At 36.6% G+C, this 71870-nt stretch overlaps 5 protein-coding genes and 1 non-coding gene across 12 annotated transcripts in view; 2 read left to right on the forward strand and 4 right to left on the reverse strand.

The window, feature by feature from the left end:
- Positions 1-4581, reverse strand: part of LOC130716000 (tobamovirus multiplication protein 2A) — a 6273-nt gene extending 1692 nt beyond the window's left edge. The window contains exons 1-5 of the mRNA XM_057566173.1: positions 4427-4581; positions 3564-3871; positions 1047-1146; positions 718-798; positions 539-643 (exon numbers count right to left, since the gene is read on the reverse strand). Of these exons, the coding sequence (XP_057422156.1) occupies positions 539-643; positions 718-798; positions 1047-1146; positions 3564-3808 (531 nt within the window). The 5' untranslated portion in view covers positions 3809-3871; positions 4427-4581. The remainder of the gene's footprint in view (positions 1-538; positions 644-717; positions 799-1046; positions 1147-3563; positions 3872-4426) is intronic.
- Positions 4582-16733: 12152 nt separating this feature from the next.
- Positions 16734-24363, reverse strand: LOC130710388 (two-component response regulator-like APRR2). Of its 5 annotated transcripts, none has more exons than XM_057559632.1 (12): positions 24123-24363; positions 23099-23311; positions 21943-22022; positions 21450-21516; positions 21036-21082; positions 20620-20697; positions 20004-20534; positions 19311-19451; positions 18906-19136; positions 18699-18767; positions 18492-18575; positions 16734-17650 (listed from the first exon to the last, which is right to left on the reverse strand). In XM_057559632.1, the coding sequence occupies exons 2-12, from the start codon at positions 23226-23228 to the stop codon at positions 17492-17494; spliced, it is 1617 nt and encodes a 538-aa protein (XP_057415615.1). In that variant the 5' UTR covers positions 23229-23311; positions 24123-24363; the 3' UTR covers positions 16734-17491. The 5 variants fall into 5 exon arrangements, with proteins under 5 accessions (XP_057415615.1, XP_057415616.1, XP_057415617.1 ...); XM_057559633.1 differs by having other exon boundaries at positions 23099-23308; positions 23974-24363; XM_057559634.1 differs by having other exon boundaries at positions 18492-18572; positions 23974-24363.
- Positions 24364-37155: 12792 nt separating this feature from the next.
- Positions 37156-37228, reverse strand: TRNAK-CUU (transfer RNA lysine (anticodon CUU)). Its single transcript has one exon. It is a non-coding gene; the product is annotated as a tRNA-Lys (tRNA).
- A 1463-nt stretch (positions 37229-38691) lies between these two features.
- Positions 38692-44450, reverse strand: LOC130710643 (probable methyltransferase PMT14). Its single transcript, XM_057559970.1, has 7 exons — positions 44221-44450; positions 42545-43231; positions 41727-41937; positions 40964-41246; positions 40225-40611; positions 39809-39886; positions 38692-39313 (listed from the first exon to the last, which is right to left on the reverse strand). Exons 2-7 carry the CDS (start codon positions 43193-43195, stop codon positions 39076-39078), a joined length of 1848 nt encoding a protein of 615 aa, XP_057415953.1. The 5' UTR covers positions 43196-43231; positions 44221-44450; the 3' UTR covers positions 38692-39075.
- A 20646-nt stretch (positions 44451-65096) lies between these two features.
- On the forward strand, positions 65097-66979 carry LOC130712184 (vacuolar protein sorting-associated protein 55 homolog). 3 transcript variants are annotated; one of them, XM_057562021.1, is made up of 6 exons: positions 65219-65244; positions 65466-65495; positions 65694-65817; positions 66127-66166; positions 66295-66379; positions 66474-66979. In XM_057562021.1, the coding sequence occupies exons 1-6, from the start codon at positions 65234-65236 to the stop codon at positions 66664-66666; spliced, it is 483 nt and encodes a 160-aa protein (XP_057418004.1). In that variant the 5' UTR covers positions 65219-65233; the 3' UTR covers positions 66667-66979. The 3 variants fall into 3 exon arrangements, with proteins under 3 accessions (XP_057418006.1, XP_057418005.1, XP_057418004.1); XM_057562023.1 differs by lacking the exon at positions 65466-65495 and having other exon boundaries at positions 65097-65244; positions 65686-65817; XM_057562022.1 differs by lacking the exon at positions 65466-65495 and having other exon boundaries at positions 65158-65244.
- Positions 66980-68024: 1045 nt separating this feature from the next.
- LOC130713573 (probable purine permease 11) lies at positions 68025-70247 on the forward strand. The gene is made up of 2 exons (XM_057563345.1): positions 68025-68353; positions 69078-70247. Exons 1-2 carry the CDS (start codon positions 68317-68319, stop codon positions 70199-70201), a joined length of 1161 nt encoding a protein of 386 aa, XP_057419328.1. The 5' UTR covers positions 68025-68316; the 3' UTR covers positions 70202-70247.
- The last annotated feature ends 1623 nt before the right edge of the window (positions 70248-71870 follow it).

Below are 71870 nucleotides of genomic sequence, written 5' to 3' on the forward strand. Positions count from 1 at the left end.
TTCTTGTTCAAAAAGTTACATCACTATAGAACTATATCCCTAAAAGTGTACTTTAAATCAATAAAGAAGTATTACAAAAATTGGCGAAAAAAAATCATATTATCATCAACAAGTAACTCCTATGAAACTATTAGCAGGATGGTGATAATACATTAATGTACATATGAGAACTGGAAGTTATACCACAGTAAGCCAAGAAATATGGTAAGGCACTTTGCAGGCACTTATTCTAAAAAAATATAAAACTTACCTGTGGGTATAGAAAAATCTTTGGTGCATCTCTAATATATGTTCCTCCCACTAAAATTTTAACATATGGCATTGCATATGTTCTCTATCGTACTATAAAATTTTTTAGAGTAGCAGAAAGAAACTTTCAAAGTCAAGACAGTAATATTGTAAGGGGAGCACATACTACGGCAGGACAGGACTGAAAATCCCTCCTATGGGTACATGCACAAGGACCCATACATGATTCATGTCCCCAAAACAATATTTCTTTTTTTTTAATGACAATCATATAACAGTTCTTACTTACCTCAAATATAACAATTCCAAGAGCGACCCATCTCACAATATTCCAGTTCTCTCTGAGAAATTCATATATCATATCAAAATTTCCAGTTTTGTCTGTCGGAATTTCCTGAAAGAAAATAACCATAAGAGGACAATTATAACTTCTAGAATTTCAAATTATACATTGCCAGCGGAGCTTGCCTTTTTCCAGCTTTTGTCAAAAAATATAAAGGCTGCACATCCCAGCTCTGCCAAGATCAACAATACCACTAAAACAGCAAACTTTGTTGGCTTAAGGAAAACTAATCACATTTCTTTAAGATTAATCCATGAATAAAGATACAGAAAAGCGCTGAGTGAGAGTGTGTGTGTGCGTGTGCGTGTGTGTGTGTGTGTGTGTGTGTGTGAGAGAGAGAGAGAGAGAGAGAGAGAGAGAGAGAGAGAGGAAGTGATGCTTTTGCATACTAGTAAAAAAATTATGAGCCGAACAAAATTATTTAGCTATAGCATAAGACATTCTGGAAGGATACACAGCTCAGGCAGCAGCCACTCCGCGTCATAGCTCCAATACAACCAAAACAAGAAATGACAAAGAGAACTACCCCTATTCCAATGAATAAGTAAATAAACCTGCAAAACGTGAAATACACAAAGTGTAAAAAAGTACAAAGACAACAGTATGAGCTGTGTAAGCGTCTTGTAAAAGTAACAATGTGTATTGAGGCAAATATTACATCAGGGTGAATGCAGATAGAAACTAGCAGGTAAAATATACTGCAATGTGTAATAGACAATATTCCATCAGGATGAATGCAGACAGAAACTATCAGGTTAAAAATACTACATGTAGCCGTGTCAGTGATTGTCTCTGTCACACAAAAAACTAGATGTCATCAGTAGGTCCAAAATCAGTACATGGGGAAGAAATAAAGGTTATTTAAAATTTAAGAGGTCTAATACCTATGGCCTAAGTAACTCTGGTAGGAACAGGCACTAAAGAAGAAGTATGAACTGTTTCTTGAAGAAAATTTATTAAAACTACAGGATATTCGAGAGATCGAGGTCTCTCTGAAGTGCACAGTTACAAATTGATCCCAAAGATGATCGTACTCTCTAACGCTCTTGTTTATAATATTTCCCCTCTCACTCTCTAACTAACTCCCACAAACTATCTACTAATGGACTAAATAAGCAAGAAAGGGGTTACCTACCAATACTCTCCCACTTGAACATTCACCATGTCTCAAGGCTAAGATTTGAGAATAAGAGGCCTATCTGTATTGCAATTCCTGCCTACAATCTTCCACCAATGACCAATTTGTGAAATTGCATACAGTGTCATCTCCCGAAGTGCAGAAGCAACTCATGGAATAGAAATAGAACCAAGGTCGGTCTTGGGTTTGAAGCTTCTTAGTTAAGTATGGGCCAAACTGACCTGATGTCTGAAATTTGGTCATGGGCGCCTCTTCTATATGTTCTCCCCAGATTTGATTGCTCCATAATTATAAGTGTCTTATCGGCCGCCACATTACACTTCTCTTGCGCACCATGACTTGGGTTTGGTCGCTCTAGTGGGAGAAGTTGGGTCGTCATACACGCAAGCTGTAGTTCTTCTCCTGTAATCCTCTCTGCCAAGGAACTCACCCTAGTTGTTATACGAGTCTCTCTGCCTCAACGAACAGTCCCCTTTGTGATCGTTGCTAATGACGTCACACAACCGGTGTATAAGCCTTCACATCAGGCAGTTTTGGTGGTGGCCGCTTGGTCAGCTGATATGACGTCACTCCCACATGTGCTCGAATCCTCTTACAAATTAGCTTCCTGTTTTAAGAGTGTCAGGGCCATATCCCTCCTCACCTTGACTTTGTCACCGGAGTAGCAATACCCATTGTACTCGCACCATAGGCGGTTAAGGCGGTTTTGACGGTGGGCGCTTGATCAGCAATCCCAGTCTCGCACCTCTCGTTCTTCTTGACCCAGAGATGCCATTGAAATGTTTCTCGCACACTACTAGCAACTCTGCCCAAAGAGAAGCTGCAGCCCACGGCAACCCTGACAAGGAACAAGGCCTTACCATGTGGGTTGGCATCCATTGCCTTCAGCGGGGGCTGCTTGGACGACATACCACCAACCCAAAGCTTTGTCCCAGTGTGTGGTTGTTGTCTTTTGTTGACCCAAAAGGTTGATGCCTTGGTTCTCGGAAGCTTCATTCTTTCTTCTGATTCCTGCTTCTCCCTTTTCTTCATTAACCATATCGACCTGCACGCCTTTCCCTACTGCTTCCCAGAACTCCATGATCTTTCCCCAAGATTGAGGTTAGGCTTATTCCCATGAAGCAGAATTCCCGGCATTGATTCTAATTACTGGAATAGCTGGTCTTGTACCTGAAATCACCTTTCAAGCACCTTAAACCACTGGGCTTGAATATGCAGGTCGTTATCCCTATTTTTCGTTTAGAGATTCTAATGATTTCTCCAAAGATTCAAGTCTCCCTTCTATTTTCTTGCCCACCATCGACTACAATTCACCCAATAGCACCTAGATGGGGCTCTAATTCCAATTTGATAGGAAAAATCACTAAAGAAGGACAAAACAATTAAAATTCCCGGATATTCAAGAGATCTTTCGAGCCCAATTGCAAATGATCCCGAAGATTTTTTTTGGTACAAATGATCCCAAAGATAATCATACTTTCTAACTCTTTTATTTATAAAATTCCCTCTCTCACTCTCTAACTAATCCTCACAAACAATCTACAACTAACTAACTACTCAAAAAAGGGGTTACCTATCAAACTCTGGCAGAAAGCTGAAAGTTTCTCTTGGATGTACTATGTTAGAGAAAACTGACCCAGCCCCAGCCCCCCAAAAAGGGCAGGCTCTAATTTCAGCACAAATTTCATTAATAGATAAAATTCAGCAAGCTGTTGCAGTGGCAAACTCCTTATAAAAACAACAGTGTTACAGTTTACATAATACCCGATAAGGCTACAAACAATTCATACTACTATACACCAAAAATTCGGCTGAGTAGAGCAGCACTTATACCAGGCCTTGGGCAAATCATCAAAGAAACTGTTGGACAGAGACACAGCCATAAGCATGGGGCGGCCAAGTTGAACTAGAGTTTGATCATCACTGACAGTAGAAACACTGAGAGTGTTATCTGAAGCTTTACTGAATTCAACCAGCAGGTAAATCCCATAGCCCACCATGGCCAGACCAACAAGGGTCAATAAGAAGTTCAAAAGCTTCAAAAGGCACTCCCAGCAACCCCTACAAGCACAAGCCATCCTCCTCTACCTATAATTCCACTTCAATCCCTCAACCAGATTGGCCAATGCCCAATATGTTCTCTGCACACAAAAAAAAAACACTTCCATAAAACATCAGTAATAACAGGAAACTATCACAACAACAATAACACCTGCAATTCAGGTTCAATTTCAAGAGAGATACTAAACTTATTCTCCATTCACAACCTTAGTAAAAAACACCAAACAAGTTAGTCTTTTGATTTACACATGAATATAACCTCAAAAATTCCAAAAAAAAAAAACAATTTTTTAAGAAACCCAATTGAAAGCTTAAGAAATAAAAATGTTCTGTTAATGAAAGCAATCAGTTCTGTCAATATTCAATACAAAGTATGTCTCCCCTCAAAAATATTATTTATTTATTTATTTCATATTGATCATGATGTTTATAATGCAATTGACCAGAACCTGCAACAAAATCTACCACAGAAAATCAACTGAGGATTCATTAATTCAAGCAAAAACAAATAAATAAATTGATCAACTGAAAATCAAAATGCAAAACAGGCAAGGTAGAAAAAAAAGGTAAGAAAATTGAAAAAAAATGACGAAGAGAGCTGTGATGCATAGAAGGAAGAAAGTGCAGTTACTCACAGAGAGAATCGAAGATTTGTACAGTGATCGATACCCTTTGGGATCACCGAAAGCCAAATAGAAAGGGGAAGAAAAAGTAACCGTGACTGGAACAAAATGGACATCACTGAGGAAAATCGAAAAAGAAAGAAAGAAACATGTCAAATGACATTAATGCCCTTCACCGCATAACAGATTCTTGTGGTACAATACGACGTCGGCTTTGGATGTCGTTTGTGCACGCACGCACTTGAAGGAAATAGTAGACACTAGAATTTTGGGTGTAAAAAGGATAACCGACTCAGCTGGGGATCGAACCAATGATGATATATACACACTTCATTATCTATAAAAAAAAAAATATATATATATATATATATCTCATTTTTAAAATACTTTATTTTCACTTATTTTTATTTATATCACTCTACTCTTATTATTTATCACATCGCATACTTCTTCTCCCTTATTTTTTATTTTCTCAATATCTCTCTTCATTCCACCTAATTCCACCTTTGAGAGAAGTGTGAATAAAACATTATTCATATCGAACGCAGAACTTTTGGTTTCGTAGACCAACGTCATATCCATTAGGCCAGAGTCTTTTATTTATTTTATTTTAATATTGGTTTTTGTATTTTGTTTTTGTTTTTTCTCTATGTATGTACACGTTTTTATTGATAAATGCTAATAATAAATATAGAAATATATATCTTAATAAAAAATTTGGAAATTTTACAAATTATTCTAGTTAATAAAAATTACATTTCAATAACAATCTATTATTTTTTCTTTCTAACCAGTTTGGAATGTATATATCCATATTCCACACTGTTTCTTTCTCTTTTTCCCCTGTTCTTGTTCTTCACTCTGTACTGGCTTAGTAGCAACCCTTAATGCTACCATTTTATTAATTCTTTAATTTTTCCTTAAAAAAACTCGATCAGCCAATTAGAATTATTTAATTTATCATGTGATATATATATGATTAGATGCACGTGTAAAACTCTTTACACTTTTACTCTTTAATCATGTGATATATATGATTAGATGCATGTGATATATCTTCGATCTACTGTTTTCAAATTTTTTTTCAAACTTTACTTTTGTTTTGAAACTGATGAGATATTAATTCATATGCATTTCAATTTAATGACCAACCTTTTTTTAGTTAATGTTTTTTTTTATTTAGTTAAAGTTAAATGAAGTTACGTTCAAAAAAAGTTAATGAAGTTCCATTTTTTTTTGACAAAATGAAGTTCCATAAAAAAGGGTTGAATTAAGCTTTAATATTTAGCGTAAATTGAGTGTGAACTGTAAGTTGTTTTTGTAACACATACGGACATACCTGTCAATGTCCATGTGTTTTTTTCTGACTCAATTTTTATGTGCCTGTTCCACTATAATTTTTTTCATTATTAATCAAATTTTAATCCCATTATGCATGGCATTATCCATGCTCTCAAACGATATGCAAGTTTATTTATATTTCAAGTATAAAACTGCTTTGTTTAGTTACACGTGTAAGAACAATATGTATGTCAGCATGCATGATTGAACCAATTCGTGGGAGGTGGTATTTGTTGTTTTCCCTGCCATTTTTCTGCACTGATGTGGTCTATATTAGGTTAAACCTTGCGTTATATGCTTAATGACTTAAATGTTTCGCTAAGCCTTTGTTTATAGGCTTGATTGAAGTGGCGGAGGCAGCTTTATAACCGCTAAGCACAAAATAATATGCATATGCTAGAGTTGATTATGGATTAATTGTTCATTTGGTAATTATTTGATGAAGTACTTTTTACCATGTGAATGACATCAATCAATCTTTAATTTCTATATAGATATCTATTTTAGTCTTTTTTTTAATTCACTGTAGCTAGCAGATTCTTGGGCTTCGTTGAGTTTGTTTTTGGTAGGCTTCCTTTTGAGTAGTGGCTAGTGCTTTCTTTTTTGTCAAATCCAGAATGATGTAACTAAAGGAACAAAGTCATTTTCTTATTTTTGAGTAGTATGAATTAGACTTAGTATGCAAGCGTTTTATTGAGTTTGTTTCATTGAGATCATATGATGGGTGTCAATGTGTCATAAGAGGCTTGGATTTGCCACCCCAGGCAATAGAAATGACATCCCATATTTTTATAAAAATGTCAAATTTACCCTCCGAAGTATATACGCATGTAACATTTCAGAATCATATTTACCCTCCGACATAGTTCGGCATCTTCAATTCTGAACATCTTCGGATGCTTATGTATCGAACCAATGTCGCACACTGCCACCTTTTGAGCACCATTTACTCTCATCATTCCACCAACCTCCCCACCATTACTCATCCACCACCAATCACCAGCCCCCCATTATTCCCATCTGATTCTCATTACTCCTCCACCACCACTCTTCTTCTTCCTCCACTTTTCTTCTTCCTCCCCCACCACCATCTCCTTCCAATTCCATCTTGCACCACCCTCAACCACCATCTCCTTCCAAGTTACATCTTGCCACCAAGTTCAATTCCATCTTTTGTTGCTGGTAAGTTTTATTTCTCACCCCCCCCCCCTTCATATCCTGCATTTATATACATTGTAGATACATTGTTGTTGGTAGCCTTTTTGGCACCACCATTGTATGATGCTGATCTCGAGCTTGTTTCAGAAATGTTACTACTGAAGTACTCTAGAAATTAGTTTGCCGAAGTATTTCAGAATAACTATGTCCGAAGAATCTCGGAACTTCATATTTCGAAATGTTTGACTAGTGGCAGTTTGTTATATGCAGGCTGAATGAGAGAACCCTACCTGAGAGAACCCTACCTGTATGGCAAAGATTTACTGCCTCAAGGAGCATGTGATGCTGGAAATATTGAGTCTAGCAGTATTACTCTGTGGGTGCCCCCTTGTATAAGTGTGGACGCCACACATTTATTTGCAACTGATAAGGTATTCATTGAATAACTAGTGTTGGAACATACTACTTTGTATTTGAATAATGTTGTGATGATCATTGAATATTTAGTGATGGTTGGCAGGATGTTTTGTTTCTAAAGCGATATGTTATCATTGAAAAGATATTTGATACTCGTGATGAGCTTCTCCAATGGGCTCAGAACGTTGGGAAGGAGAATGGATATGTTGTTGTGATCTCAAGGTCTGACAAGGCAAGAAATGGAGGAAATATATATGTTATTTTGCGATGCGAGAAGCATGGTATTTACAAGTCGTACAAGGATCCGGATATGTTCAAGTACAACACCACCGGATCAAAAAAGAGTGATTGCCCTTTTAAACTCAGAGGACGACCTACGGAGGGTGATAGAAGGTGGTGTGCGGTACACACAACCATGAACCAGCTAGATCGCTTGTTGGTCATTCCTACGTTGTCGACTAACAAAGGAAGAGAAGGGGCTTGTGGAAACCATGGCTAACTCTTGGGTTGCACCTAGACACATGCTAGTGCCATTGAAGGAAAAAAAATTTCAGGTAACTTGACAACAATCACTCAAATTTACAGTTGCACCAAAAGGTTTTGAAAATTCGACCGGGGGCCACTGACAGGAATGCAACATTTAATGAAGTTGGTATAAGGAAAGTATGTTCACTTTAAAAGACAACAAGAAGATTCATACGTCATTAGAGATGTTTTCTGGGCTCATCCTGATGCTGTCTGACTCTTCAACACATTCCCTCATGTGGTCATCATGGATTGCACGTACAAAACAAGTAGATATCATATCCTCTTGCTTGAAATGGTCGACCTCACTTCTACGGCTTTGACACTCTTCATAGTATTTTTCTACATGGTTAGGGAGCACACAAATGACTATATTTGGGCCTTGGAGTGTATGAAGTCTCTTCTTGCCGAAAATGCCTGATTACCTCAACTGATTGTGATAGACAGAGATTTGGCGTCACTGAGTGCTGTTTAGCAAACTCTTCCCAATTTCAGCCATTTATTATGCCGCTTCCACATAAACAAGAATATTGGCACGGATGATTTTGCTGGTTCAGTGATTTCTAACTAGAAAGACCTGATAAATGCTGAAATAGTGACACAATTTGATGAGCACTGGAAGGACAAGTGTGTCATGTGTAAAAACTACCCAAACTTCATATCATACATTTCTACTACATGGTTAAAGCACAAGGAGAAATTTGTGAATGCATTGACAAATTTTGTGACGCATTTTGGAACAGCGACAAGTAATAGGTACAATGCACAGTTTATTACTTATGACATGTTTTACATTAGTTAGACTTGGATTATGTATGTTGTGATACATGTTTTAGACTAGAAAGTGAGGAGAGTAAATGGTGCTCAAAAGATGACAGTGTGCGACATTGGTTCGGTACATAAGCTTCCGAAGATGTTCGGAATCGAAGATGCTGAACTATGTCGGTGATTTATGCAGAATTGTGAATAAGGTATGATTCGATACTTATGATTCCGAAATGTTACGGACGTATATATTCCGAAGGGTAGATCTGGAATTTTTTTTTAAAATGGGGTGTCATTTCTAATGCCTGGGGTGGCAAATCCAAACCCCATTAAAAGGTCAGAACTAGAAACATTGCAAGGCTGAAACAGTTAAATACACATATCGAGAAATTTTTATACTAAATCATAATATTTTGTGTTTATATTTGAACTTCTAATTAATGGTACATATGTCAAATCCTAGTCAAACATAGCCTTGAACATAGGCAAATTTTCAAATAGAAGTCATAGATACAAATTAACAAACATGAATCCTAGTATCAATCTTCAGTGATGTCTATCCAGTAATTCTCATGAGGACCACCCGTAGCAGCAATCCAAGCAGTGTATTCTACCATAAATGTAGCTAAACGCTCTGCATATGGGGTGCTTCATTCGGTGGTCGGTGGTTTGGCAAGAGGTTTCCATTGGGGAGCAAGTGACGGCATAGGATGTCCCGGCTTTAAATGGAGCTACATTTGAGACTATAGCCATAAAGTTAGATAACTTCCAAACATAAATTATTTAACGTGACAAGAGAGTGTAAGGTAAGTGTACTTAATCAAAGATATACATGTACAAAGTGTCTGTATACATGACCAACAACTTTAACTGGATGTTCATTCGGTGGGGCGCCTGCTCTCCGTGGAAGGTTAGTGTAACAACCGGCTAATGAAATGGAGATGAAAACCACTTAAAAAATTGTAGCAATGAGGTACCCCATCTCCGGTAGATGCATCCATTTGTCTTCGGTGGCTCTCTGACCACGAGGGAGAGTGAGACGAAGGTATATGGCCTGAACTAGCTTGTAACCCCAAATGTAGCTATAGTAAAGGCTATGCCTTGAGGGTTCTACAATCAACTCTTCCCTAATCCAAGGCCAACCTTCTTCACCTTTGTCGTGTCTCAACAATGCAACAACCGCTCTATAACCACAATTATCATCTCCATCAACATCTATCACTTCATCTATATATTGATGGAAAAAAGATGGCAAGTTGTCCAAGTAGATGTTGGTGGTGGAGTTCTTGCTCTTCTTAGACTTCTTGTTCTTTGGCTGACGAGCTTGTGGTGTTGGAGTTCGGGTACGAATAGCTGGTGGAGGACATGTGACTCGGTTAGGTGTTGGATTGCTGCCACGCGCTTCTATCTCATTGTTAACATGTTCCCAATATGAGCATCACGCTTCAAGAATCCTATTGATTGACCTCTAGGTGGTTTACTCCTCTTATCCTTGGACGAGCGCTTGGCCTTTATCTTCACTTGAGGAGGACACAATGAACTGCTTTTAAGACAATAGAGCTCTTTAACCTTCCTCCTTAGCATACTTTGGCCAGCAACATCCAAAGTATTGAAATGAGCGGTCAAGCCATCAAACTCTGACTGAAGGTCTCCACGGTTTGAGGTTTGACTCTCTGCAACAGGTACTTATTCCCAAGCAAGTATCTTCCAGAAAGGATGAACTACCTCATACGGAATTGAAGAGTAAATCTTAAGTGCACAAGCACAGAGTAGTCCTTGAGTAACTTTAAACACGCAACCACATGGCTCGCTGTCACCCACCACTCTATTATGTTCATCGTGGATGAGCTGCAGGGCCTTTCTAGACACAAATCCCCTAACATTTGTATACATGGACGACTTGAAACGATGCTCTACAATGGTAATACTGCGCTCAAAAGATGCTTGGATATCATTGTGTCGTACAGTGGTCAACATATCCACTGCATCCCATGAGGCGCACAAGTCACCCTTGCTGTCTTTAAGCATCGTCTTCAAGGTTGAGTGTGCACCTTCAGCCCTGTATACAAACAACAAACCCTATCACTTTCTAGTCTAAAACATGTATAACAACATACATAATCCAAGTCTAACAAATGTAAAACATGTCATAAGTAATAAATTGTGCATTGTATCTGTTACTTGTTGTTGTTCCAAAATGCGTCACAGAATTTGTCCATGCATTCACAAATTTCTCCTTGTGCTTTAACCATGTAGTAGAAATGTATGATATGAAGTTTGGGTAGTTTTTACACATGACACACATGTCTTTCCAGTCATCAAATTTTGTCACTGTTCCAGCATTTATCAGGCCTTTCTAGTTAGAAATCACTAAACCAGCAAAATCATCCATGTCAATCCACACTTTGCACTTTGCCGCAACATTCTTGTTTATGTGGAAGCGGCATAATAAATGGCTGAACATGGGAAGGGTTTGCTAAACAACACTTAGTGACGCCAATCTCTGTCAATCATAATCACTTGAGGTAATCAGACATTTTCGGCAAGAAGAGACTTCATACACTCCAAGACCCAAATATAGTCATTTGTGTGCTCCCTAACCATGTAGAAAAATACTATGGAGAAAGTCAAACCCGTAGAAGTGAGGCCAACCATTTCAAGCAAGGGGATATGATATCTACTTGTCCTGTACGTGCAATCCATGGTGACCACATGAGGTATCTTCACATTGGGAACATGTTAACAATGGGATAGAAGCGCGTGGCCACAATCCAACACCTAACCGAGTCACATGTCCTCCACCAGCGATTCGTACCCGAAAACTCCGACACCACAAGCTCGTTAGTTAAAGAATTCTAAGAAGAGCAAGAAGTCCACCACCAACATCTACTTGGATAACTTGCCATCTTTTTTTTCCATTAATATATAGACGAAGCGATAGATGTTGATGGAGATGGTAATGGTGGTTATAGAGCGGTTGTTGCATTGTTGAGACATGACAAAGGTGAATAAGGTTGGCCTTGGGTTAGGGAAGAGATGATTGTAGAACTCTCATAGCATAGCGTTTACTATAGCTACATTTGCGGTTATGAGCTAGTTCAGGCCATACACCTTTGTCTCACTCTCCCTCGTGGTCATAGTAATAGCAAAGACAAATGGATGCATCTACCGGAGATGGGGTACCTCATTGCTACAAGGTTTTAAGTGGTTTTCATCTCCATTTCATCAACTGGTTGTTACACTTACCTTCCACTGAGAGCAGGCGCCCCACCGGATGAACATCCGGTTAAATTTGTTGGTCATGTATATAGACACTTTGTACAAGTATATCTTTGGTTAAGTACACTTACCTTACACTCTCTTGTCACGTTAAATAATCTATGATTGGAAGTTATCTAACTTTATTAGAATACTCTCGAATGTAGCTCAAGTTAAAGCTGCGACATCCTATGCCGTCACATGCTCCCCAATGGCAACCGCTCGCCAAACCACCCACCACCGAATGAAGCACCCAGTATGCTGTGATACATGTGTTAGACTTGGATTATGTATGTTGTGATACATGTTTTAGACTAGAAAGTGAGGAGAGTAAATGGTGGTCAAAAGGTGACAGTGTGCAGAGCGTTTAGCTACATTTATGGTAGTTCGGAGGCTGATAAATCACCGAAAATCTTCGGCATCTTCGATTCCAAACATCTTTGGAAGCTTATGTACCGAACCAATGTCACACACTGCCACATTTTGAGCACCATTTACTCTCCTCATTCCACCAACCTCCCCACCATTACTCCTCCACCACCACTCTTCTGCTTCCCTTACTTTTCTTCTTCCTCCCCCCCCCCACCACCATCTCCTTCCAAGTTCCATCTTGCCACCAAGTTCAATTCCATCTTTTGTTGCTGGTAAGTTTTATTTCTCCCCTCCCCCCTTCATATCCTGCATATACCTTGTAGATACATCGTTGCTGGAAGCCTTTTTGGCACCACCATTGTATGTTGCTGATCTCGAGCTTGTTTCGGAAATGTTACTTCCGAAGTACTCTAGAAATTAGTTTGCCGAAGTATTTCGGAATAACTATGTCCGAAGAATCTCGGAACTTCATATTTCGAAATGTTTGACTAGTGACAATTTGTTATATGCAAGCTGAATAACAGAACCCTACTTGTATGACGAAGATTTATTGCTTCAAGGCCAATGTGATGTTGGAAATGTTGAGCCTAGCAGTATCACTCTGTGGGTGCCCCCTTGTATAAGTGTGGACACCACACATTTTATTTGTAACTGATCAGGTATTCATTGAATAATTAGTGTTGGAACATACTACTTTATATTTGAATAATGTTGAAATGATCATTGAATAATTAGTGATGGTTGGTAGGATGTTTTGTTTCTAAAGCGATATGTTATCATTGAACAAATATTTGATACTCGTGATGAGCTTCTCCAATGGGCTTGGAATGTTGGGAAGGGGAATGGATAAGTTGTTGTGATCTCAAGGTCTGAAAAGGCAAGAAATTAAGAAAATATATATGTTATTTTGCGATGCGAGAAGAATGGTATATACAAGCCGTACAAGGATCCGAATATGTTAAAGTACAACACCACCGGATAAAAAACGAGCGGTTTTCCTTTTGAATTCAGAGGACGACTTACGGAGGGTGATAGAAGGTGGTGGCTGAAAGTGGTGTGCGGTAAACACAACTATGAACCAGCTAGATCGTTAGTTGGCCACTCCTACGTTGGTCGACTAACATAGGAAGAGAAGGGGCTTGTGGAAACCATGGCTAACTCTTGGGTTGCACCGAGACACATGCTAGTTTCATCGAAGGAAAAAATTCCAGGTAACTTGACTACAATCACTCAACATTACAGTTGCACCAAAAGGTTTAGAAAATTCGACCTGGGGCCACTGACAGAAATGCAACATTTGATGAAGAAGTTGGCAGAAGACAAGTATGTTCACTTTGAAAGATAGCAAGACGATTCAGACTAACATTTAAACTCCTAGGTTTAACTAACATTACAAAGCCCATATTCAAGACCCTTATCACTCTTATGCAAATCACAGAATCATGAAAGAAGCTCTTGAAGCTGGAATCACTAAATATGCAAGTCACTTCCAAGTTAAATCATGAAGCTGGAATCATATCCTCAAACACATGGACACCACGGAAATAGATTTAAGAACCCCATTGACTTTAAAGCACTTGGACAAAGTAACACTATTATGAAATCAGCTTGTAAGGACTAATTTGAACTAAAATACTACAGGGGTTAAGTTCAAAATGAATGGAAACAATATGGATCAAAATTTAAAATTTAATTGAAAATAAGAGACCATCTGAAGTTGCAGTTTCCTACTAGTAACTTATGTTAGTAATTAATTTTCCTTTCAAAAACTAAAGTGTGTGAGGAACATGGTTTAGACAAATCTTTCGTGAATATTCATATGGTATTGCTCTGGAATCATATCCTCAAACACATGTACACAATTCAAAGGACCCCCCTCACCCACCATCTCATTCAAGTAGACACTAACATACAAGCAGCAATGACATAGGACCTGGCAACCCACATAGCAATTGAAATTTATTTTCTCAACCTCCATAGCTATGCTTGCATCACAACTCTGTCATTTGTGTTTAGTTTTTCAAACAAAATAATAACAGTACCAAGATCCAGCCAAGCACACACAACAGCAAAATTAGGGAAATTAGTAGTCAAAAACTCAAAATCAAGCCTTAAGTCCTCAACATTCAAAAGGGGGCCAGTAAACAAGCTAAACATCAACATTCAAAAGCTATTACAATCCCCAAAACCCCTAAACCGCACCCCACAATCCCCAAATCCCTAAAACCCCAAATTACAACCCCATCCCCAAACCGCACCCAGCTTTTCCAATTTCAAACCTAATGTACGAAATTTAACAACAACATTTACCTCTACGGTTGAATATGGAACCAATTGACGAAGATGATGAAGGCTCTAAAGGTTTGGGGGTCGAAATTGCTCAGCTTCGGAAATGGGAGACCAAGAAGAGTTTCAAAGTGAAATGGAAATGAACCTGTGTTCTGTTTTAATACTAACACTCTTCGGAAATATTCCTTACGAAGCATATCGGAATAATGGCTTACGAAGGATTTTGGAAATCATTTTTCCGAAATAAAACACGGAGGGGCATTAAAGTATTTCCCCACTTTTAAGTGGGGTGGCATTTCTACCTGGGGTGGCAAATCCAAGTCTTGTTTCATAAGAGCTTATTCAATCGGGTATGACTATGCAAGTTTTAGATAATATCTAATCTGATCAGATAATGTAATTCAATTAAGATTGTTGAACTGTTCTCTTAGGGCTCATTTGGTACGCCGTATTAGGCATGATAGTATAAGCTTATACAATATATTATGGACTTATCCATTGTTTGGTGCGCACATTGTATTGTATAAGCTTATACATCATTGCCCTCTTATACATTAAAATGATATATTATTTTATCCATCCTATAGATGATGGATAAGGCATGATATAAAGGTGTGATGTATAAACTACTTGAATATATTTAATCAACCGCCACCACCACTGCACCGCCCCCACTACCACCACCACTACAGCCACCATCGTCGCCCCGCCGCCACCACCACTGTCGCCGCCACACCACCACTGCCACCATCGTTGATACCATCATCGTTATCGCTACTATTTTCGCCACCACCGTCGCCACCACCACACGCTCCACCACTGCCATCAATACCGTCATCGTTATCACAACTACCACAGTCGCCACCACCACCCTCCACCACTACCACTATTGCCGCTACCGCCACTACTACCACCACCACCGCCGCCACCACCATCACATTCCATTGCCACCACCATCCTCACCGTCATCACCACCACCACCACAACTCACTACTTACCGCCACAACCACCTCCCTCCACCGTCGCCACCACTTAGCATCACCACTGCCACCTCTACAGCACCGCTACAACCCCACCATTCATCACCGCCACCACTAATGGCGCCACCACCCATCACCACTATCTTCACCATCCATTAACACCATCCTCATTTTGATACTATATGTCATTATTCAATATTTCACAAAGCATATCATTCTATTAACTTAAACAATATGATAAATTATATAGTATATGATCAAATGTTGTATAATATTAAAATTTTATCAGACTTTATCCTATAAAGCCTAATACAATCAGGTCTTATTCTATGATGTCTTGTATTATATAGCATACCAAACAGACTCCTAGAGAAGTTAATATTCATATACCTCGCTAACTTGCTTATAGATTAGAGGTTTTTTTTTTTTTTGGTCAACTTATAGATTAGAGGTTGACTCAAGAGCTTCCTACTCATGTAGCGCGCTTTCCTATAACGAGCATCCCTGGTTACTCTTAAATACAAGGCTTAGGAGCTGGTTATTGGATTCTGGATATATACTCTATATGAAAAGTTTATTAATTTATATTTACTAACAAATTACATCTTTATAATTTTCTAGCATATATCTCAAAACAAAAGACATGTTTTTCTTAGAAATGTGAAAAGTAGTTTACCCATTTATCCAGAAAAAAAAAAACCATGGCCCAGTCCATTCAAAGTGTCAAGGGTTCATTCTCATTAGAGAGGCCCAATCCATTTCAAACTCTGGCTTCTTATTTTTATCAAAAGAAATTAGATTAAGGGGTTGAGCTAAAATCTAACAGCACTTACAATTACAAAGATAAATCAACTTGTGGTCCTCCTCACCCCCCTTCCAGATTTTGTTGTGCTAGGGGAAAATGAGTAATGCTATATATCTCCTAATTGGTGGACAACCCTTATCTGAGAAATCTTCTAACGCTCGTACTTAGGGGTGTGTATCTGTGTTCCTATATGATGTATGTATAATGATGTAATGTAATTTACTCTTAAATTAAAGATATCATTATCAGTAAGTTAGTAAATGATTTAAAACTACTAAAATCTGAAGCATGCAATTTGGTTTGAATTTTAAACCTTCCATAATCATTTCTCATCTTACAAAAGCTAATAGAAATAGCTTCTTCCATAATCACTTCTACCGACGCAAATCTACGGGACACCCAAACACGATTGTATATGTGTGCCTGTTAATGCCGTCAAAAAGATAAATTGATATACAGAAGATGAACAACATGAGAAAATTCTGAGTTCAGTGAACAGGTGAACAAATTCAATTTGAAAAAGAAAAAGTTAGCATCCGTGAGGGCTTTGGACTCATCCTTATTCACAACATTATCCTATCCTTTCCATTATTAGATTCCTACACTAGCAGCCCCACACCAAAACAACAACAATGGCCCCCCTCCTATCTATCACTGTTATGGGTACACTTTATGCTTCCCCAAAGTACCACATTTATGACCATACCCCCATAACAAGCTAGCATATCAATCAGCATCTATTTACAACCACAAAAAATTTGTAGAAAGCATCAACATAAGCGTGGACACTTCTCAACCGGCTAAGTTGCCAATAAGGGTGTCCTGCACTGTATTAAAGGAGCTGACTTTTTTGTTTTTATTGCTGCTTTGTTGTTTAGGATAGGATCAATGACTACTTGATTAATGTTGCATCCTGGTATTGTATGAGCTGACATCAACACTCAACAGCATGTGATGTGAGAGACCTTGAAAAAAGTTGTTGGTTGGTGCTGTGGATCAAAGCAAAATGGTCCCAATTCCTATTCCCAGTCAATCTACTAGTTGGAAAACCTGATAATAAAATTGAGAAACAAAATAACAACAACAGAGGGTCTTAATGATCTGGTGGACCCTTTTGAAGTTGGTCACCATCAGAACAGGTGTTTGGATTGTACTTGTCAACTGGGATTAGAAGTTAGAACAGCTTCCAGGAGGGATGGCGGAAATGCCTTGCTTGGAAAGTTCAGCTATCACACAATCTGTGGAAGGAGGTTTGAGGCCTAATGGTAAAGGTAGCCATGGCTTATTTATTGCCTCCTTCACAACCTTGTCAACAACTTCCTCTGCCTGCATACATGCATGCATGGATGTTAGCACAATATATGGTATATGGTAACAGGTCATATGTGCACTACTCGAGGAACATTGATCATAATCTAATATCATTGATTAGACACAAGACAGTCTACATTGTCTTTTCATGCTATACATATAACTGTCATTTATAACTAATTGCATGTTTGAAAATCCTTCTACATAATTGATTCTAAAGCAATGTTGTTAATACCAGACCGCAGAGAGCCAAAAATCCACCATATTGACAAATAACGATGGCGGATTATGGCAGGATATCAGCCATGGTGGAGAACCAAAAACCCATCATGAGATTCTGCCATGGCGGATATTTGATAACATTGTTCTAAAGCCAAAATTAATTCTGGGGAGAAGCATATGTGAGCAACTTCTGGGTCTCAATTGATAGGAGAAGTTGCTCTCATCTAAACATGCTATAAGGTTGTTGTAAGAAACATGGTTATAACAAGTTTGGATCAGCTTATTTTTTCCCATAATTAATTGGCACTGAGAAGTTACTCAGAGAAGCTTCTCCCCACAATTGATTTTGTCTTTATAATCAATTGTAAAATGTTTTCTAAACATGCTATTAATAGAAAACATTTGAAATAAAATTCTCAATGTCCATGTACTAAGTTATCTGTTGCAGTTATATAAAGCAAGTAAAATGCTCTTTTCTTTTCCATATTTTTTTATCTTTTGAAATGCTTTTATGAGTTACTATTTGATCACAACATGGACAACCCCTGATTACCAACCAGCGTGTATGAACTAGTAACTTGTTAGTTTCCTTTGTGATCAAGTAGAAAGAAACTGAGAGGAGGTATTGCATTACCGGATAAAGCTCAAAGGAACTATGCGGCGGCATGCTAAACGTGTAATCCACAGCATTAGCATTGCCCAATGCATCTACATTCTGCTGTTTGAATGAAAGAAAAGATAAGATTAGCACCATACAAATTGAACAGGCACGGTTCATTAACCATTAACACTTAAAGTAACATCATACGAAGTTAAGAACTTGAATTAGATATCTACTCACCTGAGAGTAGGTAAAGGGAGGAGCTTGAGGAGGCGGTATCACTGGGCAGCCCCATGCATCTGCATGCATCTGCAAGATCAATCAATCACATGTAAACTGCAACGATAACCTTAATTTCTACATCACAATGTAGAGAGTAAAAGGGTTCTAATATAGAAGAAAAACTCTTATGTTCTCCTTGAATTCTGGGAAAAGAAAATGTATTACCCCTGGAAGTGGTTTCCAGTGCCAGCTTTCTGTAGGCTGCCACAAGGGATAACCAGGAGGGCCCCACATAGGATACACAGGAGGCATAGGAAGGGTGTGATTAGAATGATATGGAGGATAGGCCATAATTGGTCTTTGATGGAAATAGCTCCTTTGCACTGCATCTCTTTGATTTAACCATTTCCTACTTTCTTCCTTAGGCAAGATTTGTCTCTTATGCATTCTGTATTTCTGTTTAAAGAAGAAAAGAACTAACTGTTAGCAAGTCCTACATAAAAGCATGCATTGCGTGGAGAAGAAACTGATGTACTATAACTGTCATGAATCAATTGTCCAGAAAGCTTTAAGTTGTTGGGTGAAGTCACATAAATAGTTTTAACAATAACAAGCAAGGTAAATAATGACCTGAAGATGGCTTGCCACATTATGCCTTGTCAAGCCCTCCACTTTCATTAGATCCAGTATTCGAGAAGGAATGGCTTGATCAATGCCTAGTTGTTCCACTGCCTTCACAAATTTTTTGTGAAGCTCTGGCGTCCAGTCTACCTGAGACCAACATCAAGTACCAAAACTGTATTAAGATAATCAGAGGATCATCCATACAACAACAATCGATTGACCTTATCTAGTGACAAAATGGATAAACAATAAACAATGTAAAATCATACAAAAAATTTAGTGCATGTCTGGAAGAATCTTTCAACAATTGAGTCTAAAGCTAAAATCAATTTTGGGGAGAAGCTTCTGTGAGTAGCTTATGGGTTTCAAAAATGATTTAGAGGAAAAAGAAATTGATCCAAACATGCTATTACCGCGGCTCTTAAGACCAGATTGTAGTCTCACTAGCCGGAGAAACTACAGTTCAGGGCCTTGTGGTTGAAATGTTTCAAAAGTTTGAGAACTATGTCTGAGATTTCTTAATAACTCCAAACGTGCAGACACAACAAATTGGGAAAATTGAAATATTAAACAAAACTTACAACATTTTTTTGTTATGTGTGCCATGTAGTAATTGTCATTTGTAAGCAAACAGTGCAGGCAAGACGTTAGAGGAACAAAAACATCATTAGGAGAATGAAGTGTCATAAAGCATCTTACCTTCATCTTCTTCCGGTTAGCTTTTATCTCACACTTATCACCATGAACACCCGCTTTATTAGGAGATGATGTTTTACTGTCGGCGTTGCTGAGAACCTTACTATTTTGTGGATGTGGAGAAACAGCAGATACACCCTTAGAAGCATTGGCAAAATTCTCTTCCTCCTTAACCGGAGTCATTTCAGATTCCCTTTGCTGAGGAATACTTTCAGCATTCAAATTTCCAGATGTAGTTTCGACAAATTTAGACTCTCCATCACAATCCCCACTTTCTTTTTCTGTTGAGCAATTAGTCTGCTCTTGGCAATCCCCATCATCCATTAGTCTTTCCCCTTGTTTCAATTGTGGGGTTGACGGAGCCGGATACTGCTCATGGTTATTGTTGTCAGTGATCCTGGATACATTCTCTAAATCAATTGAGACTCTACCTTCGTGTTGTTCTTGGTCCGTTTGGCGCTCTAACATGGACATGACAGATTCTTTGACAGGTTTTAGTGATTCAGAAAGGACACTTGCCCCAGCATTGAATGCCTGTTTGAGTTCAACCACATGAGAAACTATTTGCTCATATTATGTAAGAGTAAATGCCAGTTGAATATTGCAAATATTAACAGACCTTGTGAACCACATGCTGCCAGATATTTTTGAGCTTGTCCTCGGAGAGTGGTTTGCTGAGGAACTCAACTGCACCAAGCTTTAAAAAGAAAACAGAGCAAAGGGTCAAGAGAGGTATGCATCAACAATCAGAAAAGAATGAACATGTACTGTCTAATGAGTTAAAGATCATATTTGGGGTACATTGAAATGAGAAAGCAGATAGAAACCAATTTTGATAGTGCACTAATTTCAAAGAAGAAGTTTCAAATTTCGGTCTAAAAATTTAAAGTATCAAAAAACATGAATTAACATAATACAGAAAAGAAAAATAAAAGAACTAGAGCAATGAAGTACAAGATTGGAGTTGGCTCAAAGAATATAACATAATCAGATATTGACCCACAAATAACAGCTATGGAAAAACCAAAATCTTACCGCTATGCACTTCATCATGGTGTCCAGGCAATGGTTGTTTGAAGTCACTACATCAAAAAATTTAAGTATCACTGGTTACAAAAAAAATTGAGGAACAAAAAACAGCCTTGAAGTAAATATTTTCCCTGATTTGCCAAGTCATGTTTCCTTCTAGACCATTGACCAATTTCAATTTTTGTAAGCCGCTAAAAACGCAGATGTTGCATGATGATAGAACAACAGAAATCAACAATGACAAGATAAACAAAAACTTACGATTATTAGTACCAACCAGACATATTTGGAACTGGTTTTGTCTTAGCATTCAGACTAGATTATTGACTTGTAAAGGCCATTAAAACACAGTAAATCTTGGAGACTTAAGGAGCTAAAGGAAGTTAAACCACCAAATTTAGTTTTGGTTTCTGCACTTACTAATGGTTGGCAAGTCCTTGGCATTCTGAAGGAATTTGAAACCTCCCTGGCAACTGCTTAAACTCACCTGCAATTAGATAGACGCATGTGGTTATAAATAACACCACCAATGTGAGGCTAGCATATTTCATTGCCTAAAGTTTGGCAGCCATTAACTAGTCAAGAGTATCATTCCTCCCCAGAGATGCTCATTATATCTTCAACAACCATACTAGCCAACATCCTTTTTATGTTTTGTTCAAATAAAATTTTCAGCCATACAAGGGTGAGCCTCATCGCAAAGGGTTGCTGTCATGTGACTTTGCGGTCACAGGTTCAAGCCCTGGAATCCGCTTCTTGCAAAAAAAGCAAGGTAAGACTGCCTATATTAGATCCACAAAGTGGATCTGACCCCTCCCTAGACCTCGCGCACAGTGAGAGCTTTATAGTACCAGGTTTGCCCTTTTTACTACATATTAATTTGACATTTATAGAGAAAATTAAAGATCATTACCTCCACAATGGCAATGTGGAAGCCTTCTGGTCTACTTGAGATTGCTGACAAGGCTTCATTCTCATCACAGAATGTAGAAACTGCATAGAAACTCTGAGGCTTACTAAACAAATTAACAGAAAAAAAGTACAGGAAATGAGCCATGTAGACTTCAATAACAATCAAATTTTACTTAAGTTGGTTCTTATGATATAATTTGAAATAAACTTTCCTTCAAGGAAACTTTTGTTTTCGATATAAATGACTGTCTTCTGCAGCAAATAAATCCACATATTGGCTAAGCAACTAAAAGCCCACGGAATGTGCAGAATTAGCATAGATTCACAAAGTTAGATAACTGACAATTCTTTTATATTCAATATCTCTATTTTGGACCTTATCCTTTTTTAGAAGACTTAAAAGTAGATAGTTTAAGGCCCAGTTTGGAAGAGCTTATTTGAGCTTATCTGACAGCATAAGCTCTTATGCCAGTGTTTGGGAGAGCTTATGCAAACAGCTTATGACCTGCCATAAGCTATTTTCAGCTTATTTTCATAAGCTACTCAGGATAGCTTATGAAAAACAGCTTATGCTTATATACAACTTATTTTTAATTTATTTCAATAAATTTTTAAAAATAGCTTATGAATAAGCGCTTATGTCATAAGCGCTTATGACCATAAGTGCTTAATTAAGCTGTTTTTCCAAACGGGGCCTAAGCACAAATGAAAAGCAGCTTCGTAAGCCTTAAGCCATGTAAAAAATTACCATATAAGGAAACAATAAGCATAGAAAGAACTAAAAGGGTATCCTGTCAAATTTAATCACTTCCGGTTCAATTCAACTTAAACCTGAGATCACAGTTTTCCAAAGAACCATATGAGGATTCTAAGGCAATGACACTTAGCAAGAAAGGTAGGGGGCCTGCTTTCCCCATTGATTGCATGCTTGAATCAGCTTCTCTTTCTTTAAAATCAATTCTGACACCAAGACTAGCTACTCAGATACTCACATACTAACATAAGTTTATCCCCAGAATTAATTTGGCTTTTGAATTAATTGTAGTAGATTCCAAACATGCACTGAGCACCTTATGTGGGAATTGGCAGACCAAAATTTCATATAGATGAAGAAGTGAGACATAAAAAAGTGAAAGAAAGTGATAAAAAAGTCTTACCATTATAGTCCATGGCCTCAAGTTTATCTTTTAACTCAGCAGCAGAAGCACTGTCTCCCTCAAGGAGAAGAACCTTGAGTCCCTTGGGAAAGTCCTTCCATTCTTGTAAATCATTGGCAGTGAAAACCATAGCTGGCTTGGCATCGTTTCTTAGCCTCCCAAAGAAAGTAACAGATCAATAATGTCTATTTAATCAGCATCCAATTCGTTCTTCTGTATGTAAAACCCGTGAGGTCAAAAGCTTGACTCAGTATAAAGTTACAGAACATTTAATTAAAATACAAAACTAATAAAATTCCATTGCATGTTCAAATTGGTTTAATGAGGAAAATTTTCCAAAAATAGCTAGCATATAATGCAGAACACTGGCATGCCAGCTCAAGATCAACCTCAAAACAAGGTTCAGATCAATACTAACAAAGCAGGTAAATCACAAAACAAAGTCCTAATCATTTCTCAGGAAGAATTTTCTATGCAAAAGAAAATAAAGAGCCTTTCCTTTTGCAGTGTAAACTAAAGATCTCGTTTTAATGATGGCACTTTCACATAATAGCTAACAAGGACCCCAGGTAATTAAGATCTCATGAAGACCAAAAGAAAAAGCTCAATCATCATGAATGAGAAAGAATAAAACTTTACAGCAAAATGGTACAAATCAAAGGAAGTTACCCGGAAAATAAGCTAAAAGCTCAAAAGGGTACTCATGCATGCAGTTATTTTAGGAAAAAAAAAAAACTCAACCATATGAATTCTCCAAAAATGAACACTTGAACCCAGAGAGAATCAGTGGGCAGATAAGAAAAGTATATCAGCTAGAAAAGAAAAAAAAAATAGTCTTCCACTCTTCCTTGTGAAGCTTCTTTACTAATCACTACCTTATCATAAAAGAAAAGCTTTTTGAATTCCATTGCTAAATTTTGGTTCTTTCTCCTCTTATTGCATTGGTAGTGAGGAGAAAGAGAAGGGTGAAGAAGAGGGAAGGACGGTGAAGGAGGTTTAAGTGCTGGTTTTAAAGGGTGCCTGCCTGTGACTATTGAACAGTTGCCATCAGCAGTTGCGGACCACAGGTGATGCCTCTTATTCAAGTGAATATTACAATAATACCCTTGTCTTGGGACGATGTTCTTCTACCAGCCTGCAGAGCTCTTGCCTCTTGGTTCTTCAATCTATGGCCTTGTGAAGCCAATTACAGTGAAATTTTAAGAGGAATGCATGGTTAGGTCCTGACCATTGTGTAACAGTTGGGGATTTAGTGCTGTTACTTAATGGATTGCTTCCCTTTTAAAATTGTCATGCACTAAGAGCTGTGGCAAGTAGGTAAATATCTCATTAATTCAGGTGATGAGTTGTCTGGCTGCTGCAAGCTATATGATGGTTTCAAAACTGATGTTTTTTTTAAAGAAAAAGGGAAATAGAATGAAATTACTACTATAGAATTTGAAATTCTCTCTTATCTTAAGTTGATTTGAGTGTCGGAATTTCTTTTTATGATATCTTTTTTGTTGTGGATTCATGTTGCACAGCCACAACCATTTCGACATTTCGTGCTCTCAACCTAACACCACCACGTTCGATTGAAGAATCACTTTGCTCAGATTCTTGAAGAAATGCTGGCACTTGGCGGGATCGAGCTCACAACTCAAGATTAAATAAAGAATCTCAAAGCTTAGAAGAACAATAAAAAAAGAGAAAAATGTGAGCATAGTTATGCAAAAACTATGACACATCAAGAAGGAATTTCTTGTCAGACAAGCCTAGTCACAGGCTTGTCTTTTTTTTCCCAATTGTTGACACACAAGGTCAACTGGTAATCCCAACCGCCAGGCTTGTCTTTTCTTCCCCAACTGCCGACACACAAGATCAAATCGGTAATCTCAGTCATTTATCGAAACAAAGGCATCACCGAAAATTCTCTCTTAATTGAGGTAGACCAAGTACCTTTTTAGTGGAGTTCAACGTTTGCAATATAAATCTGACTTCACCTAATTTCCAACAGGAAACATTTTGACATTTTATACTGCTTAACTGAGAACTATCTTTTCATCTTGACACAAAATCTATATTATATGCCAAGTTGGAATGGCATTCTTGGTCCAAACAACTGTTTGACCTTCTACCGTCTTGCCTGGTCCAAATGACCACACAAATGGTGTCTGTTAAGCTGGCTAGTCAGAACGAGCAACTACAAAACTTCCACTCTTCCAACCAATTGGTTCAACGTAAAGCTAAGTTGTCAGAATTGTGGTCAAGTCCGCCTAAGTGAGTTTGTAACATCAACATCTCTACCATTGATCAATTGACCATTATAATACCTATTTGATCCTACTGTAAGCCAGACACAAATCATTCTGCTTTCTTATTCCTCTTCTAGACTTTTAGATTCTCTCTTTAATCATGAACTGACTTGAGCGTTAAAGTGAATTTTGCATATACCTCCACAAGGTTGACCACTACAGTCACCAGTGTGCTAACACCACTGCAGGAGAATCATTCTCCTTTGAGTATGAAAGAACATAATTTGTTTGATATGAGACTCCCTTTGTTGGAAAAGTTAGTGTATTTCAAAAGTCCACATTGCTTATGTAATGAGTCTTGTAAAAGCTTATTTATCAAACTTGACATGGAGGTGTTAAAGAGCTTGGTAAGAAGCAGACCCTCGTGCGCATGAGGTTGGGCCTCATTGGCCCAACATAGTGCAAAGCTAGGCTTGACTCGTTTTTTTCACTCAAAATCCATCAGATATCTTCTTCTCTTCCTTTCCTATCTTGCTTGTTCTGATATCCTGGTTAACACCGGAAGGGGCTGTTTAATCTCGGGGGAGTGTTTGGGATATCACTCGAATAAAACTCTCAAGGACAGTAAATCTAATTCACGACTCAGCTTGTTGTTCTTATCTCATGTGGTTCGTGATGCTGCTGCTCCGTTGTTATTGGTGCTCTTCATCAATCAAATCCAACACCCTTTACCCATGTATGACTAGACCTCATGATCCCAATTATGCTATGAATGTGTTTGGTTTGAAGTTAGTTTCAGTTGAAAGAAATGAATCCAAAATCTTTTGCTTCCACGTTTTTCTTCTTGAAAAACCATATTCAAACCATCAAAACATAAAAGTAATTCAAACACATCCAGCATCTCATCCTTATCAGCAAGAATGAGTCATATGCCTGTGATATATATCACGGCTTTGAATAACTTGTTCACAATTGGAAATGTACCCGCAGCATTAAGATTTTTACAACTCTATCTCAATCATAATTAGTTAGTTACACTAATCTTTCACAGTATCAAATAACGTAGCCGGATCTACCATACAAACTGTTCTTTCATATTGTAAAATATTACAAACAAATTAAACATGCGCATGGAATGGAATCCAGAGAAAGAGAAATATACTGAACCGTGGTGCAGTCACTCACTCATGATTCACCCACCTGTTTGGCCAGGTTGATAATAAAAACAAGAACCTCCCTCATCATCTTTGTTAGAAGTCCCACATTGGCTAGAGATAAGGCCAATTAAGTGTTTATAAGGGTTGTGCAAACCTCAACTCTTGAGCTAGCTTTTGTGGTTGAGTATAGGCCTCCCAATTTCTAATATGGTATCAGAGCCTATCCTAGATCCATTTGTTGTGTTGGAGACCTCCCATATTTGGGCCACCCGTTGTTGTTCCCACGTTCCAGTCTGTTCAATCCTGGACGTGAGGAGGTGTGTTAGAAGTCCCACATTGGCTAGAGATAAGGTCAGTGTTTATAAGGGTTGTGCAAACCTCAACTCTTGAGCTAGCTTTTGTGGTTGAGTATAGGCCTCCCAATTTCTAATAATCTTCCTTTACTTTTTATCTTGGAGGAAGTGGAAAGTCTCATCACATGATCGTCCCATAGATATCTTTGTCTCCTCAAATTCAATCCATGATTTTGACAATGTCCATTATTTTCAAAAGACTTAATCATTTTCCTTTGTGACGACTCTTAGGAGCCTTCTAGCAACCCCCCACACACACAATTCAAAATTATATTCGGCTAATGTCGTTGTCCCTGTCTTGTCCTGCCATGGTTGAACAATTGAATCCCAATCTGAATTGTTGTGATTACTTTCCTCACTCACAATTGATCCTCTTTGGGACTCTTTCATTGCAATTTTATTCTCCCACTTTGATTGAGAGCCAAATATGTTGATGGGGACATTTATATGATCATCATGAATTTGGTTTGATGGCCTCTTTTTAGAAATTTTGCACGGATCAAACCTTGCATTATCGGCATAGTTATGTTTCTAATGATTCCTATAGAGAAATAATTGAGGCAGCTTTTCTCATGTTACCATAAAAGTTTTACTTATTTTGTTTATCAAGAAAGTTGCAAACTTGTGTTGGTATAATTGCTCATAAGATTCCAAGTTTCATTCTCTTCTCTTCAGGCGTTGAAGGTTCGAACTCGGCTGTGTCCACTAAAATTTTAGTGGTGGTAACTCTTTTTAAAAAAATCCCCTGACGCACATATTTAGAAGTAAGTTTCTATTAGTCATATCACTAGTGCAAACTATCAAGAAAGTTTGCAAATTTGGTATAAGTAGTTTTACTTATTTTGTGTATCAACAACTATCAAGAAAGTTTGCAAACTTGGTATAATTGTCCATAGATTCTGAATTCCATTCTCACACCCCGATGTACTGAGGATTCAAACTCTACTGTGGTCACTAAAATCTTAATTGGTGAATAACTTTTTCATAGAAATTCTTTAACGTTTTTACCTAGAAGTAGACCTATCTCCACAGCACATATTTGATATTACTAGTGCCTATGCCTCATGTGAGCCCAACTTTCAACTCAATTTGGTAAGCTTTTTAGCTCAAGCACCTCAATTTGACATTTTAGTTTTAAAAATTGAAAAATAAAAAATGTTATAAAAATATATCACAACAAACAATTTTTTTTAATTTAAAAAAAATTGTAAATAAACAAGTAAACACCATACATAGCATGTGTTTCTCTTATAATATGAACCCTAAAAAGATTTGGCTGTATAGAGATAGGGTTAAAGTATATATTCTCCTATACATATATATTCTACTTGACATTAATTAGATGTTGATTTTCTTGATGACTAAGAAGGTACAACACAAGGTAGGTAGTTGAGCATGGTGATGTAGCTGCCGGATGTGAAATGTGATGGAGAGAAAAAACACAGCTGCAACTACATATATACATGAATCAGCATATTATATTCTGTTTAACATGGTCGTGTGTGTGAAATTGCTGAGTTCACGTTTCAATACTAGAACTAGAAAGTTAAGGATTTGTTTTCGCCACTGAAAATGGATCATATCCAATTAATCTTACATATACATCACGTGATGAATAATTGAATATGGTACCGTTGAGGAACCTGTTAATCAATTTTTTGTAATCGCGCGTGGTAACTACTGATAATGAATGACAACTAGAGCTCTGTTCCTTTCTGGTTTTTGCTCTGAACACAGAAAACAGAGCCCAACGAAAATGTTTGCTTCCTATTTAGTGCAAGTGTCGAACATGCATGTGTTGAATCAAAAACAAACAAATAAGGTTGAGTAATCAGAAGGCCCCACTGCCACTGGTGCAGAGTTCTTTTTCTAAGTCATCAGTTTTGTTGGTAAGCTGCGGTTTCAGACTTTTACCAATAATGGTCGACTACTTTTCGTGATTTCATGTATAAATGTCACTTGGTTCACCTCTTCATAGCCACACGCTTGGACTCACTAACGTGGATGAATCTCTACCCCAGTGTCACAGTACCAAGATAAATTTAGAATAAAAATTCATTCAAATCTCTATCAGTGAGAGATAAAAATGAGAACGCTTCTCTTTATAGCACTTATATATATACTTTTTTTTCTATTTATTTTTATGTCACTTCACATTAGAGTTTAATTTCTATGCATTATCGGTGTAAAGTTTTTTTACATCGTCAGCCAATCGGATTTTAAGGATGTAAGAAAATCTCTCTTTTTATTTAATTTCATTAATTGACGTGACACATCTTTGAAATCTAATTGGTTGACGGTGTAAAAAAACTTTACACTGTCGGTGCATCCTTCTTTTTCTCTTCACATTATATATATATCATTTTTACTTTTCTCTTTTTATATATTTTGACGTCTGCACAGAAAAAGACTAGTTCACCAATATAAATTGAAATGAGAAACATGATAGAAAAAATTGAAAAATAAAAGATAAATTAGTGGAAATGATCGATATTAAAGACAAATTGAGAGCGTGTAGAGTGAGTAAATCAAAATTCATAAATTTAAATGAGATTGTCTATCTAAATAACTAATAAAGCAATTTAACCACACGATAAGAGCATTCCTATGTTTCAGGGATCTTATATTTGGGTTCTATGCATGTAAAGTTAAAGTGTCACATAGGATCTAAGCAACTCATAAACAACTGTTGTAGATTTTACTCCAATCACGAGTTTTTATTTTAAGTTTTTAACATTATTCATCTCGTTCTACATGACCACACATGTAGAAAAACTCAAAAAGTAAAAGCCATGTGGAAGACAAGACAATAGATTTTAACTTTAAGAACCAAAAGTTCCACCTCAATCTTCTTTAATCGGTGAAAAAATCTGATTTCATAACTTAAGAAATCAAACCTAAGATCTTGCATTGAAGATACTCTAATGAACAAACTATTGAGATTGACAAATTTATTCTTAATATAAAAAAGTTATGAAATTTCTTGTAGGGGCTGGCCGCACTCCCCCCGAAAAGAATTTTATATTTGTTACTAACTATATGTATTTTTATATAGGTTGAGCTTAGACCATGTACAATGGTCTGTTGAAACTGATGTTGAATGTTGTTGAAACATGTTTAGCCCTTGCATTGGTCTGTTGAATGTTGTTGAAGTTGGGAAAATGTTGAAACCGTTCAACATTGTTGAGAGGAGCATCCGGAGCCACGTGGCAGCTCCGGATTGGAGAACGCTAGGCGCGTGCAGGACACGCGCCGACAACGCGCGTGGCGTGTCAGTGGGAGAGGAGAGAGAAGACCGAGTGGGTGAGGATGGGACGCGTGGCAGCGTCCCATTGGCCAGCCGGATTTTTTTTTAAAAAAACTTTAAACTGAATTATCTTGTTGAAATTTTTTTTTTTTTTTTTTTACCAAAATTCATAACTTTTTTTTCTCTATAAATAGGGACTTGGTTTGATAGATTTGGACACAGAAAAAAAAACCAAGTTTTTCCCCATCTTTATTATCTCTCTCACCATCTTATTATCCTTCTATTAGCATTTGTTTTGAAATGGATCCCAACAATCACCATTACAACACCCAGAATTCTTCAAGCTACCCAATTTCCAACCAAAATCCCAACAACTATGAAGATCCAAATCAATTTTCTTACCCACGTCCTCAAAATAAATTATTGTGTGCTTCGTTTATCGTCTTCCATTTTTTAGTTAAGGAAATAAAATAAATTATTATCTATATTAAAAAAAATTAATTCGTTAAGTGTTTATTATTTAATTTAATTTAAAATAATAATTGTAATTTTATGTAAATAAAAAAACAAAAACATAAAATTAAATAAAAATATGAAATAAAAAGTGGTGGGGTAGGGTGAGTGGTGGGGTAGGGTGTTGAGAGAGAAAACCATTGGAGTGGGTATTTGTTGAAAGTGTGTTGAATTGGAGAGAGAAGATGATGTGGAGTGTTGGGAAGATAAAAAGTGGTGTTGAATGGGAAAAACTTGTTTACACCATTGTACATGGTCTTAAGACTAAAACGATTTTGAAATAAAATTGTACTTTACAGAATTTCGGCGAAACTAGATAAACTTCTCACTTTAAATCAATAACAAGTTTGATAAACGTGTTTAGGGCAACACTAATATTTCCATTTGCTAATAGATTGATACGTTTTGTCTTAACAATTCATTTTTCAACAACATTTACACAACAAACGTTTTCTAAAATGAAAGTTGTTAATTAAGACTCGATTTCACAACAAGATTAAAGATGACTTTCTCAAAAATTTATTAGTTGTATATATTGAGAAAGAAATTGCTGAAAAGATCATTGTTGATATAATAATAGATAAATTTAGCACTACGAGGAAATGAAAAATAAAGAGTTGTATTTATTTATTTTTTTGGTAAATCGGAAAGATAAATTGCACCCGCCAGAGATTAATCCTTGGACCTCCCACATGTCCCCTAACACTTACTTCATTGATATATTTTTTAATATTTTATCTTGACTCCAACAAGATGGTCCTGGCTATGCTCCTAAGTGTGTGTTTTTTCTTTTTGTTGGAAAAACACAATTTTAATGTGTATGTTTGAAGATCAATTAAGTTAACACGTGAAAATAGATTTATCTCAATTTATAAGAAAATCTTCATTCAATTTTGCGTTGAAATTATAGCTAAAAAAGGCCATTAGAGATTTTTTTTTGAATGTAAAGCATGCAAAGCAAACAGAGTGTCTTCACTTCAAAGATTTATTTTTATTGTAATCGACAATTGATGAGTCTCATAGGCATCAGGATGTGAAAATTAAAGGTAGTAGCTAGTTTCCGTATGGAATTAGTACGGGATGATTAAATAGCTGAGCTAGTTAGTTTGAAAATTTTATGGAATTTAACTGCTTCCAGAAAGACGTACATACAAATATATAATCCTCTATATTGGATGGGTAAGTTTAGGGTAGAGCACATATTCGATCATATTATGACATGCTTCCATAAATTCTGGGTGTGCTGACAAGAACCATATCTAGAATAGAAATGCTGGCATCGCATCCCTTAGCAAGGACCCCAAAAACAATGATTAATGTTCTTGTTAGATAAATAGTTGCATATATGTGGAGAATATGTTTGACCTTACATAGTTACATATTGGCAATATATGCATGATATGATCCGTCCAATTTTTCTACGGAGTGCAAACCGTTTAAGAAATAAGAAACACATATAAAGTAGCGTACAATTAATTTTAGTAACTTTCAGAAAAAATCTTATTTTTTTTTATCTACATTATCATTTACTAGAATATATTTTATTTCTCCTCATTTATTCTTTCCACAATGACATAACTTTTAATGTAGTCTTAAAATGCTAAGTTAACAAATATCTACATCATTTTCTTCTAAGTGAACAATTAATAAAAAACGAAGATAGTATAACTTAATTAGTGCGTTCTAAGACTTATCTTGTAGCACCCCTAATTTTATACACTATAAAGTAACATATATTTAAAATAACGTGTAAAAAGAAAGAATCATATTTGTGTTGAAATACTTAAATACTAAAAATCTAGTGGACAAATAAATTTATTTTTAATAATTCTTTCAAAAGTACATTATCAGAGTCATGAAAATATTTTAAAGACTCCTTATACACGTGGTGACCTATATTGTGACCATGATCTGACTACCTGATGTGTCTCTAACTAACTACTTGTGATCCTGCGTACATAACACATACTTCCGTCTACTATCTGGAATGTCTCAAGCAAGCTGCTTTCTTTCTCCGGAAAAAGACATGAAAGTAAAGGAGTGAGAATTTTACAATTTTCAGTGATAACAATATCCACTCCAAAAACAAGATAAAGTTACATATTTCAACATAAATTAAGTAGTTATATCAATGATAAACATTTCAAAAATAACTACTAGCTTCACCAATGAAAATAACATAATTAAATCTCTTTCAAATGAAAAGTCATTCTTTAATTCATTGTTATCACTTGCTTTTCTTGGCCCTTCGATCACTTTTGCATATTCCAACTGCGTCTTAGAGCTCTATCCGAATGCAAGAGCGTCCCCCTGCCTAGGAACCTGTGTTCCAGGAACTATGCAACTAGATCACCTCAACTGCTGGAGGATCATTTCACTTAAAGTGTTTTGATAAAACATTTCATACTTATGTCTTAACACCCAGGATTTGCCTTTCAACTGGAACCGAACTTTGAGTATCCATGTTTGCTCTGCAGTGTTGTTCTTAAATAACATTCGGGATTTGCCTATACTGGTCATCTTAAGGTCACCAGGTTTTCCCCGCAATGTTAATCTCTTAAGTGGTATCATATAAGTTCAACTAAGATTGTAGAAAGTTTAATATACTAAATGAAACTAAAACGGCATAAAAATCGTCTATGACCATTTTCACTTAAGATAAAACAACTAAATAGGAATAAGTTGAACTTCTTAACTAACTAGAGAGAGGCGGCAGGGCTGACCATTTCAAGACATAAAATGTATTCACAAATTATATTAACCAACAAAGTTAAATAAAAATCAATGTCATAAACATAAACTTAATATTAAAAGAGAATAAATAGATCAAAAGAGTAGTTATAAAGTAGACAATGTTAAATAAAATTGACGTGGATAAAAGAGAGTATATGTCATCATAAAATTAAAGTTGAATATACAAAATTAAAACGGGCTAGACATACTTATAAAATTATAGAGTAGATTTAATTAAAAGGGAATAGATATAGTTATCACCTTACTAATTTATCTTCCTCTTTCTTTCATCTTCCCTCCTCCTAGCATTTTTTTTTTTTGACTTTCTATTTCTTTATCTTGCAACTTACATACTCTATCTTCCTCTCTCAAAGTGTTAATGATCTCTCTTTCATTCTTTCTTTGTTTTGCTCCTCACTATTTTCATCTCTTCACAAAGCAAGTGTCACTAATCTTCCACGCTCTCTTTCTCTTCTCTCACTAATTTCTCCTCTTCCTCACACTTGACTATTTCTCTTTCCCACAAATCTCTTATTCTTCCACTTCTCCCTGTGTCCATGCGAGGCATATCCCCTCCTATTTATAGCCAAGTTTCTAGCCCGTGTAATCATTTACCATGGCCACATTTCCTTCATTGATTAGATCAAAGATTTTTATTTATCTAGTAATGATTAACAAGCAGATTTTTCTTAATTAGGGAGGACATGTAGCAAGGGTCTGGAAGCTTCTCCTCATTACCATTTTTTTAAGCATAACCAACACGTAGCTCTTCATCATCATCATTAGTTATAAATATCTTTTGATTTAGACTTAATTGCACTTTTGGTCCCCCAACTTTGGCCTTTCTGCGAAAATCGTCCCCAAACTTTAAAATTAGCAAAAGACGTCTCTAACTTTTACACCCGGTTGCAAAATTGGTTTTCCGTCCACTTCCATCCAATATTTAACGAAATTTGGGATAAAAATTAAAAAATAAAAAATAAAACAAAAACCTAGAAATTGATGAATGTTCATCTTCTTCAAAGAACCAAGCAACCCAGAAATAATGAAAAAGCAACAACAGAGCCACCACCCCTAATCTCACCCACACCGAGCCACCACCGTACCCCAACCACTAAAAAAACCCATAGAACCCCAAAACCCCAACGCATATCCGATCTTCACTCCTTCTACCTTCTCACTTCCCTTTTCCTTCAAACACAAGAACAAAAGCTTCAAGTTTTTCAACCCAAATCAAATAAGAAATATTAAAACTTGAAGCTTTTTAACACAGCAAACCCAATACTCGGTCTTCTCCTTTCCAGATTCCACAAGATTGAGTTTTGTTACTGGGATTAGATGAAATCGACGGTTTCCAGATTCAACATTCTCTCTCATTCAATGGTGGTTTTTCAATTTGGGCCCTAGAACTGGAATTGATGAAGATCCGTCCCTCACCTTCACTTAATCAGAGACTCAAAGTTGAGTAAAATCATCAATTCACGAAATTCCCCCTCACTTGTGATGCATACGAAAACTTGGAGAAGTGGGTATTTTTCCAGATCTGTTGGGTCTGTGATGCCTTTGAAGTTTTTCCAGACCTGGTTGCGTAGAGAAGTGAGAGAATTTTGATGGAGAAGTGGCTATTTTTCAATATCTGGTTTGTCAATTTTCAAGTTTTGGAGAATATTGATATTTGTGGAGAAATTTGTTTCAGTTATGTGCAAGAGGGAGGGAGCGTGACTACATGAGAGAGAAGATTTTTGTTTTTTTTTGTTAATATTTTTGGATGAGAAAGCTTAATTTTGATTTACTCATTTATATGAAGATGAAGGAAAAATGGGATGAAGATTATGAATTTCTGGGTTTTTAATATGAAGATGATGAATGTTTCAGAGACTAAATTTTTTAATTAATTTTTTGAGGAATATTTCGTTAGTTTTTGGATGGAATTTGACGGAAAACCAATTTTACAATCGGGTGTAAACGTTAGGGACGTTTTTTTGCTAATTTTAAAGTTTGGGGACGATTTTCACAGGAAGGCCAAAGTTGGGGGACCAAAAGTTCAATTAAGCCTTTGATTTAATCAATTACTAATGTACTTACACTCCTTTTCTCTTTTATCTCATCTCAACCAATTTTATCTTTCATATGATTTATCCTATCTTTCATTTATTTCTCTTCTGTTCCTATCTATTATGTGGGTAACTTATCTGTTTATTAAAGTTAAGATACTTTTACAAACTAATATTATTTTAATTAAAGGTATTGTAATATATATAGTATAGTAGACGTCATTACTATTTTTTTTTCTATCTTTCTACATTATTAATTGAAAAGTTAAAATATTCTAGTGTTAAAAGAAATTATACTAATTTGTATTTATATTAACAAAGTATGTTAAAAAAAGTGGGGTCTTACTCTTACATATCTTGTGTTTGGTTTCTCATTGGAAAACTCGAGAATCAATTATAATTGTATAAATTAATTAGTTTTGTATGAAAATATTGATCGATGTTTGAATGTAATGTTGGAAAATTAATTTAAGTTTTAAAGTTAATTATGATTGAAGCTAGAAAAAAAAATTGCGTTGAATATAATTAATTGTAAACTTTTACAATTTAATTACTTTCATAATATTACCTAACAAAACTCACATTTTCATAAATTATCACAATCAACCGCTTCACTTTCAATTGACTTTACTATAATCAATCTTATAATTACAAAACCCACTTACGTACTTAACTAAAATATTAGTCCATTTTCTAAAAGATATCGCTTTCTTTTTTATGTTAAATATATATATATGTTTGTGGTCCATATAAAATAGGGTCCTTCAGTTTTATTATTCCATTTTCAAAACCAGAGAATATTCATGTCATTTCATATATATGCAATTTCTTTCCGCTCACTTTTCTTTTCACTCTCCTTAAAACCAAATATCCTAAAAAATTATCTCACTTTCTTTTCTTAATTTGTAACTTTGTTTGAAATTTTAGAATTTATCAATCAATTGCTACCTTGAAAGTTTAATTGAGTGCATCAAGTATAACATATAATTTACGTTTAATATAGATGTATAGATGATTTCAAAAAAATTAGATGTATAGATGGATCCTTTTATACATATGTATTTCCTTAAAGTAAAAGATAAACAAGTAACAATATGTATATTAATATTGAGAAAAAGAAATCTAATTATATAATTTAAAAACAAGTTTTTTTTTTACACTTGGAAGATAATTGAAAATAAAAAATGAGAACATCCATTTTCATGAATCCACTTACTTTTCTTTAATTTTCACTCTCCTTAAAACCAAATATCCAAAAAAATTATCTCACTTTCTTTTCTTAATTTGTAACTTTGTTTGAGATTTTAGAATTTATCAATCAATTGCTACCTTGAAAGTTTAATTGAGTAGATCAAGTCTAACATATAATTTGCGTTTAACATAGATGTATAGAACTATAGATGATTTAAAAAAAATTAGATGTATAGATGGATCCTTTTATACATATGTATTTCCTAAAAGTAAAAGATAAACAAGTAAAATATATGCATGCTTATCGAAAAAAAAGAAGTAAAAATATGCATATTGATATTGAGAAAAATAAATCTAATTAAATAATTTAAAAACAAGTTTTTTTTTTTCACTTGGAAGATAATTGAAAAGCTCAATGTAATAAAAGAATTGTAATTGATGAAATAAATTGTTACGAAATAAAGGCCCAATAGCTTATCCAAAAAAATTTGAAGCAAAGGCCCAATAGAGTTAAATAATTGAAGAGCCCAATTTGACCAAAAGGAAATTGAAAATTGATTAAAAAAAGAATAAAACGCCCACCGTGGGGCTCGAACCCACGACCACAAGGTTAAGAGCCTTGCGCTCTACCAACTGAGCTAGACGGGCTATTGTTTTTCATGGCATGTTTTTATTTATTTATTCAATGTATAAAACTGCATTCCTATTGGGGTGTGTTGTCCGTGGTTCTGCCCTTTTTTCATGAACTACATGTGTTAAAGATTAATATTAGTGTAATCTAATCTAAAACTATTATGTAAAAGAAACCTCATTTGAGGGAAACTGAATCCATGTGGTGTTACATGAGCAATGCAAAGTTTGGCAAGGACTTGAGAGAATTTTACAACCTTCATGAGCTTCAAGAGGGCGACATGTCCTTTTTCTTGAATTATACGTGTTAAAGATTAATATCTAATGTAATCTATTCTTACACTATTATGTTAAAGAAACCTCATTTGAGGAAATCTGAGTCGACATGTCAATGCCACGTGGAACATGAGCATTGCAAAATTTGGCAAGGACTTGAGAGAATTCTGCAAGCTTCATGAGCTTCAAGATGCGTGACATGTGCAACTTCAAGAGGGTGACATAAACTACATATGGGGCAGGGCATCCCTTCATACTTCATATCGTGCATGACATGAGAGTTCATATTAGCCATTTTCCTGAAAGTAGTATAGTAGGAGAGGATTGTGTTGAACATAGGAGGTAAAAATTATAATCAAAATTAGATGGTGAACACACTGGATGCGTAGATATTAGGATAATAATATGAATTAAGTAATTGTATGAAATATATTTATCCATTTTTTATTATTATTTTTAGGTTTTATTCTCACCTTAATGTTAGGTTTGAAAATGCATTACTTGTGGAACTACTAATTGGTAATGATGAAAATGAGCGACATAATAATAATGAAGTTTTGCACTTTTGAAATCATCTTAACGATGAATTACATGGGTAATTGATTTGACGAAACCTGAAAACATGTTAAAAATTACCTCAGTTACTTAAAATTATGAAGGATTGTTCATAACATGTTGAGGAATAGTTCAGTAACCTGAACCCAGCCTAATTACAGAATTCTAAGATTCACTAGCAGTTCTTTGCTCCCCCATTGAAAGATAGGTTCGAGATGAGGTCTAATTTCAGAACAATTAGTTTCATTCACATCCAAGTGAAGCGTGTAGCATGGTCAGTTTTCTTTCAAATAAGTAAATCAATAGAACTCATAAATCACACTCATACAATTGTGGATAACAATATTTCACTAAGTGATGCTTTAGGAGTAGAATCAATTACCTAGATTCTTGCTTTTATTCCCTTAAACCGCAATTTAGGTATCATGGATCTTTGGATCCACTTCTAATCCTGGCAGAATCACTTCTCTCCTCTTAAAAGCTACTCCTAGTAGTTTCTGCCAGAATCACTTCTCTCCCGTTAAAACTTACTGAAACACACTCAAATACTAATATTAATCAGAGTTGGAATGAGTGTAGGTGAATATGTAGTGTATCCTTTATTCCCCACTATAAACACAACAAAATGGATCCAAATGTGGGAATTCATGTGGGAATAAACAAAAAATTTAAATATCAAACTGAATAGAATTGCAACATTAATTGAGTGTTCATTTGTCACCATCAATCCAATATCTATATAGCTTAATTTATTTGGGGTGCAAAACTTGCTTATCTATCCCCTACAAAATCAATTCAAGACTAGTCAGGACTAATTTTATCTACAGTTCTACACTCGGTATAAGGCAGACATAGTAGAATAAGCTCCCAGAACCAATCTTTGCTTTTACTAGGCTCAACAATCTTTCCTCTTTTCATTTAATTCATAACCCTTTTCCATTTGTTCTTTGCTTTCGGTTTAGAAACATTGATTGTTGTTACTGCAGGGTGAGCCATTAGATTCACACCCAAGACAATTCTACCTGTAACCTGTTTTATTCCTCATTGGAGGTGGTGTTTTTACCACTTCCAACCCAATACTGCTTCACAGCAACCAATATCTTCCGAGGCACAAAGGGGCCATCCTCATGATCTACCATTTTGGTATCCCATCTCATCCCCCCAATAATTTTCTTGACCTTGATAAGGACATCAACTTCATCCCGGATGATGACTACTCCTTCCGGCCTCAGGATGCGATCCATCTCTAGAAGGATGTCTTCCAGGTTGCACCTGTTAATCAAATCAGGAACATTTTCATTCACGCATGTCACACTTTGGAACTCCAGTTAACATATTTTTTCTTTTATTGAATAAAATCCCTGATAGCATGTTAAGAACCCACTAGCCATAAAGTCTAAGGGCTTGTTTGATTCCACTCTCAATTTTCTGAATTTAAAATATATTCTTTTAAATAACTTTTGAAACCTAGTTTCCAAAAGGAGAATCGAAAAGATAAAGTTGACATACTTGTGACCTGTAAGCTAGAAACTGAAAACATCTGAGATGTTTTTGGGATTTTAGATTTTAAAAAATGAAAATAAAAACTATTTCTAAGAACATGTCAAACAAATTTAACTCTTTTCTGTTTTTAAAGACTAAAAACTGCTTTACAAAACAGTAATCAAACAGACCCTAAGTTGATGGATGAAAGCTTATGAATAGATTTAAGACTTAGAATCCGCAAATTATGACTTGTGGAATACAGAAGAAGAGGAAGAAACTTACGTGCCCTGGTACAAGCTAAACAAATCATTAGCATGAATAAGATCATAAGTCCTAGGGTATGTAGAAAATCCTTCACACCTGAAAAAGAAAAAAGAATGTCATTGTAATTTCATTGTACATAATCATTTTTCTCCAACAGGCACATAAGGAACTTTAATTGTAAGTTGGATTATCTTTATCAGAAAAGGAAAAAGAAAAAGAATCTGCAGTGCTGAAACACTCATCCGTAATACATGCTTAATTTAAGTCCCATTTTGCTTTACAATATTGATAAATGAATGAGCACATATACTACAATAAACCATAAATCTCAGTTTAATGAATCAGTTTTGTGATTATAGGATGCCAACTTGCAAGGGAAGTCTTTATGAAATCAGAAAACTTAAATGAAATTCAGGAAAATTTTAGAAACTTACCAGTCATGATAAATGCCAATCAAACCTCTTTCAAAGACAACACCTAAAGTATTCTGAGCTATTGTGGGCACGACATTCATCACCCAAGACTTCTGTGATTCAAGTGTAGCTGCAAATCCGCCAAGGCCTGCATTCATGTCCATTATATTCCGATATCTAGCAGTGCCAATATTTGCATTAATTCTTTTATAAGTGTTAACATGCTTTTTCCACAACTTGTTGTCCTCTTGATAAGATTCAGCTGTAACGCCATCAATAGTGCCCTTAGCTATACGCGGAGGGACTGCGAAAAGCCTAGCAGGAAATTTCTTCAATTCCCCTCCAGCAACTTCACTTTTACTGGTTACCTCAGGGAAAGGGGTTTTACAGACTTCCATCTTTTTGTACCTATCATGCATTACATAAAACATCACATCCCACCCAAAAATATAAAATAGATCTATGTGCAAATGTTTGGAAGCTCGTTCGAAAACCACGATGAAGCCAAAATCATGGTTGACAGAAGCAACCTCCCTTAGCTTTTGCTTCTGTCTAACATGATTTCAACTTCACTGCGGTTTTTGAACGAGTTTCCAAACATGCACTATCCAAAATTAATGAGCACATAAATGTACAAAATAGTGAATATCAGATAAAAAGAACCTGAGGAATGAATAATTCAGATCCTTCCAACTATATATAAATATAACAGTCATGACACAACGCTTAAATGAAGTGCATCAAGATGAGCAGGACTTACCATACATCATCAGCATTATCGACCTCACATAACTTGGGAGATTTTCTTTGACAGGATTTAGCATTTAATTTCTTCCTCCAAATAGCAATATCACCTTTTTCATACTTCTTTTCCCAGCAAAGACTTTCAGCTAACTCCTCAATATTTCTCTGCTCTGCTTTCACATCCTCCTTAGATCGCTGCCATGTTTGGTAGTACGTTTTCCAATTAATTGGAGGGCCAGACAGAATCCAGTAACCACCGGGCCTTAAAACTCGATCAACTTCCATTAGATACTTGCCCTCTGCATTCAATTAATGAGTGGAAAGTCAACATATTAACACCACTGAAAAATTGTTTCATTCAGACAAATAAATATTTTCTGTCACTCGCACTGAAAATTGCCATACAATTGATCCAGAGTCTTTGAAGCAACATGGAAATGCAATACCTAAATCCTAATAACATAATATCTTGAGAACTTTAAGGTAACTGAAGATCTAAGTAATATAAATGCAGCTGGAAGGAAATGGAAAGCCAAAAATTAACATAGATTTAACCATCTGGATTATAGAAGAGAATACTCTACTGAACTCACCAGTAAACTACTCCTAAATCCCATCATAACCTATCGCAAGTAATTGTATTGACATACACATACACATACTGGACAACAGGATATCAAATTTCCAGACATTTGCATGATTATATTTCAAAGTTTAGGAGTATGATCATCTACAAAAGAAAAGGCTGAAAAGTGGGCCATATTCAATTTAGCACTAACCATTTGCAGCCCATGGTATTAAACATCGAGAACACTGGGCCATATCAAATGCTCTGGATGGGTATGGGAGATGGATGGTACCAAGAACACCAATAACGGCAGGTACCCCTCGTTCTAGTGCAAACTGAACTTGCGCTTCGTGGTTGTCCTTTGGAGCAAAGGACATAGCCAGCACATTTCTCTTCAACAAATAGGCTCCCCAGCTTGCAACCTGAATAAGCGTTCATGTTTACATTAGTAAAGAAATCATGAACCGATAGAAAGGTGCCAACTGTGGGCAAGACAACTGTGCCACCGAACATTAAAAACAAAGAAATGACAATTGATTCTAAGTACTCAAAATACAGATAGTCAGCTTGAGATTCCTAAGCTATAACCATGGGAATTCATTTTTATATTTCCTTCTGCTCAGTTGTTTTCTAGGGCAGTAGTAAAGGTGACAGAGGAAAAGACTTCAAAGAAACATTACAAAGATAAAAATTTGAAATACACCTATATAACAGGAAAAGTAAAGGTGACCCTTAAGCTAAGCATTCTTTATCCAATCTGAAATCCTTAAGGGGCAGGTTTGGCATACATGTACAAGGTTTTCCAATTCAATGACAAAGAGCATGGCAATGTGTGCGCACTTCAATATGCTTAAATTGAGAATGGGAAAAGGGAGGAAACAAAGGCAGAAAATGATCCAAGGAACAGGTGTATACACCATTGCTAATTTTAGAGACAAACTCACATTTATGGAGCTTTTTCCATTTATATGTCCTTAGCTAACGAAAAAGAGCATACTGTCAGAAGGATTATTTAAAATAATAACTTACTCCACAACCAGTGTCCAGTGCTGTTCTGATAGAACCATTTGCAATAGGAATAACTGATGCCAGTTCATCAATATATGCATCCGCTCCGTGAGGGAACATGGTACCTCCACCTGGAAATTTAAACACATTTCCCTGGAATTTCACCCAGTTTTGAACAGCCTTCTCCACAGTCAGGTGCTTGTAGGGAACATTAGCATAGTATGCGTAATCACGGCTTTTAGGCCAGGGAAAAGGAGTGGTGTACCCCTTGGGTGCTGGAATGAGGCAGTGCAATTTTTCCTTCTCAGGTGGACAATGTCTTTCCCTATAGATCATATCTTCTCTAGGGAATGTCATTGCTCGGTCTTGCTCTTGGCAAGGAGTGTAATCAGCATATTTTACATCACATGGCTTGAACACTTTAGCTTTTGGTTCAGAACGTTCAACAACTTCCACAATATGGTGATGTGCTTCAAAATCCAAATTGGAGACAATATTGCAGTCTGTGTTTGTAATCACCTTATTTACTTTCAACGCAAGGTTATCTCCCTTCCCAAAACCATTTCTCTGCCATGCTCCCAAAAGATAAAAGAAACAGCACAGACCAAGCACAACAAATATTGACAACGGCCTTCGTGCTCGTTGGCCTGGTGTGATGTTTTTAGAACCCATTAATCAGGTAGCACTGTTCTCTCAAACTGTCAAAACCTATGACAATGACACTGAGATTAGTTAGGGACAAGTTATAGTAAATCATTTCAAATCAAGCAAACTACCAAATATGAACTAATAAGTATCTAAGCACAAAGCATTTAAACATTAACAAAAAAGGCACAGATGTAGACACCTTGTTTCATTTATTGCTAGTTTGAAATTGAATTCTGGAAATTCTTCTACAATTGATTCTAAAGGCAAAATCAATTTGAGGGAGAAGCTTCTGTGAGTAGCTAGCTTATGGGTCTCAAAATTGATTACGAGAAAAGAGAAACTGATCCAAACATGTTATTAAGAAACTAGCAAAGAAATACAGAGTTCATGTACATCTAAACTAACCTAGTAGCCTATAATTTGCCCCCTATTATACAACATATAAACCTGATAAAGACCTTATAAGGTAGTTTTGTAGCACAATCTCTAGCATGGGAAGATCTCATATTTCCCCAATAAACAAAAGGAGTGGAAACAAGCTTACTTCCCTTTCAGTCATAGTTACATCGACACTTCACTTTTTTCCTTTTCACAAGCATTCAAAATCATGCAAGTGGATCTAACCTATAATTGGAAAAGTGGTAATGATTCAACACAAAGAGATAAAAAAACTCCAAAAGCAGAATTTTTGCTGTATCAAAACATCATCATTATCTGATCTTTACTCCACAGAATCTACAACACTCCCTCAACCCCCCAAAAACTCTTGTTTTGCAGGATCAACTAAAGATCTAAAATGGGTCACTCCAAAATGTAATCTTTCATATAAAAATCGAAACTTTACAGTCCAAATCAAGTGAACTCAAAAGCAGAAAGCTATAAAACTAAATCCAGCTCGATCGAAGTTAGAAAAATCAGTAAAAAAAGAGAAGGGCATAGCAGCAATCATACAACTATGATTAGAGAAATGATGATGACCCAGAAACAGTAAGCACAGAAATCAATGCAATTCAACTACTCAATGAAGATTAGAGTTTGAAGTAGCTAACCTCCAAAAGAGGTGGTTCTTCTTCTTCTTCTTGTTCTTGTTCCTCTTCACTGATCCAGTGATCTAGATCACACAAGAAAAGAGAGTGAGTGAGTGAGATTCAGGAGAGTTATTATAGTATGATATCTAGGAAGATATGATGTGGAAGGGAATAGAAGACGAGTATTGACAGTTGGACTTCATCATTCTATGTTGACCCTTGCGTAGAAAGTGGCCGACAGTGGATTTGTAACCTCGTTTCTCAAAGGTTTCATCCTAATTGGAAACTTACTAGAACAAGGAATCACAGGTTAATTGAACCAGTGTATCATTATGTCGGTGCCATGGTAAAATTAAGTTTTTTATAAGTTGAATTGCTCTCGCAATTTCGAGCTCAGTAGAATCACTATATAATAAAATTCTTCCAATCAAGTATTTAACATTTATATCTCCTTGTTGTGTTTTCTCTCCGTTTTTTGTCGTTAGCAAAAAAATAATTTACGTGGTAAATAATGGACGACCTGAAAATTGGAGAGTAGAACACTAAGTAGAAAAAAAATAAAAAATACATAAGGAATAAAAATTAATCAATTATCCTGTTGATTTTCATTCGGTGGCGATTTTGCACAGGATTAATGGAGGGGTGTATTTTTTATTTTGGTATTTTGTTAGGGATGCAAATTTGGGGTACTCTTTTTAATTCCAAGAAACCTGTTTTGAGTTCTGGAATTTTTTCGCCAGAACCTATCTTAGAATTCACAGAGGAATACGCAGGAAAAATCGGAATCGCGAAATTTTCATTTTTCCGCATTTTCCAAAACCTATAAATAGCAAGAAAATGAAAAAATTTCAAAAACCAAACCCATTCTCACCCTTGAACCCGCGAGCTTGGAGGAGGAGGAGGAAGAAAAGATTTTCGTCGTTTCCTGCCCGATCGCTGCACCGTTCGTTGCTACTCGAAGACATCGAGGTATAGATGCTATTCCTTACTTCTGATCGTCAATTCTGTCGCTTTTCTCTTTGTCTTTATGTGCTCAAAGTTTTGAGCTTTTTGTAAAACTGTCCAAATAACTTGAATTCAGTGTCTAAACTTATTGCCTACATGCCCAAGAGCATGAATATCCGGTTGTTTTCTGCTGAATCTCGCCGAAATGCCGCCGAATTCCAATTCTGCTTGAAAAACCCATTTTGAGCCAAAGTTTCGTTCTTTCGGTTTAAAACTCTCGACTTAGCTTAGTGACATTAGGATTAGTTGTCATAAACGTCGTTGGTGACGTCCCCATCAAATTTGTTTTTCGAAATTCCAATTTTGAAATTCTGAGCTAAGAATATTGACCAAAATACCCCTGCGACAGTTTTCGACCCGATAATTTTTCTGAGAGTTTCCCAGGCCTAGATATCGCCTAAGAATACCTAGGAATTAAATTAGATCGAAGAAAAAGTTCGGGAAGCCCTATTTTGATAATGGCCGAAACTTATATGCCATGGTACCGTGTCCAAAAATAATTTTTGGGTCTGTATGACCTGAGTTATAGCGTAGCTCTCTCCGTTGTCGAAATTTTGGCTTTGGTTTCGTGTCATTCCGAGTTCTGTAGCTCGAGTTATGCACGTTTTAGCGAATAAAGTGTTTTTGTACAAAACTTGAATCGAGTCAAAACTCATCCATTCGGGGGAAGCCCTTCCATTCGTGCCTAAATGTTGTACTCTGAAGCTTCTTGAGCTTTGTCGAACATTAGTTAGGATTGTTTCGACTGTATCGACTTGTTTTGATTCATTATTGCTTTGTTTGCTCAAAGGTTCAATTGTGGAAATTTGGGGTTGACTGAACAAGCTTGTGAGGGAGACCTGCACCGCGAGACTGGAACAACTCGAGGTTAGGGCAACTTACTTACTAGCTATTTGTATTGTAGGCGTCGATAACTTCGACTTGAATATTGCTTGATATTGAAGATTGCATTGAATGTTGATTATCGCTTTGAACTGAAAAATGTTTGTTGGTCAATCTGCAAGTGTACAGAATCTACCCGGTTTTAATTTATCGAACCACAGGGAATTGGAATGTGAATTCAGTTTAAGAGTCAAGTTCAAGGTTGAAAAGCGAGTAAAATTCAGTTTTAAGGTTGATTGTTTCTTGAGTTTGTAAAAAGACAAGTAATCAAGTAATAAAGTGATTGAAAAACAGAGATGAGATTGCCTTGGGTTCTTGTTCAACTATTTCAGTTTTAGCAAACCTTCTTATTCAATTAATCCCGAGTCTCTCCTTGATGTTCTAGCCTAGTTAGTTATCTTTCGATGCCTCGCAAAGAAAACCCTTCCTAATCAAAAGATAGGTTCAATTCCTTGATAACCTAAACATTTGTTAGAAGCACTAAGCATGCAAATCAGGCCAACAAACCCCAACCCTTCCTCTATTCCTAGCAGCAAGTATAGAAGGAGTAATCTCACAACAAGTCCCAATTCTATAACAAACTATCGTTATGATTATAGAAAAGTAAGAAGCTAGCATGCATTCAAGCTTGAAAGATAAAGCATAGAAGTGAGATTCAAGGGTTTACTCAGAACATCATGAATATAAAAGGATTGATAGCTAAAACATTCAAAGTCTTACAAAGAACCCAAAGCAAAAGGGGTTTTAGCCAAGCATGGCTATAGAATCCATACAAGAAAATAAGGATAAAACCTGGAACATGGACTTGGAGAATGCTTCTCCTCAAGCTCCAGAGCCTAACCCTACTTCTAACTTATTTAGGAATGTATAGAAATGACCAAAATTACAAAAGAAATGACAAAAAGCCTATTTATAGGCAAACAGGTCGAGTCTGGGCGCTCAGGCGCCAATTAAGCACGCCTGAGCGCCAATTCCAAGCCAAAACAAGCTCTCTGGAGGTAATTGGCGCTCAGGCGCTCAACCAGGAGCGCTCAGGCGCCAATTCCTTTCTAGCATCATGTAAACAGTGAATCAATTGGCGCTCAAGCGCTCAAGACGAGCGCCTGAGCGCTCTCTACATGCTAGAAAGCCTCTTGACCTTCTTCTTAACTCCCATTTAATCCTCCCTTCAATTTTCCAAGCCTTTTGACCTTCTTTCTTCATCAGTTTTCAGACCTAGCTGCTTGGGAACAAAGTAAGGAAAATATCTAGGATTTCCAAGAGTTTATTAGCACAAAAGACCCTCAATTCAAGTAGAAAAGATATGCAAGTCCTAAACTTACTTAAAATGCAAGAAAGGTCCCTATAAAACTATAAAATTACCAAAACAAAGTAAAAACTTAAAGAAAGATAAAAATGCATGATAATGCATGAAACACTACATGAGACTCAATAAAAAGACTCAAAATAAACTACAAAATGTCCCTAAAAACACTACTAAACTAGGGTCATCAATGTTTTCAGGAGGCTTCGGCTGAGTGAACTTATATGAGACGTGTGTCTCCGTTTTCTAAGAGGCTTCGGTCGTTTACTGGTTTCTGTCTTATGATTTCCGCACAGAATTATTGTCGTATTGCTTCTTATAGCTTGAGATATTGATATTGTTGTTGAATCGTGCGCTTTGACGCAATTGCGGAGTGTAGGACATTTGAATTGATTCTCTTTGATCATTCGGGTTGAAATAATAACCCTAGGCAGGTCCTGACCTGAGGTCTGAGATCTAGCCCTCTTTGAAATACTTAGACTTTTCTGGGGATTATATTTGGGGGATTTGGGAAACTTTGAATAGTTAGAATTTGGAACTTGAGAACTTATGGAACTTGGATTTCGATAATAAACCTCATAACCTGATTAACTCAACTTGAAATGCTTTGATTAATTAACGAGACCTTTAGGGAAACTTAAGAGTTGGAAATGATTGTGAAAAACGGGAAATAGTCGAAAAGTCTTGAACCATAGTGGCCAGGGAAATGTCACTGAGTGCAATATGTACTCCGGCTTATCACAGCCTAGTTGCAAAGACGACTTTGACCTTCGGGTACTTTTAAATTGAGATTTGTAGTTAAACACGTACGAGCAAGGACGATTCGATGTTTAGCTAACCATATTGCATCCTGCATATACTCGGGGTTGAGACGGTCGAAAGACTGGGCCTTCACGAAGAACACCAAGAGTGTATCTTCGGCATAGCGGGCGCGAATCCGTGTGTTCAACCCGACGGGTTGGACCGATTCGGCAATAGTAGTTTGACACGCGCGAGTCTGTATATTCAATCTAATGGATTGGATCGATTCGGCGGTAGTCACTCATGCATGCGTGAGTCCGTACATTCAATCCGATGGATTGGATCGATTCAGCGATTGCCATCTAAACTTGCGTGAGTCCGTATATTCAATCCAATGGATTGGATCGATTCAGCGATAACCTTTCGACACGTGCGGATCCGTATGTTCAATCGAATGGATTGGATCGATTCAGCGATAGTCATTGGACGCGCGCAACGTCCATATATTCGACTCTATTGAGTGAACCGACTTGGCGTTGTCATTTGTTGCGTGTGCGAGTCTGTATGTTCAACCCGATGGGTTGGATCGACTTGACATGCCTATTTGTTGGGATCATCTTTTGAATTGACATTGCATGCATACATGCACCCTTATTGAATTGTTGAGTAATTGTTTATTGAACTGTTGAGATAGCAGATATCGAATTGTTTATTAGAGCCTTGATAACATGCTAAGTATATACCTTAAGATAGGCAACTAAGAACCTATATAAGTATATACCCCCTTTATCACATGTTGTTTGTATATCTATTGTATTCCGTGAGTTGACCCTAGCGCCTTGGCTTTGTGTTCATGTTTGTGTTTGGGCGGTCGGCCTGCTGCCAGACGTTCAACAGTTGATTTGTGATGGTTCATCGTTCGGGGAGGACCCGGAGCGAAATGACTACTACTGAGCCTTCGACGTGGACCCGGACTGAATGCATGACCAGATGAGGGTCGATGACGGAAGTATAGGGTATGGGTGTTTAGAGCCTACTAAGGTTGGGTGTTAGTGTCATAGCTCTGATTGTCATTTCTCATTTTGGGGCAGGATAGGTCCCCGACTATTAGCTTTTTGTGTGGTTCTCTTCCATGAGGATCACAGGGAGTTGTCGGACGTAGGAAGTCTTTTGGAGGCCGTTTTGGGCCGACTTACTTTCTTGGATGACTGTATTTATAAAACTTATGACTCTATCTATGGGTCGCACTTGTTTGCCGTTGGGCAATACTTTTAGTTACTTGATGTTACTTTCCGTCACTTGAGGACACTCGTGACGATGATTTTGGTTGCAGCGAGGGCTGTGTTTTTATTGTATATCAGTCGCTGTTAATTGCGAATGGGTTGAGTCTTTATCTCGACAAGTCATTTTATTTAAAAAGAAAACAAAAAAAAAATACCTGCTTTTCCGCTTCATTTCATTTTTGAGTTACTAAAGTGACACCCGAAAATCGGGGTGTTACATATCCATGACAATATCTCTCTCATGCTAACTGTGAGGTATATCCCTCCCTTACACAAAAAAATATACATTTAATATCTTTTGCATTATATTTTATTTTCATGTTATTTATATTTTAAACCATTTAGAATTGTTGAACCTTGTGGAAGTTCAATTATATATAGATATCTCTAGGTCTGTGAAAAAAATCTGATTTTTTTTTAAAACATTAGGGTAGGCCTATTTGTCTAGTGAGTGGCGTCGGCCTATGCAATGCTAACATAACATCGGCCAAAAGATCGACGTTAATATACTTGTTTGAGGCCAGCATGATAGCAATGTTAAATCATGTTTTGCGTAATGTGTTTAGGCTGACACTAATGAGTGTTAGTTCCGTTATGGGACATCATAATAAAAACAACAATATTATCAATAATATATTAAGAAATGCATATAAATATATTTACTTCACATGTAGTGAATTTTCATATAAGTTAAAAAATCACAAACAAACTTAGTATGTTTCGAGATTTTAAATGTAAATCTATAATCTATAATCTATAATCTATAATATAATATAATAGGCTTAATTTCAGTTTGGGTCCCTGATGTTTCAGAAATGTGCGATTTGCGTCCCCCGTGTTTAAAACGTGCGGTCAAGCTCCCTGACGTTTCTAAAACGTGCGATCGAAGCCCTGCCGTCCATATCCGTTTGGTTCCGTCTGTTGACCAAACGGAGCTGCGTCCATGTGTAATAAAACGAGCGAATTTACTCCCTGATCTTTCATCTTTGTGCAATTTGCCTCCCTAATGTTTAAAACAGAATTTCAAAAAATAAATCTTTAACAAATTGTAACAAAAAAAATCATTAATTTGTTTCAAAAAAAAATATATCATTAATCTTGAATGAAAACAAATCATTCATTATCAAAGTAACACAACCTGAAACAGATTCAAATCAACAACAATTCAAGAAAAAAAAATTGAATCTTCAATTCATGTTCGTTAACAAAATTTTCTCCCTAGTTCATCTTCCACTTTCAAATACACATTTCTCTCAATCTTTCATGAAAAAACAGATCTAGCTCAAACTAAAAACACATAAATAATGCAAGATACTAGAAATCCAGGAAGATAGGAGGAGGTAAAACCCCATAAAATTTAGAGAGGGATAAGCCCTTTTTCATCTCATCGGATTTAGCCACTCATTCATCTTTCAGAATCATCGTTGCCCTCTCTGGCTGAAATTCATGGCCATTGCAAAACCTCAGAGCCACATCCAGATCTGCAGCAAGCCATCAGTTACTACCCAGAAAACCCAGAAATCATCAAAGCAACGAAACCCATAAAGGAGAGTGGAACTAGGGGATTTGCATGAGGTGATAGCGTTCCTTGTGAGCATACTGGGAGTGACGTTCTACATGTTTAAGGATGATGTCCTCACTGAAGTTGTGAGAGTTGGGATTTAGGGATTTGAACAGACAAAATTGATGTCGATTTTGTAGATTTGGGTTTTGTAATAGAGAATAGCAGGTTCAGATCTAAAGGAGAAGAAGAAGATAATGAGTTCAAAAGGAAGAGGTGGTGGTTTGGGGTTGGTTGTATATGGTAGACCTTGGTGGTTATGGCTATGGTGAAGAGAGTGAGATTACAGGTGAAAAAGATTATATTTAGTTATATTCTGATATTATTTAATTTTTTAATTAAATTGTTTTATTTTAAATTTTATTGAAACATGAGGGAGTAAATTCGCTCGTTTTAAACATTAAGGAGGCAAATTGCACAAAGATGAAAGATCAGGGAGTAAATTCGCTCGTTTTATTACACGTGGACACAGCTTCATTTGGTCAACAGACGGAACCAAACGGATAGGACGGAAGGGCTTCAATCGCACGTGGATCATGCATAAATTGACTATCGACATTCACTGCATACATAATATCTGGACGTGTATGAGACAAGTAAATTAGCTTTCCAACCAACCTCTGGTACCTTCCTCTGTCTGTGGTAGTAGAATCTGAGCATTGAAAGAGCATGTGATTTTGTTCAATTGGTGTATCAGCTGGTTTACACCCAAGCAGCCCAGTTTCAGATAATAAGTCAAGAGTATATTTTCTTTGGCGTAGAAAAATACCATGCTTCGATCTAGCCACTTCAATACCCAAAATATATTTGAGGTTTCCAAGTTGCTTCATCTCAAATTCAGATGCAAGGTATTGTTGCAAACTAGAAATTTCATTATGATCATTTCCTGTAACTATCATATCATCCACATAGATAATCAAAGTTGTAATTCTACCTTCTCATTTCTTCAAAAATAGGGTGTGGTCAGAGTTACTTGCTTTATAGCCAAAAGTCTTCATAGACTTAGTGAACCTTCCAAACCATGCCCTTGGGGATTGTTTTAATCCATATAAAGCCTTCTTTAATTTGCAAACCTTCATTCCATTAGAATCTATCATGCATGGGGGAAAATCCATATAAATTTCTTCTGAAATTTCTCCATTCAGGAAAGCGTTTTTCACATCAAATTGTAGAAGAGGCCAATCTTGGTTTGCTGCTAATGATAGAAGTATTCTCACAGTGTTGAGTTTGGCTACCGGTGTGAGACCCTAAATTTTAGTTATAGAATTAAATATATAAATTCCTATTCACGATTAGGTTTCGACGTATCGTGTAGGAAACCTGAACAAGTTTTCACTGATTTAATGACTTAATGAAGGCGAAAGTTTAGGAAATGACTCAGAATAGTACTATAGTCGCTATAGGTTATAGCACGAGCCTTATTCACTTCCGCCTTAGGGCGAAAGCGTTAGTAAAGGGCTAATATGCTCTTAAAGCACTGTAGAAGAGAAATTCAAAATCTTCAAAGGAATATAAGAATTGCTCTTATTCTTGTCCATGACAAGTGTTTCGACACGAAACCCTGGACTGTACGCACGATCGATTTCAATTCTCGAAAGTTTGCTGAAACTAAGTTCTAACGTCTCAAGAACCTTAAAATGAACCCTAGATGAAGACCTTTTCTATTCAGAGCTTCTAACGAAGTTTCCATATGCGTTGACTTATTTCCTTCGATGTTTCCTCATCCGACGTCAACTGCAAAAAGTAGTTTTTCGGGTTAAATCGGTTTATACCGTTATTGAATCGTTTTCTTTAATTCCAAGAAACTTATTTTGAGTTCGGGAATTCTGTCGCCAGATTCTCACTTATAATTCATAGAGGAATGTACAGGAAAAATCGGAATCGCGAATTTTTCATTTTCCCGCGTTTTCCATCTTCTATAAATAACATGAAAAATCAAAATCTTCATCACCATTCTTACCCAAACCCGCGAGCAAGGAAGGAGAAGGGGGAGAAAATGATTTTCGTCGTTTCTTGACCGATCGTCGTACTGTCAGTTGCTATACGTATGCATCGAGGTATGGATACTACTTCTTACCTCTGATCGTCAATTCTGTCGCTTTCCTACATGTCTTTCCGTGCTCAAAATTTTGAGCTTTTTGTAAAATTGTCCAAATAACTCGATTCTTCTTTCTAAACTTCATCCCTACCATTTATACATCATAAATACTCTGCCGATTCTCGCCGGATCGTCGTAGGAATTCAAAACTATCAAAATACCCATTTTTATGCTGAGGTTTCTCTTTTTGGATCAAAAACTCTCGACTGAGCTTAGCGTCAATAGGATTAGTCGTTATAAAAGTTGTTAGTAACAACCTCATCAAGTTTATTTTTCGAAATTCCAACATTGAATTTCTGAGCTTATAACTTTGACCAAATTATCCCTATTTTAGTTTTCAACCCGATAATTTTTCCGAGCTTTAATTTACTCTAGATACGGCCCATGATAACCTAGGAATCAAGTCTGATCGATGAAAAAGCGCCGGAGCACTATATAGTGTGCACGACCGAGAGCACCTCCAAGGGGGTAGAAAATTTCTCTTTTCGCGAAAACTCGTCTTCTCGTGTTAGGTTATCGTACTCTGGAGCTTATAATGCTTCGTCTAACGTTAGTAAATATTGTTTGGTTAGTTCTGACTTGATTTGGTTGAATTCTGCTATGTTTTGCTCAATGGTTCGACGGAGGAAATCTTTGGAGCTTTAGGTGAAGTGAGTGGAGAAATCTCATTGTGTCAAGTACATATATTCAAGGGGTAACTATTCATGTACTAGTCTAGAATGTTTATATGTGTTCTAACATGTTTTTTTTTCATGATGATTTTCAACTTGATTTCATCATGTAAAATTGAAACACCTAACAAAATATTTCCTTTTTGATACTCTCATTTTTTTGTTATGTAGGATGGCCTAAACTTTGCATAAGGTATCCGATATTTCCGCAGGAAAGATCAGAGTTCGTGTGCTCCATGTGTGGGAAATAAGAGATTTCAAAAAACCTCAAGTTGTTAATAATATTAAGTTGCTCTTAATCCATGAACATGTATTCTGTTTTCATAGTTTTTCCCATTTCTATGGTACATAATTCAAACTATTTCTTTTTACCATACAAAAACATGAATTTTTATAATTGAAAATTCTCATTTTGAAAATAAAACAGCACTCGAAGATCCATGCAACCTTTGGCCGGAGTCAAATAGCACAGTTTAGTGACACATTGTGTGAAGGACAAGTTTATATGATCAGACCAAGATTTGGTTATGTGTACATCTCTAGGTTTTGATGATAACAAGTATATATTTTGTGTATGCATAACTTTGGTACACTAACATTTGTCTTTTGTATATTTGACAAACAAATTATGATTCTGATTGAAAGTAGAATTCATCAGAAGTCAAAGACCAAAGTTTTGACCAACAAACTGCTTCTGCATTCACTACGTTCTGATGAACGATAGCCTATTGCTTCAGATGTTCTGAAGATATAAGCTCTGATGAGGGTTCTGAAGAATCAAGTGCTGAAGACTCTGAAGACCAGAAGTTCTGAGTGAACGATCAAAGACTCTGAAGTCTTGAAGATTCTGAAGACCCAAAGAAAGCTAGCTCTGAAGACCAAGTGCTTCTATTCTGAAGACTAAAAGTTCTGAAGGGAATGATCCAGAAGCTGAAGACTTGAAGTTCGGAAGATTCAAGCATCCACGTGACTCTGACTAGAAGCTTCACAAGTTTACATTTGAAGCGTGCCTCTGTAGATTAGAAGTCAACAGTAAAGGACAACGAGTCACTATCAAATAGTACAATCGCAGTGTACTATCATGACCAGTCTACCTACGAGGATCAGCCTTTGTACGATCTGGAAATTCCAGAAGTACCCTCCAACAGATAGAATTTTACAACGGAAATATCACCTTGTGCTTGGAGTATTTAAAGGCTGAAGAAAGGAAGAAAAAGCTAAGACACTGAATTGCAATACAACTCACATTCAAGCGATAAACCTTTGCAATCTTTTTCTTCATTGTTCTTATTTTGTTTACACTCTGCTTGTTTAGAAGCAATTCTTTGTAAACTCAATTCTTTCAAACTCTTGTTTGTATTTCCTTAAGGGACCGGTTAGGTCAGTATCTTTGAGAAGACTAAGACTTGTGTGTCATAGTGTTTGCTAGTTCTTAGGATTGTTAGTCACTGAGCAAGTTGTGCTAGTGCAGTTGTAACATTCTTTGATTAGTGGATTACCTTCATTCGATGAAGGAAGAAATCACCTTAACGGGTGGACTGGATTAGCTTGAGGATTTGTTCAGGTGAACCAGGATAAAATCCTTGTGTGTTTCTTTCTTTACTCTTTACTCTCCTTCCTTTGATACCGAGAGAATTATGTGAACTTTAAAAGAAACCATTTTTATTTCAAAACCCTTCAAACCCCATTTCTGGCGTTTTTCATACCTTCAACTGGTATCAAAGCGCAAGTTATGATTACCACACTTAACAGTTTTCAGTAGATCCGGGCCGGTGTGAAAAACTCTATGGCGACCACCACAAATGGAGACAAAGATCACTACAACGCAAAACCCCTTGTCTTTGATGGTGAGAAGTTTGACTACTGGAAAGATAGAATTGAAAGCTTCTTTCATGGCTTTGATGCGGATCTCTGGGACTTAGTTGTTGATGGCTACACACGTCCAGTTGATGAAGATGGTGTAAATATCCCAAGAGAAAAGATGAGTGGAGATCAGAAGAAGAAGTACAAGGATCACCACAGAGCAAGAACCATTTTACTCAATGCCATCTCATATGAAGAATATGAGAAGATTACTGACTGAGAATCTGCAAAGTCTATCTTTGATTCTCTGAGGATTAGTCATGAAGGCAACGAGGAAGTCAAGGAGACAAAGGTTCTATAGCTTTAATCAAGAAGTATGAAGCCTTCAAGATGGAACCAGTTGAATCTGTAGAAGCCATGTTCTCTAGATTCCAAATGCTCATTGCTGGGATTAGAGTTCTTGACAAAAGCTACACTACTACTGATCATGCTTGAAGATCATCAGAAATCTTCCTGAGAAATGGATGCCTATGGTGACTGCTCTGAAGCTGACCAAAACTCTGAACAAGATAAGTCTGGAGGAACTAGTAAGTGTCTTAAGAAGCCATGAGATTGACCTTGCTGAGTTTTTACCTCAAAGGAAGCAAAAGTCCATAGCTCTAAAGTCCAGACCTGAAAAAGCCAAAGCTCTTCAAGCAGAAGAAGAATCAGAAGAATCTACTGAATATTCTGATGAAGATGAGCTCTCATTGATATCCAGAAGGATCAACCGTCTATGGAAGCATAGGCAAAACAAGTTCAAAGGACCAAGGAAACCTAAAGGGAGACAAGAGTTTTCATCTGGTCAACGCAAATCTTCTGGAAAAGAAGTCACTTGTTTTGAGTGCAAGGAGCCGGTACATTACAAGAATGAGTGTCCAAAGCTGAAAAGAGAAAAGAAGCCTAAGAAGGCCTACAAGGCAGATAAAGGGCTACTTTTGATGACTTAGAATCAGAAGAAGAAGATTCTAATGATGCAGAAGTCGAAGCAGTCATGGCGATAGCAAAGAACAAGGAAGCAGAGTCAGAAGATGAGTCAGCATCAGAAGTTGAGTCAGGCTCTGAAGATGAAAATGAGGTATTCTCATCATTTTCACCTTCTGAACTCAAAACTGCTTTATTTGGGATTATGGGTAAATATGATTCGCTTCTGATTAAAGCATAAATGTTTGAGAAAGAATTTCCTTGCTGCTTCTGAAGTCACTGTTTAAAATGAGAAAACTATTTCCGATCTAAATGAAAAGAAATTCTCTTTAGTTAATTCTAACTCTGTTCTCAAAAATCAAATTTCCAAGTTAGAAGAAGAATTAGCATCTAGTTCATCTGATGATAAAAATGAAACAAAGTATGAAAAGGCTTTTCAAAGATTACTAGCTAAAAGCGTAGATAGAAGCTTGATGGCTTCAATGATCTATGGCGTAAGCATAAATGGGATGAATGGTATTGGCTATTCTAGACCTAGTAGAAAAGAGCCTCATATGCCTAAACCAAAATCTCTTTATGAACACTTTGTACCTACTGGTGTTATTCCTGAACAAACACCTTCTGATGTTGCTCCACTCCCTCTCAAGAAAGGAGAGTTTTCTATGTCAAAATATCATGCTCAAATACCTTTATCTTATCCTGTTGAAAGACTCAAAGTTGTCATAACTTCTAGGGTAACTAACAAGAAAGGACCCAGAAAGTGGGTACCTAAGGAGAAGATTGTGTATGTTGCGGATATCCTTGATAGCTCCACTGAAACACCAATCATGGTATCTGGGCAGTGGATGCTCGCGACACATGACAGACAAAAAGCGTATGTTCCAAGACCTAAAACTTAAACTTGGAGGTGAAGTTGGTTTTGGAGGCAATTAGAAGGGTAAGATTGTGGGTTGTGGAGCCATTGGTGTTGGTAAGAGTCCTTCTATTGATAATTTTCTTCTGGTTGATGGTTTGATGCATAATTTATTGCCCATAAGCCAACTAGCTGACAAGGGTTATGACATCATTTTTAATCAAAAATCATGCAGGGCTATTAGTCAGATAGATGGCTCAGTTCTGTTTAACAGCAAGAGGAGGAACAACATCTATAAGATCAGATTATCTGAGTTGGAGACTCAGAAAGTAAAGTGTCTTCTTTCTGTTAACGAAGAGCAAAGAGTATGACATAGACGGTTAGGGCATGCTAGTATGAGAAAGATTTCTCAGCTTAATAAGCTTGACCTTGTCAGGGGCTTGCCAAATCTGAAGTATTCTTCAGATGCTTTTTGTGAAGAATGTCAGAAAGGAAAATTTACAAAAAGACCCTTTAAGGCCAAGAATGTTGCTTCCACCTCAAGGCTGTTGGAACTTCTGCATATTGACCTATTTGGACCGGTGAATACTGAGTCTATAGGTGGCAAGAAATATGGGATGGTCATCATTGACGACTATAGTCGTTTGACATGGGTAAAATTATTAAGACTCAAGGATGAGTTGCATTATGTGTTCTCTACCTTCTGTGTCCAAGTGCAAAACGAGAAGGGTTGCAAGATTGTAAGTGTCAGAAGTGATCATGGTGGAGAATTTGAGAATGAAGATTTTGAGAATCTTTTTTATGCTAATGGGATATCACATGATTTCTCCTGCCCCAGAACTCCTCAGCAGAGTGGAGTGGTGGAAAGGAAGAATATGACCCTTTAAGAGATGGCTAGAACCATGATCCAAGAAACTAACATGGCAAAGCACTTCTGGGTCGAGGTAGTAAACACAACGTGTTACATTCAGAATAGAATCTCTATAAGACCTATTATGGGTAAGACTCCTTATGAATTGTAGAATAATAGAAAGCCCAACGTTTCTTATTTTCATCCTTTTGGTTGTGTGTGTTATATATGGAATACTAAGGATAAATTGCATAAATTTGATTCAAAGTCTTTGAAATGCTATCTGTTAGGATATTCTGAACGTTCTAAGGGTTATAGAGTTTATAACATCGAATCTGGAACTATAGAAGAATCTATTCATGTTAGATTTGATGATAAACTTGACTCTGACAAGTCAAAGCTAGTTGAAAAGTTTGCAGATATGAGTACAACCATTTCAGAAAAGAACAAAGATTCAGAAGTCAAGGATTCAGAAGCTGCTGAACCAGAAGCGACCACATCAGAAGATGTTGCTACAACTTCTGATCCACCACATCAGAAGAAGAGTAGAGTTATAGTTTCTCATCTTGAAGAATTCATTATGGGCAACAAAGGTGCACCTGGCAGAACCAGATCAGCTTTCAAGCCTTCTGAAGAGACTCTTCTAAGCTTAAAGGGTTTGGTCTCTCTGATTGAACCAACTTTTATTGATGAAGCTCTTCAAGACAAAGATTGGATTCTGGTTATGGATGAAGAACTGAATCAAATCACCAAGAACGATGTTTGGAATCTTGTCCAGAAACCCAAAGGTGTACACGTCATAGGAACCAAGTGGGTATTCAGAAACAAACTTAATGAGAAGGGAGATGTTGTTAGAAACAAGGCAAGACTTGTAGCACAATGATACAGTCAGCAAGAAGACATAGATTACACTGAAACCATTGCTCCTGTTGCAAGGTTAGAAGCTATAAAGTTATTGATTTCATTCTCTGTGAATGATAACATTATTCTTCAACAAATGGATGTCAAGAGTGAAGGTATGAAAAACGGTAGAAAGGGGGGGTTTGAATAACGTTTTCAAGATAAAGCTTCCACCTTAAAGATTTTGACAAATCTTTCGAGAACTTAAGTGCTAAAGATAAGAGATAGAAAAGCACACAAGGATTTTATCCTGGTTCACTTGATAAATCACTCAAGCTACTCCAGTCCACCCGTTAAGGTGATTTCTTCCTTCTTAGAATGAAGGCAATCCACTAATCAGGTAAGAGTTACAACTGCACTTGAAACCTACAAGTGACTAACAATTACACTGACTTAGCTCACACTAAGATTCACTCTCTTAGTCTTCTCTAGGATCCGATCAACCTTGATCTCCTAAAGGAACTAAACAAACTGTTTATCAAAGAATTGTTTACAAGAGATTTGCTTCTAAAAAGCTAATAGTAAACTCAATGAATTTCAGATGAAAGAAAGCTTAGAAGAATTTGAATTTGTCTTGCGCGTATGTGAATGCTTCTAGCCGCTTCTTTCAGTCTTCAGCCTCTTTATATACTCCAAGGATTAGGGTTGAGCGTTGCATGGGAAATGCTACCGTTGGAGGGCAGTTCTAGAAAATCCAGCTTCTGCTGTGTCTGAGACTGTTAGGTAGGTCGTCAGGAAGGTACAGTTGTTTTAGCGACTTGACCTTTAAACCTAGGAGACTTCTGATCAGGAGAAAGCTTCATGTTGGAACTTGTGAAGCCGGTTGATCAGAGTCAGAGGGAAAGCCCAGATCCTCTGACCATTGTTTCTTCTGATTCTGAACTCAGAGGGAAGTACATGGTCTTCAGAGTATCTTGCTTCTGGACATCAGAATTTCACTAATCAGCTTCTGGATCTTCAGAGTCTTCTACACCATCAGAATATCTGAGCCTTCAGTGTTTCTTGGTTATCAGACTTTCTGGATCTTCAGAACTTCTAGTGACTGAGTCCACATCAGAGTTTGTATAACTTCAGAACTTCTGAAGCTTTTCCACTGTTCATACTGAACATGGTGAATGAGAAAGCGTTGCTTGGGTCGCTCTTTATACACAGTGCTTCTGATTTGTGTGAGATTGAGTTGAGGTCAGAGCCTGTAAATAGCACACTCAGAAAAACACGTTAGAGTACCACAATTGTTCATATCAAAAGGTTAACTTGTAATCATCAAAACATAGAGTTGTACTACTAGATCAAAACTTGATCTTACAAAGAGCGCGTTCCTCAATGGATACATTTCTGAAGAAGTGTATGTTCATCAACCCCCTGTGTTTGAAGACGCTAAACATCCTAACCGTGTCTTCAAGTTGAAGAAGTCTCTCTACGGATTAAAGCAAGCTCCAAGAGCATGGTATGAGAGACTTAGTACATTTCTCCTGAAAAATGGGTTTGTAAGAGGTAAAGTTGATACAACTCTCGTCAGTAAGTCATACAAGAAAGATATTATATTTGGTTCTGCTAATCCCTCTCTATGCAAGGAATTTTCTAAGTTAATGTCGGCTGAATTTGAAATGAGTATGATGGGTGAACTCAAGTACTTTATGGGAATTCAAATTGATCAACAACCAGAAGCTACCTACATTCATCAAAGTAAATACACCATGGAACTTCTGAAGAAGTTCAACATGCTGGAATGCACACCATCCAAGACTCTAATGCATCCCACATGCATTCTAGAAAAAGAAGAAGTAAGTTCTAAGGTTTTTCAGAAGCTCTATCGTGGTATGATAGACTATCTTCTATATCTAACTGCTTCTAGACCCGATATTCTCTATAGTGTCCATTTATTTTTCAGAAACTGAAACCTGTGAACTTATTTATAGTTACCATTTTAGAGTATAGTGCATTGTTTCAAAATCAGCTTTTGGACTTTGGAGTAATAAGCCAACTGAGAACATAAAAGTAGGATTTGCATTGAGTGAAGAAAAGTGAACATACATTGTACATTGTGAACTCTCATTGTATAGTTGGTGAGCCCCAAACTATAAACCGAGATACTTTGTACTAAGGCGGTTGACTGAGCAGGTTAAGTTGTATGAAGTGGGGAGAGAATAAAAAAAATATCCTTAAACTAATAAGGAGGGATGTCTGCACGACTAATATTCTATCTAATTAAGCTCAATGTATCTATTGGGCTATGACAGATAAGCAAGGCGTGTTCTGCATATCCCCAAGGGCGGAGGCACCGGGGTGGCTCACTGGTGCCGCCGCGCCCCATTTCTTTCATTTTCATTCTAAAAATATGTATATTTTCCTTTTAGCACCGGTGAAAAACTAACTAAATATAATCGGGTGTGTAACACCCTCTAAACCCCGCATAATAATATATCATAAATCAGAGTAAAATGCATAACACAGAGGGTGTCACACTTATTCTCCAGAAACATAAATCAAAACACCTGTCATGCTCATAATAAATATATAAATTTTCCAACTTTAATGTCGCAACATCATATGCATAGCACAACGGATTTATTTCAACTCCAAAATTTAACATAAAGAGAGTTCATAGGTAACTCTTAACATCAAGGTACAAAACTAAACGTTTCCCGGTGTTACATAACAGAGCATGACTCCCCTAACTAAACCGTAAATGAAAGACTAGCTCCTCCAACTAACCCTCGCGAGAAGCTCCACTATCTTCGGTACCTGAGCGATGTCGCATAGAACATCATTCCAACAGAAGGGTGAGAACTCATATCATATGGATAAGCATAATAATAAATAATGTAAAAGCTTATCTATGCTCCACATAAATTACTCACATTCACTAACAAATAATAAATTATGTAATTTTAACATAATTAATCAAGTTCACAGTTATGGCAAATACTCCTTAAATTATAGCTCAATTAGAACATATATAATAGTCTCTAATTACCACCACATCAAATCTCTCCAAAAATATCACCATAACACATATGACTCAAGTGAGACCCGTGCAAATGCCTTTGGTACCAAAGTTGTTATCCTTAGCGGTATCACCGCGTCCACTCCAGACAGATAACCACCAATAAAGCCCTCGCTCTAGGCTTCAAAACCACTCCAGTTTTGGGACAAGTCACTAGCCTCCACGAGAACTAGCAAACATTGCCTCTTGACAACTATGCAGTGTATTGTGCAAAACTCAACTAACATATGCATATTCAGACCATCTCCAAGTCCTAATTATTTTAGCATATTCATCACCAGTTGCGCAAAACACATATTACATGTTATCAATTATACAACTTGCAATCACAACAACTTAGCATCTCAAACATAACATCAATTCAGAAATAACATCATATAATGATTATTAAAAATAGATGTAAATTAAATATAATTCATATATAACAGGTTCTGCAACTATTTCCTAAAGACTGGATTTCTCTCTAAATTTTCCCAAAAACTCGCGACATGCTCATGCTCGCCATCTCGCGACATCTCACTGCACAACTCGCCATGTCGCGACATCTCACGACATCTCCCTACGCAACTCGCCATGTCGCTGAATAACTCGCCATGTCGCGACATCTCACGACATCTCCCTACGCAACTCGCCATGTCGCGACATCTTGCGACATCTTCCTGCGCAACTCGCCATGTGCGCGCACCACACATCTAATGAACTATTAAACAAATGTAAATTATCAAATATACTCAGAAAAATCTAATATTTTTATCATGGTTCCGTATACACGTTTTGTAAACCTCTATAAATTTTCAAGTCACAATTCAAAGTACAAAAATCAGGAAAAATCGTACACTAACCGCAGTTCGTAAGAAATTGGACAGCTTAACCTATACTCACTAAAATACACATAACTCGAGCTACAGACGTTGGAATAACGTGAAACCAGTGGAAAAAGTTTCGTAACAGAAAAACCTACAACTTTTATGAAGACTACTTCTTCAAATTCGGCCATTAACATAGCACGAAAAAGGGTACAAGAGAACGTAAATTTCTGCGCATCATGCAAGCCTATCATCTACCCCCAAAATCATCTAAAAACCAAACCCTAACTATTTCAATTTGGGAATTTTTGCAACCTAGGGTTCCTAAATCATGCTTTCTATCATTATCCACTATCATACCAATCCATAAAACATGAATTCAAACCCTTACCTCTTGTAGATCAGTTCTAAGTTTTCTCCTCTTTTCTCCTCTCCTTCTCTGCTTTCACGTGTTTCTTGTTCTGCTTCTCTTCTAATCCTTATTTTTTTTCTTATCTTTCTTTCTATTTCACTCCTAACCCTTAAATAGCCATACAATGGGCCCCACACTCAATTACTCATACTAAACCCTAAAACCGTATTTATCTATATCACATAATCACTTAATTATCTAACAAAATCACTTAATTACCATATACCATAATACTAATTAAAATAAAATAATAAATAACCTAATAACAGAAAATGGGGTGTTACAGGGTGTAGCACGTATCAAATAACAGATGATAGTGCAGTGGTTTTGCACTTGGAAATTTTCATTCATGTCCCCGGTTCGAACCCATTTGGCAACATTTAATTTTCATTTTTGGACAAAAAAGCTATAAAAAAGATCTTGACGATTACCGCCAGGCTAGGGATAAGTATAATTACCTTCTTTACGATTTATTTTATTTATACATATAAGAATATCATTGGCTATTTTTGACAAATTTATGAGTTGGTTAGTATTTCTTATACTCAAACTAATTATATATCTCGCCTGCTTGTAAAAAATATCAATTATATTAATTGATTTACACATGGAGTCGTTTGGATTATTGTTTGATAAAGTTATAATGATATAATGAAGTTCGATTAAATAAATGATAAAAGATTAAATATGTGTATAGAAATTATACGTAAAAGTGTGTTCAAAAAATGAATATTGTTTAGATAAAAGTAAGCAAAATAATTTTTTTAATTTAATATTTCGCCACCCCGGTGCCAAAATTCTGGCTACGCCCCTGCATATCCCACTCTAATCTTGTTATAGGTCGAGTTAGGTCTGGATCACTTCCGACCTGTTCTAAGTCCACACTTATACATGTATAACTTAAGTGCCAAGAACATATGTAACTCTACTTTGTATTTAAAAAAATTAGTTATTTTTCTAGAATTATACTATTTCCAGATCCCCATTTTTTTTTTAAATGAAACACTCTTTTTCTATAAAAGGGTATTTTTTTAATAAAAAAAAGTATAACAAATGGCTAATATTAGAGTTATAATTTTAATTGTCCAGCCTAAATAAACTTTTTTGGGAATCAAAATTGATTTTTCATGCTATCGAATGTGATAGTAATATAAAGGACAAATTGATTTGACATTTTTAGAGGTTTATCATTATTATTATTGTACAAACTTTTCATCTATTTTACGAATTGCATTGACTTTCTCTCTTTCATATACCATTTAGAATCATGAAAGATGTTAGTGGGTTTTTTTTTTTGGTATACACATCCGGCACTCGGTCATCCTTTAGATGCCGGCATGCGTTGCCAACTAAGCTATCCCTCTTGAGTGAAAGATATTAGTGCTATAATTATAAAAGTAAAGGGAGTTCCTTGAAATAATAATAAACCTCAAATATGTCAGTGTAATGTCCTAATAAAATATGAGTGATTAGTGTCTGCTTATATAATAGAGGGAGGTTGGTATAATTTAGTCTAATATAAAACTATTCATTTACCTAAATACTTTAAGTTTTTGGAATAATTAATTATTTAACATGATATAAGAGCCTACATGACCAAACATTCTAAAGTCCATTGATTTTAGTGCTGCCCTCTATTCTTCTACTTAAAAAATGAATTAAAACACCTGATAGATGCGTTCAGTTTGCACCGTTGGTACAATCTTAAAACATAATAGCTTTTTTACAGTTGCAGTGATTGCTTGCCACTGTCATTCAGTCAACCCGATTCTGACTGGTAGATGCACGTTTATGGAGTGGTTGTAACTTGTAACTTAGCACTAACAACGCCTTCAAAACGGTAGCAGCTGCAGACTGCAGTGCAAGAAAAAAGAAAATAATCTCTTAGAAGAATCTATGGATATGAGGTATGAATTTCTCAAGCTCTCTTTTTCTCATATCTACAGTCTACACATAAAACATGCTATGACTTTGTGCATTATTTTTCTATAATGTTTAGTTACTTTCAACTTTTGGGAATGAGGTAAAATAATACTGCTTTTAATATGGCTTTTGCTCTGTATTTGACATGATGAATTTGGACGGGGTTGTCTAAAGTGGAGTCTGATTTGCTTGTTCTTGTTCTTAGGCACGCAGATTTTATTTCTATGATCAATATGTGAGTTGAGACTTAATTATCACATTTTGAATAATGGATAAGGATATAAACTGATGTTTATTAAATGATATCAACAATGTTATAACTGTTGTGTATCTTGAACTTAATGTTTTTGCTAGAATTGCTTCTTCATTTTGCATTTTCTTCAGATCTAATACTGTCATAGAAATATGATTATATTTTGCTTCAGCTATTCAGTCTTGTAACACGAGGTGAAATGGAGATGGCAGAGTTACCAGGACATTTTCGTTTCTGCTTGCACACTGGGAAACTTGTCCTTTTGGCAATTTTGGTCTCTGCAGGAGTCGTCCTGCAGATTTTGGTTAGTATTTATTTTTTCTTCATAGTTTATTATACCAAATCTTTTAACACAATTTTAATTTTAAGTGTTGATTTCTTAATCAATTTACCAACAAGGCCTAGCACAATTGGTAATTAAATTGTTGAGCTTTTTAAGCATTTAGTTCAGGATTCGATTCCAATGATTGAATTTTAACTGACATGATGCAATGTCATTGGTTGTGACAGGAAATGAGACAAGAGGATTTTAACCCCTAAAATGTTAACAAATTAAAAGACAACTTCATAGCAATATGCCACTGTTACTAATTACCTCTGTTCTATGTGGCAGGCATGTGCCTTGTATGATAATTGGTGGCCAATGCTAACTGGTGAGATAAACCATCATTGTATTTGATTAATCCAGTATACTATATATAAAACTACTTGTTTTCATTTATTGGATTGTTATGTCATATGTGACAAGCAGTTTTAATCTTTTTTTTTTTTTCTCTTGCAGCAATAACATATGTGCTTCTTCCAATGCCTTTGTTGTTCTTTGCTGCATCAGAACGTTCTTCTTTATTTTCTGAATCAGATAGCAGGTAAACCGTTGACTTTCCTAGTTCAAGATAGGGAATTGAATATTTTTTTTTTTAATTTTGTGGTCTAATGAAATATGAATGATGGAGCATGCAGCTGGGTGAATGCAACCAAGTTCTTGGCAGGGGCGTCAGCTGTTGGAAGCATTGCAATTCCAGCCATATTAAAGCATTCTGGTGTTATTGGTTGGGGAGCTCTTGCAATGGATGTCTCTTCCTTCTTTGTCTTTGTATTTGCCATCATGTGCTACATTCGGATGAGTGGTGAATATGATTACCGTATTATTTGAGATGGGAGCTTAGTGTGGCTTGCTATGTTAGTCTAATCACAAGAACTGATAAAACATGCATGGCTAATGACTACTTTGTATCATTCATATTGTTTTATAATTCAACTCTAAACTCTAATCCATGAGTTATCTCATCCATTATGCAAGGTGACATGGCTAAAGACCATGAAGTAAATTTGTGAATGGGGCAATTATCTTACTTCTTGTCTCATAGGATTTCTGTATTGCTTTTTTCTTATACAAAGGATTTCTGTATAGCTATAATATCAAAATAAAACTGATATATAATATACGATTGATTCATTTTAAGCAATGCCTCGACTTCAAATTTTCTTGATAGAAAAAATCTCACCGGAAAACCTAGCCTGATCCCACCATAATATACATGTTTTATATTTGAACAAAGTTGTCTCACATGAAATCGAGAGATACCTATATTACGTTCATTTCTAGCTATCTATATATAACAAAATCTACAAACCATTTTAGTTCTTATTATACTTAATTTGAAACCCTAGAACTTAATTTCCATCTCGTACCTAATATAGTTTTTTTGAATAAACAACTTTGTATTCAAAATTTAACACAAGGGGTGCTAACCCAAATACAAGAGAAAAAGAACTGAATAAGAAGGAAATTATAACCAGAAAAATAAAAAAAGGGACCAAAAGAAAGAAGCCAAAGATACACCAGCCAAACTAAAGAACCACTAAGCTCAGCTTTCCAACCTCCTACGGTCCTACCTAGCGACGGCGAGACTCTCCGGTGGCAGCGGCAGCGAGACTTCTTTCAATGGTGTTTTCACTTTTCAGATGATAAGGAAAGCTTGTGGTCCTTCTTGTGGTCCACACAAATTGAGATAACGTTGGATATTTTACTTGTGCTGTGTGGTCCACAATCAGCTTGATTTATTTTTTTTAACATTAATAGTCCAGATTTGGGAAATGCGGGTTAGCCCGCCCCGCTGCGGGTTGACCCGCCAGGTTTGAGGGGCGGGGAGGGGCGGGCCGATATGATTGCGGGTTCATTTTTCATGGCCCAACCCGCCCCTCTTTTGCGGGTTGAGCCCGCGGGTCGAACCCGCATTGACACCCCTACTCCTAATCCTACCCCACGTAGCCAAAAAAGAAACAAGCCATCAGCAAAAAGAAACCAACCCTGATCAAATACTATGCCCCTTAAGTCGTGCCTAATATCGTAATATCTCACTCTTTTTTTCGTAAGTTAGTGATTTTTTTCCTTCGACTAAGGTAATTTATTGTTATTATCACTGTCAGTTTGCAAATTGTGCGTCTCTGCAGAAAATCCAGAAGCGATAAAATTATCCCGTGAGCACCTAAAATGGCACACTAGCGTGCAGCAATGTTATTTGCATTGGAATTTACGTGGCAGCAACAAATTAATAGAAAGATATATGTGGAGTTTGGTTTTTTGTTAATTTCATTCTAGCTACTTACTTACGCAACGCCTCCAATTCCATTCAACAAGTGTGGGCGAGTTAGGTCGGTTAGCTACACAAAAGTCTAATCACCCATGAATGAAGTCACACTCTTATTTTGTCAGGTTTAAAATGACCAAAATCGGCTGCATCATGATGCTTTGCAAGCTCCACTGTAAATCTTGATGTTATCTCCTTATTCATAGTTTTTAATGGAGAGAGTTCAAGAGCTGCAGCTACAAACCCCAGGTCAGTTTCTCAATCAAATTATTGGTTTTTTATAACTACCAAATTTTGGGATGGAGGAAGTAGGTGTCAAACTTGGCTTGATTGTTTTAGAAACAGAACAGAACTAAAGGATGCATGATAATTCTCTCTAATGATTCTTCAAAATTCTTAATCCTTTTCTGATATCATGCATGATTACATTCTCTATGTTCATCTTAAAAAGAAATTTATTTTTCAGTGGCTACTAATATTGTTGCTCCAATAGTTCCTCAAAATCCTCACCCCTTTATCTCCAAGTCCTATCATTTTATCCCCCCAAAAAATGTTTTTTTAACAGGCTAATAGTATAATTGGAAATCCTTCTAGGAAGACGCTGAGCTCACTAGCTTTTAGGTACCAAAATTAATTCTAAGTAAAAAATAAGATGATGAAAACATGTTATGTCGTGTTGCAGTATCTATCACTTGGTATTAAAAATAAGGTTTATGATTGTCTTATAAAAGGTGCATTTTTTGTCTCAATTTCAACACATTGACAAAGAAAGAATTTAATGGCACAGACAAAGAGGTAAAAATTCAATTGAGCTGAATTCAATTATTCAGAGTAAGGATTTGGAGGAATCCATTAAGAAGGGAGGGGGATAATCATTTTCCAGGACTTCAGTATCCTTCTGAACTTTGAATTAGTTCAAGTTATATCAAATAGTGAAATAATCTCTTCAAATTTTTGTAATGTATTCTTTCAGATGACAGGAAAGTGCCCAACTCAGAGAAAAACACTATAGTCACTCAGCAACTTCAACATCCAAGATTCTGGTGGTGGTTTCGTGTATCCCTCTATATAATCTTTCTTCTTGTAGGCCAATCTGCAGCCACTCTTTTGGGAAGGTTATACTATGACAAGGGTGGTAATAGCAAATGGATGGCAACATTTGTTCAATCAGCTGGATTTCCTGTACTACTTCCACTCCTTTTTACTTTCCAAAAACATGCCAAATTAACTAACATACTCACCAATGACCCATCCAAAAGGACCAAAACCAAACCAAAAGTTTTCATTCTAGTTTCTCTATATATAGCTTTTGGGTTGCTTTTGGCCGGGGACAACTTGATGTATTCCTATGGACTTCTATATCTCCCTCTTTCCACATATTCTCTACTATGTGCTACCCAATTAGCCTTCAATGCAATATTCTCTTATTTTCTAAATTCACAGAAGTTCACAGCGTTCATATTCAATTCAGTAGTCCTCCTTACCATATCAGCTTCCCTGCTTGCAATCAATTCCAATTCTGATGACGACTCAACTGATCTTCCAAGAGAAAAGCATGTACTTGGGTTCTTCCTCACCCTTGGTGCATCTGCCACATTTTCATTATACCTATCTCTCGTGCAGCTTTCTTTTGAGAAAGTTATAAAAAGTGAAACCTTTTCTGCTGTCTTGAACATGCAATTTTACCCTTCTTTCATTGCTACATGTGCTTGTGTTGTTGGGTTGTTTGCAAGTGGAGAATGGAAAAGTTTGGACAAGGAGATGAAGGGATATGAGAAGGGAAGAGTGTCATATATAATGACTCTGCTTTGGACTGCTGTGACATGGCAAATAGCTTCTATTGGCATGCTGGGGTTAGTTTTTGAGGTATCTTCATTGTTCTCAAATGTAATAGGTACTGTGGTATTGCCTGTAACTCCAATCCTTGCTGTAATATTCTTCCATGACAAGATCAATGGGGTGAAGCTTATGGCCTTGTTGTTAGCCGTGTGGGGCTTTCTTTCCTATATTTATCAACATTATATAGATGACAAGCAAGCTAAGTTAGATAAGAGTCATAGACTTGAGGTTTCAAAGGGTGAGGTAGAAATATGTTGAAGGAATGAACCAAATTTTAATGAATTTATTGCAATCTCTTTTGGAATTGGGTTCAGATTTGGGTTATGTTACTGTTTCAAATTTTGGAACCTTATATCTACAATATTGATATGTGGACATACAAAAAGTTGACGGCATCCAACAGGTATATGGTATATGGGTTAGTGGCGTTTCTTAACCGTCCACAAACATTTGCGGCTCAACCGCCGCTAACACATGTGCCGGAAGAATGTCCTTGTTTTTCATATGTTCATTCACATATAAGAACGGCGTTGCTGTGGAAAAGTAATCTTGATGTAACACTCTTATCTTGCTCTCCTAACCATATAAGTGCGGTGATTACTGATGAATGGGAACAACAGTGGTGTCTTTCTGGTGTATATGGTTTTCCAGAAGAAGAGAAAAGCTCCAAACACTTGATTTGCTTAGGAATTTGAAAGGTCAGTTCCAGGGTAAGTGGATATGTCTTGGAGATTTCAATATGATTAGCAACTCTGCTGAAAAAAGGGGGGGAAGACCCCCAAATGTGACTCAAATGGGGATGTTTAATGATGCTATAGAGGACTGTGGTCTGACTGATTTGGGTTTTAATGGCTTTCCATTTACTTGGAATAATGGGAGAGAGGGTGATCAGAATATCAAAGAAAGACTGGACAGATGCTTAGCAAATATGGAATTCTCTACGGCCTTTCCCTCAGCCCAAGTGGAACATATGGGCAGTTATGGCTCAGATCATACTGTATTGGCAATTTCATGGCAGAATAGTTTTGAACTACAAAGCACTGCTGAACAAAAGAAAAGGCCTTTTCGTTTTGAGGAGACTTGGACAAAATCTGAAGAGTGCCACCAGCTAGTTCATGGCGCTTGGTTCAGACCAGGGGCAAGCTGTGTAGAGAGAATCCAAGTGGTTCAAGAAGTGCTGGTACCTTTTGGAAGAGAGCAGGGTAATTTACAAAGACAGATTGCTCGGAAGGAAAAAGAATTAGCAAAGCTTGAGAAAGGACCCGCAACCAGGGAGTTTTTGAATAGAAAAAAGGAGGCTCTCAAGGAATTTAATGAGTTACTCCGTGATGAAGAGGTGTACTGGCGACAGAGATCAAGGGCCCTGTGGTTAAAAGATGGTGATAAGAATACGAGCTTTTTCCATAAGAAAGCTTCACAGAGACGCAAACATAACAGTATTAAGAAAATCAAGAATGAGCAAGACGAGTGGGTTTTTGGGGAAACAGCGGTTGCCCAGGTAATCCAGAATCATTTTCAACAGGTTTTCTCTTCAGATAACCCTGTAAACATTCCGGATACTTGCCAAAGGGTGAGAAAGAAACTGAACCCAGATATGATAAAGCTCATGGCCTCCCCTTTCTCTAGTGCAGAGGTTAAAATTGCAATTGATCAAATGCATCCTCTTAAATCACCTGGACCAGATGGACTTCCTGCTTTATTCTACCATCATTACTGGGAGCTGGTAGGGGGAGCTGTCACTTCTCAGGTTCTTGATGTGCTGAATAATGGCCGTGAGGTTGCTGATATGAATGAGACATATATATGCCTTATCCCCAAGGTTTCTAAGCCACAATACCCCAAGGACTTACGCCCCATAAGTCTATCCAACGTGCTGATGAAGATTGTAACTAAATGCATAGCCAATAGATTAAAACTTATTCTGACA

The sequence above is a fragment of the Lotus japonicus genome, chromosome 4 (assembly GCF_012489685.1).
Source record: "Lotus japonicus ecotype B-129 chromosome 4, LjGifu_v1.2".
NCBI classification, from domain to species: Eukaryota; Viridiplantae; Streptophyta; class Magnoliopsida; order Fabales; family Fabaceae; genus Lotus; species Lotus japonicus.

Coding starts and splice junctions, on each gene's coding strand:
- LOC130712184 (XM_057562021.1), top strand. Junction 65,496..65,693: donor TTTATTTCTATGATCAATAT/GTGAGTTGAGAC, acceptor TCAGCTATTCAG/TCTTGTAACACGAGGTGAAA. Junction 66,167..66,294: donor TTGGTGGCCAATGCTAACTG/GTGAGATAAACC, acceptor TTTCTCTTGCAG/CAATAACATATGTGCTTCTT.
- LOC130713573 (XM_057563345.1), top strand. CDS start 68,317: ATGGAGAGAGTTCAAGAGCTGCAGCTACAAACCCCAG. Junction 68,354..69,077: donor GCTGCAGCTACAAACCCCAG/GTCAGTTTCTCA, acceptor GTATTCTTTCAG/ATGACAGGAAAGTGCCCAAC.
- LOC130710643 (XM_057559970.1), bottom strand. CDS start 43,195: ATGGGTTCTAAAAACATCACACCAGGCCAACGAGCACGAAGGCCGTTG. Junction 41,247..41,726: donor AATACCATGGGCTGCAAATG/GTTAGTGCTAAA, acceptor AATTGAATGCAG/AGGGCAAGTATCTAATGGAA. Junction 39,314..39,808: donor TTTAGCTTGTACCAGGGCAC/GTAAGTTTCTTC, acceptor TTTGATTAACAG/GTGCAACCTGGAAGACATCC.
- LOC130710388 (XM_057559632.1), bottom strand. CDS start 23,228: ATGGTTTTCACTGCCAATGATTTACAAGAATGGAAGGACTTTCCCAAG. Junction 20,535..20,619: donor GGCAGCATGTGGTTCACAAG/GTCTGTTAATAT, acceptor GAACTCAAACAG/GCATTCAATGCTGGGGCAAG. Junction 18,768..18,905: donor ACTGGAAACCACTTCCAGGG/GTAATACATTTT, acceptor TTGATCTTGCAG/ATGCATGCAGATGCATGGGG.